General features: G+C 34.0%; 3 protein-coding genes and 2 pseudogenes across 3 annotated transcripts; 4 read left to right on the forward strand and 1 right to left on the reverse strand.

Moving 5' to 3' along the window:
* The first annotated feature begins 5,690 nt into the window (after positions 1-5,690).
* Positions 5,691-6,630, forward strand: LOC126075529 (olfactory receptor 6C74-like). The gene is given in 2 exon segments (XM_049883371.1): positions 5,691-6,152; positions 6,154-6,630. Coding segments are annotated over 2 exon segments (939 nt in total).
* Positions 6,631-21,786: 15,156 nt separating this feature from the next.
* Positions 21,787-22,725, forward strand: LOC126075531 (olfactory receptor 6C74-like). The gene has a single exon (XM_049883373.1). The coding sequence runs from the start codon at positions 21,787-21,789 to the stop codon at positions 22,723-22,725; it is 939 nt and encodes a 312-aa protein (XP_049739330.1).
* Positions 22,726-24,330: 1,605 nt separating this feature from the next.
* LOC126076348 (olfactory receptor 6C6-like) lies at positions 24,331-35,662 on the forward strand (annotated as a pseudogene).
* Positions 35,663-42,902: 7,240 nt separating this feature from the next.
* LOC126075527 (olfactory receptor 6C6) lies at positions 42,903-43,847 on the reverse strand. Its single transcript, XM_049883369.1, has one exon. It carries the CDS (start codon positions 43,845-43,847, stop codon positions 42,903-42,905), a length of 945 nt encoding a protein of 314 aa, XP_049739326.1.
* Positions 43,848-59,445: 15,598 nt separating this feature from the next.
* On the forward strand, positions 59,446-60,380 carry LOC126076349 (olfactory receptor 6C6-like; annotated as a pseudogene).
* Positions 60,381-72,089: the final 11,709 nt, after the last annotated feature.

A 72,089-nucleotide genomic window follows, 5' to 3' on the forward strand; every position in this document is an offset into this window, starting at 1 on the left:
AGAGCATTAATTTCCACTCGAACGGTGGTTGTATTAGCTTCTGGGGGCTACTGTAAAAACAACAAAAGATATTATTTATGTAAGGCAGTTGGTGAATACAAATGCTATTTTCTGGATTTTAATATTTTTATCAGCTTATTTAACTTTGTGATTTATGACTGTCCTCAAACTGAATAAAGTTCAATTTTCTTCCTAATTTTGTTCTATATATTTTGCATTTGTAATTTTGTGATAATTTTCATAAACGAAGGCACTCTAAAATAAGGAATCTTCAATACTCTTCAAAACCTGTATCCACACTTTGAAACTGGAGAAAAGTAGAAATAATCCCCCTGAATATAGGAAACTGACGTCTCAATGCAACCGTGTGTGTCAGGCCTAGAGATCCATCAGCTTCAATGTGTCAGGGAGGAAAACAGGTTCCAGGACTCAGGGTGCTAAAAAAAAAAAAAATCGAAGGCAAGAATTTGCCTAATATATTTGAAACTATAGAGGGGATATCTACACTTCTGGTGGCTAGTCTGTGGAGGAATTGCTGAGGATTATTTAGATAAAAAAGCAATTACTTTAATAAGAAAATTAAGCCCAGTGGAAATAAAACCTTGTTAAATAAAGGCAGATAATATAGGCCAAGGTGTGGCTTGGTTGGAAAAAATACTTACATTGTCAAAATAATGTAAATGAGAATAAAAATCTAACCAATAATTATAATAATAAAAATTGTGATAATATATAAATTGTTGACTTGGTATATTTTTATGCATATTTTCACCACAATAAAAAATTATGATAAAAAAACAAAAAGAAGAAAAGGAAATATGTGTGTGCAGGGGTACTGGATATAAGAAAATTAAATACTCTTTTCCATACTAGTGACAAGCATTAACCTAAACTTGAAAATATCATTTAAGAAATAATAATGTAACTAACAGAAAACAAACAAACACTAATAGTGGAAGTATCTGGAGGATAGGAATTATGGAGGGTGAGGGCTAGAAAGAAGTTACTATTTTCCAACAACAGAGTTCTAATTTTTTTTTATAACATCTTACATTTTATGTCTTGAGACTGTATATGTATACTTTCAAGAAAATAAAATAGTAAATTTATAGAAATAATATCTTGAGGAGAAGGAACAGTGCAAGTAATTAAGTCACTTTATGTATACATAACTCCTTAGAATCAGAGTTAGCAGTTTTCTGGGTAGTATGTATTTAATTTTTCTAAGATAAAGAAAGTAAAGAGGGATTGAAGATGATTTTATTCATTTGAAATGTGGCCCTGCTTTGAAACATAAAATTTGGATGTATTTTTCTCAATCTTAAATATTTCATCTTGAAGTTACTTTCATATGCTTCCAGAATTTAATAAGTTTATTATTTTTCAGTGTTGATTGTTTCACTTGAAATTTGGAGAGAGCTACATCAAATGACTTTTATAAGATGATGTCCTGAAATGAATATTCAAAAATTAACTCATCACTCCAGTTTTCCTCCATTTTAACTGCCCAGAATTCCTCTTGCTTAGTGACATTGCCTTTTTTTGTACATCATCCTTGCTCAGAATTTCAAAATAAATATAAATTTTTCTTATAAACAAATAATTTAACTTTTTTATATTTAAAACAAAAAATATTTAAGCACATATTTATTCCTGTTTAGTGTCAGGGATATTATAAATCTTAAAGATATAGGTATGACTAATACAATAGGTAGAGTCTCTATGCTGATATAGCTTAAAATTTTGTAGGAGAACCATGAGACACAGGTGAAAATAAATGACAAAAAAATTGTGTTAAAAATAATAAAAGGCTGAGCTAAAGACTGTAAAGAAGGAGGGTTCTCCTCACATATGTCTCCTCCTCAACAGGACCTTTTGGGGGAGGTGATATTTAAACTGAGACTTGCAATTTAGGGGTAAGGTGAAACTGGAGGAGGTAGAAACAGAAGTGGAAAATTTATTGAGGAAAGGAAAGAAGGTCAGTGCTATAATGAATAACATAATGAATAAGATAGTGGAACGATCTGAAGTTTAGGGAGGTAGTCAGAGCTATACCATTTTACTTTGCTTGTCACTACAAACCTACATTTAAAACAGGTTTAATGACACCATGTTAGCAAAGAAGTGGCATAATCTGAATTAAATTTTAGAGCACACAAGTTTAGCTTCTCTATAGAAAATGGGGTCGGTGAGGGAAGGAAGCAAAAGATTATTTAGAATCTAATAATCCAGGTGGAAGTTAATGGCAGGTTGATGAAAATGATAGTAGTTGTAGCAGGCACTTGTAGCAGAAGACTAGTTGTCTATCCACAAAACTTTTCCTCTCCCCCGACACCTACCTGGAGTAGGTATTTTAGTTTTCCTTGCATTTAAACCCATTGCTGTTGAGTCGATTCTGACTCATAGAGACCCACTAGGACACAGTAGGACAGCCCCATAGGGTTTCCAAGGAGTGGCTGGTGGATTCAAACTGCCAACATTTTGGTTAGCTGCCCCGAACTCTTGTATGTGTCTATATAACTGAGCTCTCTGGTCAATGGAATAAGGATAAAAGTTATGAAAGCCACTTCCAGGCCCTGCCATAAATACCTCTAAAGGGGTTCTCCACTTTCTGTCTTCCTTCATCTGCCAGCTGACTGTTGATGTATGTTGCATCTCTGGATGATTACATGGAATAAAGCGACCACACCCTCCAAAAGCACCCTTTGTCTGTGCTGTACATTTGACTTTAAATTATAATGACATCACTTTCCATTGTGTTAAAAGTGGCAAAACCAACCAATCCTGGAAGTAAGGATAGTAGTTAGTCTTGAAGGAATAATGATCAAAAGTGGACACAAGGGGGGATTCTGTGGTACTGGTAACTTTCTGTTTCTTCATCTAAGTGTGGCTTGCATGAGTGTGTTAGTTTGTGAAAATTGGCTCAGCCATGTACTTATATCAATTGTGTTTTCCGTATGTATTGTACGTCGTTGTTGTTCTGTGCTGTCAAGCCCTTTCTGACTCCTAGTGACCACATAAGACAGAGTAGAACTGCCCCATAGGGTTTCTTAGGCTGTAATCTTTATGGGAGTAGATTGCTTTTCTTCCACAGAGCCTCTGGTAGGTTCAAACTGCCTACCTTTTGGTTAGATGCAAGCAATTAACCACTGCACCACCAGGACTACTTAAGTATTGCATATGTTATTAAAATATTTTAAAAAATGTATTTGCCACAGTTATTTTAAAGATTATCTTTTATAGCACCTACTCTTAGTTTACCTATGCAGCAGTGCATATGTAGAAAGGTAAATTAAATTACAATTTTTATGTAGAATCAATACATTTTTCTTATAGATTCTATATCCAGCTTTAGAATATGGGTGCAAATGTACTTGACTCTCATATGTCTAACATGAAAAACACAATGATGGCCTTACTTCATTTCACTCCAGATGTCTCTGATTCTTAACTAGTAATGTCACCACATTTAATATATTCTTTGTCAGTGATGGCAGATCTTTCTAAATCCTAAAGATTGAAATTCTAAGTCTGACACTCAACAAGATGTCCCGTAGAGGCTTAACCTACATAGATACAATATGAGCCATTTACTTGGTCAACATGAGTTCAAATATTAAATAAAAAAAAAAAAAATTTATTTATAACCCCCTTAAATGTTTTTTTTTTTTTAAATGTTTCCACACGACAGATTGTTGCATTTTACTTTTCACCTTCTCAGTGTATATTTGTCATAGAAATATCCACTTACTTATGTTTCCTTAAAACCTCTTGAAGGCTCACAACACAAGGCAGCTTCAAAGAGAAGTTTTTGTCTTTTTTTTTTTTTTTTAATTTGAGTTTAAGGGTTATGGAGATTTCATCACTTAATACTTTCTCATATGCTTTTATTATCCTTGTATGATGGTCCTCCCAGGAAATGTTTTCTTCTTCTTTTTTAATTTTTAAGTCAGCGAATTCCCTTGAGACAAGTGAGCACAGTGTACAAAAAGGATTAGAGGTCCCCAAATCTTAGACACTAAAAAGCAACCTATTGTGCTTTTCATATAGGTCAGAAATCTCTCAAAGCAAACAATGGGCCTGGAATCTTTTCTCTTAATTTCCAAACTTTTAAAAAAGTAAAACAGTTCATTTGTATGTAAGCAGAAAAATATGCTCCAATTATAATACAACAATTTAGAGAAAATTGCCTTATTATTATTATTTTTTTTAATTCAAAAGAAGAAATTCAACTAGGTAAGATGAGGTATTTTTTCCACTTACATGTCCTGTTGCTGGTTCTAATATAGTTCCGGATGAGAGTACAAGATAAAAGTATGGCTGAAAGCAGCATACAAAATCGGTTGGAAATGTAACATTCTGAAATTGCCTCTGTTCTGGGACTCACATCAAAAGCAAGCGGTTGGGAATTAAATTGCTACTAAAGACAAAGATTTGGGAAATTTTGTGTTTTTATTTTAATAATGTTAACTTTATTGAATTAAACTGGAAGAAGAAATTGATTCTTTTGTAAACCATTGAAATAGTGCCACATGGAGCTATTTTTTTTTTTTTTTTACAGAGCAAACAGTAAACTGATTATATTGAAAATTATACAGAAAAAATCAATTGTGCTTTCTAATAAGAGATTTTGAGCCTGTGACTTTGTGAGTGTCAAGCTTTGGATATATATCCTTCACAGAATCCAGCATATATCAGAAATGCATTTTATATTTTGAGTTTGTCACTTCTGTCTGATAATTATAATGGTATATGCCTCAAGTATACCTGCTGATTTTAAACATTGTGGAATATGACACTGAAAAGATGGGTTTGTCTTCAACTTGGGAAAATTTACTAAATGGTCAAATATTTAATTTAATGTAACTTAAATATTTTTCATGAAAGCCAGTTGAAATATCTTAGAGAAATTTCTTCTTTCTTTAAATTGCCATGACAGCAACAGAGGCCTCCGGGGCTGTAACATTGGTTGAAAACATATTTTAATTTTACCATCACCTGGCAAACATTGTAATGGAGTTAAGAAGCAGAATAATCTTGACAAGTGGACATGACAGTGTAATTCCTGAAGAATTTCCAGAAATTTGGTGAGAGTAACGATTTCCCACTGTATATATGCTTAACTCAACTTTATGCAAATTTCAAGGGGCAGAGAATCCTCAGCTGACACCCGATTTACAGAAGAACAAAATCTATCAGAAAGAATAATAAGCACAAAGACATTTATTTAGCAAAGCAGAGTCATGACCAGAGTAAAATAATTTAATACAAATAGATTAGAAATAACCATTGAAAACACAGAAGATAGAAGTAAAATAGTGTTTCTTGATGTTGTTATTTTGTTTCAATTTTTTAAAGCAATAACTTCCAGCCCCCCCCAAAATATTACATATGACTTTATCAATGCAATATTTTTTTTTCCCCTTGGAATGCCTGGATTTATAAAAATCGACAGGGAAATGGACTCATTGTGTTGTATTTGCTTAGTTAAATTTTGAGTAAATATTTTGTGGGCAGATTTTTTTAGGCTGCTACTTTTGAGTAGCAGAATATTGGGGGAGGTTGCATATGGGTACCAACGTGTGTATGGGAAATACTAAAAATAAAACAGGTAACTTATGCAGCTTTCTATGTTTTAGTTCTGAATTTTTCTTACTCTTTTTATTTCTGTTTTGAGATAGCAGTCAGCTATGAGAAACCACACAACTGTGACAACCTTTATTCTTCTTGGACTGACAGATGATCCACAATTACAGGTAGTCATTTGTCTTCTTCTCTTTTTCGTCTATATGTTGAGTATCACTGGGAACCTAACCATCATCACCCTCACCTTACTGGATTCTCATCTCAAGACACCCATGTACTTCTTTCTCCGAAACTTCTCATTTTTAGAAATATCCTTTACAACTGTCTGCATTCCCAAATTTCTTCTTAGCATGGTCACAGGGGATAAGACCATTTCTTACAGCAATTGTGCAGCACAGCTGTTTTTTACTATTCTTTTGGGGGCAACAGAATTTTTCCTCCTGGCTGCAATGTCCTATGACCGCTATGTGGCGATCTGCAAACCTCTGCATTACATGACTATCATGAGCAGCAGAATCTGCAATCTGCTGATCTTTGCTTCATGGCTGGCTGGTTTCCTAATAAGGTTTCCCACCTCTTCTTATGGGTCTTCAGCTTGATTTCTGTGCAGCCAACACTGTAGATCATTTCTTCTGTGATGTTTCTCCTATATTACAGCTGTCTTGCACAGACACATATATAATAGAATTAATGACACTTCTCTCAGCCATTTTGACACTCCTGGTTACACTGGTGTTAGTGGTTCTCTCCTACACAAACATCATCAGGACTATTTTGAAAATACCATCTTCACAACAGAGGAAGAAGGCCTTTTCGACTTGTTCTTCTCACATGGTTGTTGTCTCTATTTCTTACGGCAGCTGCATTTTTATGTATGTGAAACCCTCTGCAAAGGAAAGGGTGTCTTTAAATAAAGGAATAGCTCTGCTCAGTACTTCTGTTGCACCCATGTTAAATCCCTTCATTTATACGCTGAGAAACAAACAAGTAAAAGATGCTTTTAAACACATGGCTAAAAAGATTGAAGTTTTCTCAATAAAGTGAATAACTTTAATGATTAATAAGATTATGTGTAAAGCAACAAGAAGGATGCAGTGTGTCAAAGACTCTTCAATGTCTGTATTAAAAATAATGTTAGGTATCTTTCTTAATTTATAATTTTCACTGTGGTCTGCCTAATCTTCAAACCCTAACCTCGACCCCCATTTTCCCCTAATTCCAAGAGCACATATGTATTTCTTATATTTATGCAAAGCCACCTGTCTCTTTATTTGGTGCCTTCATTCAATCTCCTCTCAAAGTATTCAAAGGTATTCAGAGATTCAATTAGAAGATGTTTTATGTAAAACCAAACCTGTTGCCCTCAAGTCAGTTTTGACTTGTTACCTGGACTTGTTCATCTCTTCAGCTTATTACTGGTAGAGCCAGGTTTTGAAATTTCATTTCTTACTCAATGTTTAATAGCATCTTGTAATAAATCAATTTATTGGTATCTGTTGGAATTACACAGTTTTATAGCTAGAAATTTTCTATCAGGCTTGTAGATACAATATGTGGTCAGAAAGAGATTAAAGGAACTTTAGAGAAGTTAAATCTTTACTCACGTTGCTGTTACCAGATAAAGATTGCCATTTCCTTTTATTGAGTGCTTGCAATGTGCCAAGTTCTGTAAAATATATTAGGTCCCATTCCAAAATTCTTTAAGACAGGTATTGTTGTGTTCATTTATGCATTAAATACGTAAGGCATAATGAGCTTAAATAACTTGCAGATGACTAAAATCTTAATAATGACAAAAAATGGACAATAAATTTCCATGAGTCTCTTAAGAATTATTACCAAAATCAGGTAAATAATCTCTGTATTGCACACCTCTGTGTCACCTGGTATGCAAAAGGAAGTAGGACAATATATAGAACATTGTAAAGAGTGGGGTAGATAAAGTTACGGGATTGAATAGAGTACCTCTTTTTCCAACCAAGAGAGTTGAGAATTACAATTAGATTCAATGGCTGATCATGTCCAAAGCAGGGTGTTTTGCACCTTTTCCTTTAAATTGTATGATGTCTCAGTGTGACCAAAAGAAAAAACTTTCCCATGAAGACTAATGTAAATTTCCACAGTGAATATGTCTACCACTTAGTTTCCAAACCAGATAACTGATGACTTTGTAGATAATTTCTGATTGGTAGGATTATCATTTCCTTTGACTTATTAAATTTAACATAAATTTTAATCCTGATGTGTTTCAAAGCAGATATAACACTGTTATACCACTAGATTTGTAAGCAATTGAATAGGAATTTTATAAGCATTAGGGAGAAACTTTAAACCTATATATCTAGATAAATATTAGTGAGGGTATTGAGAAGAAGCAGAGAAGACTCAAATATACATTTTAAATAGGGGCCACGTGTATGTAAGTGGTTTTTATAAAACTGCTATACTTTAAAGGATATTTTATTTGACAGTAAAAGTTGGTACATCAAAGAAATATTCTTCAACTTTTCCTGTTGCATAAAATAACTAGCCTGTGTTTTGCAATCAGCTTCTGAAAGGTATCAGGAACTTAAGTGTCTATGCACAATACTTTCTACTTCTACGTAATAACCACATTCCAGAAAAGTAGTCTCAAAATATTTCACATGTGGCACATGCTAGAATTTATTGCAATTTTTTTCTGATTTTCTTATGAACACTTTTGCTTAAGTCTCAAGTTGTTGCCAAATGAAATTATGAAAATATTTATTTTAACTTTCTAAATTTTTTTCTGCTCACAAATTTTTATCTTCACAAATTTTTTCTGTCTTGGAAGAAGTATAGCCAGAATGGTCATTAGAAGCAATGATGGTGAGACTTTGTCTCACATACTTTGGACCTGTTATCAGGAGTGACCAGTTTCTGGAGAAGGACATCATGCTTGCTAAAGTAGAAGGTCAGTGAAAAAGAGGAAGACCTTCAATGAGATGGATTGACACAATGGCTACAACAATGGCCTCAAGTATAGCAATGATTGTGTGGATGGCGCAGGATGTGGCAGCGTTTTGTTCTGTTGTACATAGGGTCGCTATGAGTTGGAACTGACTGGACCGTACCTCACAATAACAATAACATCAACTTTTCTTTTCCTTATTTACTAAGCTTATTCCTTTAAATATGAACAGAAGCCTATTTATCTCTTATTAAATCCAACATGTAGGTAAATTCACAAATCCTTTCACATAGATCAAAGACTATGAGTTCTCCCATCAAAAGTAATTATAGGTAACCTGAAACTCGGAAATCTATGTGAAACTCAGAAGTCTATTTACTAGATTTAGCTAAATAAAATGCATAGGCCTTTTTATCCCCCCCATTCCTAGAGTGCACAAAAGTAAATAATTAAAATGCAGAAGTAAAGAAACCTTAGCCCTAAACAATGATGGAAAGTGATTAGTGGAAGTTATTTTCCATTTAATTTGAAATAAATTATGAATTTGTGTGTGAGTGTTTACTTGTGTGAATGCCAGTGATGAGAATGCATTATATGAACCTGTGATTTTCAATCCCTATGAGTTGGAACTGACTGGACCATACCTCACAATAACAATAACATCAACTTTTCTTTTCCTTATTTACTAAGCTTATTCCTTTAAATATGAACAGAAGCCTATTTATCTATGTGCTAGGGATTTTATTTTTTCTTAAGGTCCGTTTTTTTGCTCTTATTCTTCCCAGCCCTGATGTTCCTTCCTCTCTGAAACTGAAAAGTAACAAAATAACTAAGTTTTTGTTCCATTAGTATATGTTCAGTGTTAAGAAAAGCTAGACTTAAGGTATGTCAATGTTCTTTTAACTATCCCCCAGCCTCTGATCTCTAACTGATCCTCCACACTGCTTTTAGAATACCTTCTAAAATACAAATCTGATCATGCTGCTCTCCTGTTAAGATTTTTTTTTTTTTTTTATGGATGTCTATCTCTTGCAAAATAATGTTCAAAGTCCTCAACCTTTTTCACAATCTGGCCTTTCCAGTTTCATTTATTATCTCTTTCAACTAGGAGTCTCAACCACAGTGAACCACTTAGGGCATTGCAAATACTGTGCTCTCATTTATACAGAATGCATGTCCTTTGGCCAAGTCTTCTAGGCTACTTCGTGAAACTTCAATTATCAGTTAATGTGGGGGGACTCTGGTCAACATGGCTAAGTTAAAACCAAACCTAACCCATTCCCACTGAGTCGATTCAGACTCATAGCGACCCCATAGGACAGAGTAGAACTGCCCCATAGAGATTTCAAGGAGTGCCTGGTGTATTCGAACGGCCGCCTTTTTGGTTCGTAGCACTTCACCACTATGCCACCAGGGCTCCCATGGCTACGAACTCAGATTTCCGTAGTGTTTCTGTAGCCAACTTTACACGGAGCCTATCATGTCACAAGTAATTAACCGTTCATATATGTTTCCTGTACTGAATTCTAAGTTCCTCAAGAGCAAGGCATTTATTTTGTAGATATCTACATTCTCATCATATACCCAGTGTATAGTAAGGCATAAATGAATGAATCGGTGAAAGACAGGAGATAAGAGTGAGGCCAATATGTTTGATAATAAAAAATAAATTTAAAAATGCAGCATTTGATGGCATTAATATAAAAAAATTAGGTCTAGATACAGAATGTCAATTATAGAAGTAATCAAATGGATCAGACTTGATAATATATCATGTAACAATATTTAGATGTTGGAAAGCTATAAGCTTATTATTGTGATTCATAGAGTATGATATGAGAGTAGAGGAGAAATAATTAAATTTTATGCAGCAATATAGCAACCTTATACCATATTTTAATAATTGTACTTAGTGTTTATTCTATACTTGAAATTGGTTAGGGAAAACCTTGTTAAAGTGAAATAAATGAAATTGTCAGAAATTTGGAATTTATATGAGCAATTATTGAGAATATTAATGAAATTGAGTTGAGGAAAAATTACTTATAAGTGAAGTGAATGCTGAGAAAAAGAATGAATCTTCAAATACTAAGATCACTACGCTTTAAAAAATTATGCACTTGTTTTCATTGCTATAATAGAAGCCTTCCTTTGGTGTTTATGATACACCATATGAGTAAAAAAAAAGCATACTTTCACAGATATGAATATTTATTTTCACAGACATGTATGTTTATTTGTTTATAAATTATATATCTGCTACAGTATAAACTAGAGCCCTGGTGGAGCTGCAAACTGAAAGGTTGGCAGTTCGAATCCATCAGTTGCTCCTTGGAAACTCTGTGCGGCAGTTCTGCTGTGTTCTATAAGTTCGCTATGAGTCGGAATCAACTCGATGAAAATGGGTTCTTTTTTTTTTGTATCCCATATAGTATAAACTATTTTGCATATTTTAATAGAAAAATAAAAATTAAGGTGATAAAATTATGCAAAAGAAGCAATATATTTTATAGCATAACTCAATTTTATTTATTATTGGTACAGAATATTAGGTTCAATTTGGTTAATACACTTTATTATATTTGCACATATTGGTTTTATTCTTTATGATAGTGATCTGAAAGTCTTACGCCAAGTTTATTTTTTTCCGTTACCTAGTTAGTAGGATTGCTATAGTGTAAAATTGATATTTACAATGACATGCAGATCCATATTAAAAGAAGTGGAAATTATTCTGCTCTACAATTCAAATATATTTTTTGTAATTGAGCTCATACATTTCTGTCTTCTCTAATGTTAATCAGTTTTCTTGATTTTGTATTTTCATATAACCCTTTTTTAAAAGCAGACATTCCTTATTTTGAACATTTTTTGAGATTAAGATAATTCTGTTTCCTAGGTTTCCTTACGGTTAGATGAGCTTTTTCATAAACAATGATTTTATATAATTTTCAGAAACAAAGATTTTGGCAACAATTTCAAACTATTGTTTTCACAAACTCCTTTTTAAGAGTGGTTATTTTCTCATTTTTTTTGAAACACTATCCATTTTGGAGTGAGTGGCAAGGAGGTAAAGTTCTGAAAGCATAAAATTGATGGTAAGCTTTTATCATGGAAGAGAGAAAATTGAAATATGTGTTTGTAAAATAAAATTTCATTAATCTCTTAATGTGTCCTTTTAAAATAATTTACCTGCAAAAAAGTCTGCTTCTCTATGTGATTTAATTTTTCTATGTGTTTTAAGCAGTTTATTATACAATGTTATATGATTTATATTATTAAAGATAATTTTAATAGAATCACTGACTTCAATAATATCACTTAGGAAATAAATCACAACAACAAAACTCTAACAAACTACAAGATCAGTGACTATCTTGGTTTTTGACAACTGACATGAGGCTATAAGAAATAAAAAAGATTATTTGTGGAAGTCATGTGAACTTCATGGTTTGTAGACTGTAATAATCTAAGGCCACCACAATATGACATTTTCTCTCTTATGATCTTCCATGCTGTTAGAAGAGGTCTTATGAAAGATACATCATGCTTACCTTACACTAATAAAAGAAAATTGGAGTAGCTATATTAATATCAGACAAGAATTCAGAATGAGGAATTCTATCAAGAATAAAAAGAAGAATTATATAACAGTAAAGGGAACAATTCTCCAAGTAGACATAACAATCTTAGACATGTATGTACATAGCAACCGAGCATCAAAATACATGAGACAAAACTGATGGAACTGAAAGAAGAAATAGACAAATATATGTGGAGACCCCAACAACCCTGTCTCAGGAATTGGCAAGTCAAGAAGGCAGGAAATGAGTAAGAATATTGTTGAAATGAACAGCATTATCAGTCAAATTGATCTAATTGACATTTTTAGAATAGCCCATGAAACAGCAGAACACACATTCATCTTAAACTTACTTGGAATAGTCACCAAGATAGACCGTATTCTCGGCCATAAAACACTTCTTAACAAATTTAAAATAATAAAAATCATACAAAGTGTGTTCTCAGTTCATAATGCAATTAAGCTAGACATCAATAACAGACAAATACCAGAAACCCCTAAAATATTAGGAATTAAACAACGTATTTCTAAATAATCCCAGCCCAGTGCCGTCAAGTCAATTCCAACTCATAGCTACCCTATAGAACAGAGTAGAACTGCCCTATAGAGCTTCCAAGGAGCACCTGGCGGATTCAAACTACCGACCCTTTGGTTAGCAGCCATAGCAGTTAACCACTACACCACCAGGGTTTCCTTCTAAATAAGAAATGGGTCAAAAAGCATTTTTTTTTTTTGCAAAAAGGAAAAAATATTTAAAAAAATGAAAATAAAAACACAACTTAGTACACTTTATTAAATGCAACAAAACAGTGTTTAGAGGGAAATTTATAACATTAAATGAATATATTTATAAAGAAGAAATATCTAAAGTCAATATTCTAATCTTCCACTTAGGAAAATATAGAACAACAAACACTTCAAATCTAAAGCAAGCAAAAGAATAAAAATACAAAAAGGAGGCAATGGAATTGAAAACAAAACAAAAAAAAAATAGAAAAAATAAATGAAACCAAAGGATGTTCTTTAAAATGATCAATAAAAATTGATAAATCTCTATGAAGGACACCTCACCCCTCCAAAAAAAACCCAAACTCATTGTGTCAAGTACACTCCTACTCATAGTGAACTTATAGGACAGAGTAGGACTGTCCCATAGGGCTTCGAAGGCTGTAATCTTTATGGGGACCCCTGGTGGCTCAGGGGTTAAGAGATCAGCTGCTAACCAAAAGGTCAACTGTTCAAATTCACCTGCTGCTCTTTGGAAACCCTAGGTGGTGAAGGCAGTTCTACTGTGTCCTATGGTGTCCCTATAAATAGGAATTGACTCCAGGACAACAATGGGCATAATCTTTACAGAAGCAGACTTCCACATCTTCCTCCTGTGAAGCGGCTGGTGGGTTCAAACTGCCAACCCTTCAGTTAGCAGCCAAGTGCTTAACCACAGAGCCACCAGGCCTTGTTCAATAAATAATACCTTCAAAAGAAAAAAAAAAAGTGAAGAAAGTAATTCTACTAACGTTTTAAGAATCAATGATACCAGTTCTCTAAAATCTCTTCAAGAAATCTCTAAGAGGTCAAATTTACCTCTATGCCAAAACTGTATAAAGAGATCAAAAGGAATTAAAATATGGACTAATATAACTCTTGAACATAGACACAAAAATCTTCAACAGAATTTTAGCAAATCGAATACAACAATGTATAAAAAGAATTATGTATCAATAACGGGTGATATTTATCTAGGTATTCAAGGCTGGTTCTGCACTTGAAAATCATCTATTATAATTCCTCACATCAATAGGCTAAAGAAAAAAATCATACAATTATTTTATAAAGTCTAAATCTATTTATGATAACATCTCTCATCAAACTGAGAACAAAGGGGAGCATTATCAATTGTTAAAAAACTATAGCTACTATAATATGACTGGTGAGACTCTGGATACTTTCCCCTCAAGATCAGGAGCCAGGCTAGGATAACTTCTACCTCCACTGTTATTGAACATTGTACTGGAATCCTAGCTGGTGCAATTAGATAAGAAATGAAATAAGAGTTCTAGAGATTGGAAATTAAAAAAAAAAAAAGAAGTTTTTATTTGTAGATGACATAATCGTCTACGTAGAAAATCCCAAAGAATACACCAAAAAACTCCTGGACCTAATAAGCAAGCACTGGAAGGTCATAGAAGATGAGGTTAATATACAAAATCAATCACTTTCTTATATACCAACAATAACCAATTAAAATTTGAAAAAAATTACAGTAGCACCAAAAACATGAAATATTTAGGTATTAATCTAACAAAATACGTACAGAATCTGTAGGGTGAAAACTACAAAACACTGATGTGTTTAATATTTTGTGTTCATGAATTGGAAGACTCAATATTTTTAAGATATTAACTCTTCCCAAGTTAATTTATAGATTCAATGAAATCTCAATCAAAATTCCAGTTAGCTATTAGGTAGAAACCAACAACCTGATTCTATATGGATGGGCAAAAGACCTAGAATAGCTAACCCTATGCTGAAGAAGAAAAGTAAAACTCAAGGACTCATAGTATCAGATTTTAAGGCTTGTTATAAAACTATAGCAATCAAGACAACATGATGTGAAAATAAGCACAATGATTCTTTGGACAGAATAGAAAAAAAGTAAAACTCAAGGACTCATAGTATCAGATTTTAAGGCTTGTTATAAAACTATAGCAATCAAGACAACATGATGTGAAGATAAGCACAATGATTCTTTGGACAGAATAGGGAGCTCTACAAATACAGTTGTCCTAGTTATCTAAAAAATATAGTGCTGCTATAACAGAAATGCCACAAGTGGATCGCTTTAACAAAAAGAAATTTATTTTCTCACAGTCTAGTAGGCCAGAAGTCCAAATTCAGGGTGTCAGCTCTAGGTGAAGGTTCTCTCTCTCCATTGGCTCTGGAGGAAGGTCCTTCTCATCAATCTTCCCCTGGTCTAGGAGCTTCTTTGCACAGGTACCCCAGGTCCAAAGAGCGCGCTCTGCTCCTGGTGCTTCTTTTTTGGTGGTATGAGGTCCCCATTCTCTGCTTACTTCCCTCTCCTTTTATCTCTTGTAAGATAAAAAGTGGTGCAGGGCACACTCCAGAGAAACTCCCTTTACATTGTATCAGGGATGTGACCTTAATAAGGGTGCTACAATCCCACCCCAGTCCTCTTTAACATAAAATTACAATCACAAAATGGGGGACAACCACACAATACTGGGAATCATGGCCTAACCAAGTTGACAAATATTTTAGGGGGGCACAATTCAATCCATGACAGTAGTCATTGATTTTTGACAAAAAGAATTAAAGCAAAAAGATTTTTTTTCTTAAATCAACAGATTGTGTTGGAACAATTAGATATCCAGATGCAAAATAAATAAATACATAGGTAGATAAATTAAAACCTAGACAGAAATTAGCTTAAGATAAATCGCAAACCCAAATATAAAGTGTAAAATTATAGAACTTCTGGAGGAAAACCTAAGAGAAAATCTTGGGTTTGTTAATGAATTTTTAAATACATTACCAAAAGCATGATCATTAAGAAGAACATTGTTAAGTTGTATTTTATTAAAATTGGAAGATTATGCTCTACTGAAGACACTTTGAGAGAATGGAAAACTAGCTTCAGACTGAGAGAAACACATGTCTGGTTAAGAACTTGCATCCAAATATACAAAAACTGTTAAAACTCAGTAATAAGAAAACAAACAACCCAATTAAAAAATGAGCAAAGGATCTGACTATACATCTCATCAAAGAAAATATATATAAATCACAAAAATTTTTCTTATCAAATGGAAATGGTATATTTAAGAATGCAGCCATCCTGACCCCAGCAGTGTCTCAGCCTTACATGGAAAAAGAGCAGCTATCTCCTGGGGAGTAGTGGTTAAAAGCTAGAGCTGTTAACCAAAACTTCAAATCCACCAGGCGCTCCTTGGAAACTCTATGGGGCAGTTCTACTCTGTCCTATAGGGTTTCTATGAGTCAGAATTGCCTCAATGGCAATGAGTTTGTTTGGGTTTTTTTTGGATCTCCTGGGGAAACTTTATCCTCCATTCCACTTCTGGTGCCAACCTACTAACTTTATGGAGTTTCCAATTCAAAGGTCTCCCTAAATCCCTGGGCTTTGCTTTAGCAATGGTTTGGCAGTGGAGGTGAGGGTTTCCACTAGTGACTGTTCAGCCTTGGTGCCAGCAATACAGAACCACAAGTGGACATAGTTTTTCTCTCACAATGGGTGAAGCCACATTACAAGAAATGTTGCCCCTTCTGGACCCTGCAAATTGATTACATAGTGTTTTCCACTACCTCTTAGTGTATAGGTAGAAACTTACCACTGTTGGAAATTTTTCAGGTTACTGATCAGTTGACTCCAGCACATCACTGCAGTCCTTGAAACTAATCTATGTCACATGTTGAGTTCTCCAGACTATTTGTACTTTGATAATAGCGTATCTTTGATTACCAAAAGTACTCTGCGAAGGACTACTTCACCTCACTCAACTCTTCCTGATCCACACACCTGGGACAGGCAGTTTGGTCATTGAATACAGTGTCCCCAGAAAGGAATAATCTCCCCTTGGGTCTTTCATGGGTAATAATCATGACAAAAAAGATGGGAAATTATAAAAATCTATTTTGAAAAGTCAAGATTCCATCTAGATGGTTATTTCTCCTAACAACAACTCCAGATTAGACTGGTTGGCTCACCCCACAAAGTGACAGCCTGATCACAAGGAAGCCTAGGGCATTTAAGCTTAATTTTGGTTAAGTTGGAGTCCCTGGGTATTCCGAAGGGTTAATTGCTAACCAAAAGATTGGAAGTTGGATTCAATCTAGAGGCACAACAGAAGAAATGCTTGGAGATTCTACTTCCAAGAAAGTAGTCATTAAAAATCCTATGGAGAACTGATCTACTCTGACACACATGGGGTTGCTATGATTTCAAATTGACCCAGTTGCAACTAGTTACTGGTTTATAAAAATGTTGTCTACCTCATGCACCTGAATCTCGCAGATGAAAGATCTGCATGTGAGCCAGGATTGCTTGGGAGAAAAAAAAAAGAGAGATGAAGTTATAATTACTGGAATTGAGCACCCAGATTTTGTGCGAGTGGATGGATAGTAACAACATAGCACTTGAGAAGGAAACACCTAGGCCTTCCAAGGAATGGAGGAGGAAGGGCATTAATGATGTTTGTCTTTCAAAGCTGTCCCTGGACTCTTCCTTCAGAAGAATGCTCCAGAGTAGACCTCCCAAACTGCTAAGAATGCCTTAAATTTAAAGGACTGCTGGGTCAGCCATCTTCTACCAGATGGATCTAATCATGATAACAGACAACAGGGAATGCTCCATCTCCTACATCCCTTCCCCAACGCAAAACTTCTGCATATCTTCCCCACCTTTCTTCTCAGTCATTAAGTGGGGCAGAAATATGCCACGTGGCTGATGGCATGGACACATAGGACAGATTGAAGTAAACAGCCCTCAAGCTGTCCTTCCAAAAACAAGGCATTAAATCCGGAGCCCTAAGGCAAAACACTGGTAACATAGTGGTTAAGGGCTTGGCTGCCAACCAAAAAGTGGCAGTTCAACCCACCAGCCACTTTAAGGGAGAAAAATATGGTAATCTGCTTCTGTAAAGATTACAGCCTTGGAAACCCTGTGGGGTAGTTCTACTCTGTCCTATAGGTTCACTATGAGTTGGAATGTACTAGACAGCAATGGGTAAAGCCTTATCAGCCAGCTGGTAGTCTATGCTGGAGGGATTGTTAACCTGTGCTCTGATTTACATAGGTTAACTTGGATGGCCCCACAAAAAATCATAAACACTCTCTTTCCGTGTGACTCCACGTACTCTCAGATTGTACTTCTTGTGTGAAAGCCTGGCATTGGCTTGCCTCCTACCTGAACACAGTGTGACTTACCCTTTAGAAGTAGTAAGAGAGACCTGCAGAATGATCACAGAGGTCAAGAGAATGGTGACCTTATGAGAAAATGGATTTAGAGACGAGGGGTAGATGTGTTCTGAGGCAATTCTTCGTGTGTTTTTATACGTCTTGTACAGTTCTTATCCTGGACTACCTTTTCAAGAACATTTTATAACAGACAGCCTTGGAAGATATAAAAAGTATCACTCCCCAGGACAGAAGACAGATTTGTTTTTGAACAAGATATTAAAGGTAATATGTCCTAGTGGGCAAAATTAGCCAGGTTTGCTAGCAGCCCCTTTGAAAGACTGGGCATTTACTAAACTTGATGTTCCTCAGCTGTGACGTAGGCACATTGTATATACAACATCCATAAGGGCTCCCTTCCATATTGCCACTGACAGGGTCTGGGAGAAAGGGGGAATTGATGCTAACGTGAAGCTCATGCTGCCTGCTATGCAGTGAGTAACAAGGCCCTTTGTCTCTGACCCAGCAGTCTTGTCTTCTGTCAGCATTTATGAAATGGTAGTGGGCTGACTGTTAGACCGCAATAGAGTAAATGCTTTGTAGTTTTTAATAATAACATAAATTTGACAGAATATAAGAAAGACAAATATCACACTAGTTTAAATAAGATAGATGTTTATTTATATCTCATTTAAATGTTCTGGCTGCTGTGTTGAAACTTTTTGATAAATTGATCGTGTCTTTTGTGCTAGTGCGGTATGCTATAGTGTCAGGGACCTGAGTGTGTTCCGTCTTGATTAGCCATCCCTGGTGTATTGGCTTACTAGACAATAACATCACAGAACATGGATTAGAGCAATCTATAATGAATTCTCTGGAGATATAGTAAAAAGAAGAAGGGTGTATCAAAAGTATATATTTAAATTATTTTAAATATTTAATGCCTGCAGAGAACACTGCTATAACATACAAATTGGTGGTCCATTGGGAAATGATGTTCTGGGGTCTAGACACCCTTGAGAATTCTTCATAATCTTTAGACATTTTTCTGCAGGGCACAGAGAGCATAAATATTCCATGGGATCAATAGCTGATTAACTTTTATACAACACTGTGGATAATACTTAGAGAAGTATTTAATACATAAATAAGTAAATTGATACACTAGCTTATGTAATAAAATAACTGTGAAAATATTTCCACTTAGAGGTAAGAATATAATAATCATAGGTTATGTGGTAGAGTGAGGTCCAAGTGCAGAGAAATGAAGTATCTGTGTGCTCTGTTCAGAACAATGTAGAAGAGTTAAACATTGCAGCATGATTTTGCCTATACAAACGTGTGTGTATATTGTTCTAAAGAAACCTTTTGGGATTTTAAATGTAATTGATGGACTTGTTTATGAATCAAAATATGAAAATATTAATGTTTCTGAAATATAAAGATATTTCCTCTTAGATATACTTTTAACCCGGTTTTGTTTCATTTTTTTACCATGAAAGCATTAACCTTTTTTTTTTCTCCAAATCTTTTCAGTTTTAATTTAGGGAAAATGGTGAAAAATGATGAATAGTATACAATAATAATTTAGCATTGAAACCCTTTTTCATCTTTAAAATTCACTGGGTGTTCATAATATCTAACAAACCCAAGTATAATTGCATTCACAGCTTTGAGTTCTAATGGTTTTATAATAGAAATATCCTAGGTATGATACTTGGTGTGTAGGATTGTTGAAGAAGGACAAAGTAATGATTTAACCTGATAAAATCCTGCTTTAGGTGTATTAGATATAAAAAACAAACAAATCCCATGCCATGAAGCCAAATTCGACTTATAGCGCCCCTATGGGGCAGAATAGAACTGCCCCGTAGGGTTTCCAAAGGGTGCCTGCTGGATTTGAACTGCAGACCTTTTGGTTAGCAGCCATAGCTCTTAACCACTACACCATCGGGGGTATTAGACATATGTGTTCTTATATTTGTTGTCATTGGGGTAATTTGTGTAAATGAGAAAAAATCTTATAGATAGCTTCACAATTGCCTGAATATGCAAATAATATTCAGGAAAAATAGCAGTCATTTCTTTTCACTCATATATGTCTACATTATTAGCACACGTGATTCTGGTAGTGGAACTCTAATTATTGTTTCTAACAAAATCATGCATGTGCTTTTTGTTTCCATTGAGGCTGCTTTCCCTCCCAGGAATACCTTGAATACCTTATCTCATGTCTTCATCTCCCACTAGGACCTGTCTTAGTATCCAACTTTTCCTCCCGTGCACTCCTGTAGATAATACGGAAAGCATCTTTGATTTGTTCTTAGATTTTTATTTTTATGTATGAACATGCCTTCTAAATAATAATGTATGTTATAGAGGTTTTAAGTAATTCTCTTAATATCATCAACACAGAAAGTATTGTATATATTGCCCATCGCAAAAACACAATCATTTTATGTGTTTGATGATGAAGACACATAGGAAGAAAATTTTCCCTAAAGAGATCATTAATCTTTTTTGTTGAAGAAATGCACTATAATTTGGCCTATAATTGTTTGTCCAAAATTTTGTAATTTTAAGAGGACAACTTCTGAAAATAGACTTTTTGGCTCTTAATCCATGATCTACAACTTACTAGCTGTGCAAACCTGAACAATTTTTGTTTCCTAATCTCACTGTGTCTCACTTAATATACGTCAAGTGTTAAGAATAGTACCTTTTTAATTGCCTGTTAGCTGGACATTCGAACACCCTTACTATAATATGGAATATATGCCTATTTCTCTATAAAATTTGTTTTTATTATAAAATTTGTCTCAACACTACGCTCAGTGATACATTATGACTTTGAAATTTACTGACTTCTTTTTTAGGTCATGCTGATCTCTACATTGTTCATGTGTTTGGTCTGTACTTCAGACAAACATCATGAAGGTAAGTATAAGGAATAAAAGCTGGTGGAAAGAAATTCAGTGTTAAAACATTCTGCTCCTACAAGTTTTTGCCTACAATTTTACGTAATTTTAATCATCTTTTTTTTTTTTTTCCTTGAACTCACTACCTTATCTTTAAAAAAAAAAAGTTATTTCTCTAGGCTTCCATATAGATTTGTCTTTATCTTTCTCTTCTTATTTTTTGCACCCCATACCATTTCCTAAACACTTGTGTTTCTTGCTATCCATACCATTACCAGATTCTTCATGCTGATTTTGTATGGGGTATGAAGTGGGGAGGGTGGCGAATGACATCAAGATGAATATGAGCCTACTAACAAGAACAGCAAATAAAATTATCCCCTATGTCTCGTATTTTCTTATCTAAAATCAGGTCAAGGAGTCCTGGTGGCAATGATTGAGCACTTGGCTGCTAACAGAAAAGTCAGCAGTTGGAATTCACTGGAGACTCCTTGGGAGAAAAAAAATATAGAACTTTTTTCTATGCTTTATAAGGCCGTCTAATGTATTCACATGAAAACCATCTATAATGACTTCCATTATAAGAGTTATTCTCTGATAAAATTGCAAATTAAATTTTAATGCTCTGTCCAGGCACCCTGGAAACACTATTTTCTTACTGGCATCACCATCTGTAAAAATGATTGAGTATTATTTTATCTGAAACAGTGCTTTGCTAACTTTAAACACTAGTTATGACTGTTATTCTTTCGCAGGAGTCAAGTGTTGTGTGGGGAGTTGCTGCTATTGTTGTTTATTTTTTCCTGTTCAGACTTGGTAAAAGTCAGAGGACTGTAATGAGAAACCATACAAGAGTGACAGTTTTTGTCCTAGCAGGTTTGACTGATGACCTGCAATTGAAAGTTGTGTTATTTATTTTCTTGCTTTTCACCTACTTGTTAAGCATTACTGGCAATCTGATCATTATCACGCTCACCCTGCTGGATACTCACCTCAAGACCCCCATGTACTTTTTCCTTCGGAGTTTTTCCCTGCTAAAAATTTCCTATACTACTACTTGCATTCCTAAACTCCTGGTTATCATGGCAACTGGGGACAAAACCATTTCCTATAACTGTTGTGTCACTCAATTGTTTTTTGCTTTCCTTCTTGGAGCGTCTGAATTTTACCTGCTGGCTGCTATGTCCTATGACCGCTATGTGGCCATCGGTAAGCCCCTGCATTACACAACCATCATGAATAGGAAAATCTGCATACAGCTTGTCCTCAGCTGTTGGCTTGCTGGGTTCTTTGTCATCTTTCCACCACTCATCTTGGGCCTTGACCTCGACTTCTGTGCCTCCAACACAGTTGATCATTTCTACTGTGATGCTACACCCCTCCTGCAGGTCTCCTGTTCAGACACACAGCTCCTGGAGACAATGGCTTTTATCTCAGCCATGGTGACACTCTTGGTCACATTGGTAATGGTGATAATATCATATACCTGTATTGCCCTGACAATTCTGAAAATCCCTTCAACTAGTCAGAGGAAAAAGGCTTTTTCCACCTGCTCTTCTCACATGATTGTGATCTCCCTTTCTTATGGCAGCTGCATCTTCATGTATGTTAAACCCTCAGTCAAACAGAGAATATCATTGTCCAAGGGAATTGCGGTGCTCAATACCTCAGTTGCACCACTTCTGAACCCTTTCATCTATACTCTAAGGAACCAACAAGTGAAAAAAGCCTTCACAAATTTGATGCACAGAATTATCTCTTTTTCAAAGAACTGAGTACAGTGTTGCATTATATAAAGGAAATAAAATATGGAGTCTGAACTAAGATCAATTACCCATTAAGACCTTTCAATACATAGTTCCCTCCTTTTCTTTTTTCTTCCATTTCTGTGATATTCATATTTATCCCCTTTCAAGCTTTGCTTTTTATGAAAGACATTATTCCAAGAAGCTAATTTTCATTTTCTTCTTCATTAGAATTTTTTTCCTCATCTCACTATCCTGTATTTATAAATGATTCTTTGTGATAAGTTACAACATATTTAAAACTAATATTCTTTGATGATGCTTTTGTCCTACTATCAATTCACTGTTTTATTCTATTTAAATAAATTAAAAAAATTTGTAGCATAGGTTCACCATCAGTGGTAATGTTCATCTCTGAAAACGTTTATTAAAAAACCTCATTGTTGTTTTAAAGTGTCTTCTATAGAAACTATTACTATATGAAAGATATTTACATTTATAATTATTTTCAAATATAGTCGAGAGAAAATTTGTTACCTTACTGGTTTAGTTTTAAAATGAATAATGGAATGCAATATTTAATCACCTTCCAATTAACTTGGGATACTTCTGAAGCCAGCTGAAAACTACTTGGTAAATCATTGTTAAATAAGAAAACAGTGCTTGGTTGGTGAATGTATTTTGTTCAGAAATTGTCTGATATTGTTTTAGATATAGATGTATACATATATCTATATGTACCAGTGATGCCAAAATAGTAGAAGAAACAAACCCTTCTCTGAAGGAAGAATTTTCTGAGGTCACAATTCATTACAGGTATCTGAAATCAATTTCTGTGTCACAATCAAAATTTGACAAAATGAAATATAACAAAAAAATCTTTTTCATGTAAATAGTATTTCATGGTATTTTTTGTTCCAAAAGTACGTGTGTATTATGCTATAATATTGTATTTACTTACATATTTTAAACTTAGGGCCTTGATTTGAAAAAAAAATTTTTTTTGAAAAAAATACTGTCTAAAGGGGCAGATTAAGTATAACCAAGGAGGAAAATACTTACGAAATTAACAGGAGAATTTTCAGGTTTCTGTAGAATTTGTAGGAAGAACTGGATTTAAAAGATCAAGAATATGATTTCAGGAATAAATGGCTATTCAAACAGGTGATTATTTTTCTTGATCATTTGGCATACATTTTCTTCCATTTTGAGAAAGTAGATCTAAAGATTGTAGAGCACTATCAAATGTTTAGAAATTCTAGCCCAGAAAATTGAAAACAATATAACATTTGAGATAATCTAACAAAAGTAAAAACTAAGGTTCTCTCAGTATTAAGAGTAGGTTTGATCTGTTATGTGACAATCAGAGTATGTTTAAAATATACTGCCCAAATGAAACTATTAACTGAGCCACTCTAAAATGATTGATTTATATATTTTAAATGTCTGCCATCTATTAGTTATTTATCATAAAATATGCTCTGTAACTTTTATTTTCTAAATTGTCTTCCCCACTTCCGCTTCTTCCCACCCGCAGGCAGAATAGTTTCGTTATCTGTCCTCTCCGATACGTCTTTGGTCTGTGATATATCACCTCGCATTTTATCAGTTAGAACCACTACCATTTGTGACTGAATGTTGAATCGCCAGGTAACTTATTACCACAGTTTTGTTTTGTTTTGCGTTTGATTGAGTCTTTAGCAAGCAACACAGCGTCTTAATGTATGTGGTGAAACTTATTTCTTGAGAGAGCTTTCACCTGAAATGATGAAATCCTGTATCCTGAAATGCTTTCTGTTTTCCCAATCTAGTTGGCTAGGCAAAACAACAATTGTGAGATAAAAATGAGATCTATATTTTGTTATAAACTATATTACTTGCTGAGCAAATATATAATCCAAGAATCTGGACTATATGAAGAAGAATGGGGCATCAAGATTGGAGGAAGGCTCATTAACAATATGCGATATACAAATGACAGACACAACTATTCTTGTTGAAAAGGAAGAGGGCTTGAAGTACTTACTGATGAAGATCAAAGACTGCAGCCTTCAGTATGGATTGTACCTCAACATAAAACAAAAATCCTCACAACTGGACCAATAAGCCATAGCATGATAAATGGAGAAAATATTGAACTTGCAAAGGATTTCATGTTACCTGGATCCACAGTCAACTTCTATGGAAGCAGCAGTCAAGAAATCAAACAATACATTGCATTGGGTGAATCTGCTACAAATCACCTCTTTAAAGTATTGAAAAGCATAGATGTCGCTACGAGGACTAAAGTGCAACTGACCCAAGCCCTGGTATTTTCAATTGCCTCATATGCAAGCGAAAGCTGGTCAATAAATAAGGAAGACCAGAGAAGAATTGATGCCTTTGAATCATGGTGTTGGTGAAGAATATTGAATATACCATGGACTTCCAGAAAAACAAACAAATTTGTCTTGGAAGAAGTATAGCCAGATTGCTCCTTAGAAGTCAGGATGGCAAGACTTCATCACTTCATGTACTTTGGACTTGTTATCAGGAGAGATCTTTCCCTGGAGAAGGACATCATGCTTTGTAAAGTAGAGGGTCAGAGAAAAAGGAAGGTCCTTGATGAGATGGATTGACACACTGGTGCAACAATGGGCCCAAACATAGCAATGATTGTGAAGATGGCACAGGACTGGGCTGTGCTTTGTTCTGTTGTACATAGAGCTCCTATGAATTGGAACTGACTGGATGGCACCTAACAACAACAACAGCAACAGTAACATATTTTGTTAAATACCCATTAAATTGCAGACATTGCTAGGAGTTTTATGTAAATCAAATAATTATTAGAACAAAAATATGATTAAAAATAATTTTTAGCTTTATGTATAAGAGGAAAAGTTATCTCAGAGAGGTTATGAAAATTTTTGACACAGAAGCAAAAAAAAAAAAAAATCTAGTCAAAACACTTACTCGGGCATGTATGACTTCAAACATTTACTCTTTGCATTACTCCAGTTGAGGAGTAATCCTGGTTTCTTTTAAACACTTACCCTAAGTCTAGATTCCTGGTAAAGGGCTTTTTTTTTTTTTTTTTTTTTAGTGAATACTGAACACTGAGTTGAAAAATATGAGTATTATCAATATTACTTCATTGCTTGTAATCATGCCTACCTGAAGCTTCCATGCTGCTCCCTTCTGCTTCCTAATACCTTGTCGCCTCAAGGTTGGTAAGTTTATCGGGAGACTTCTAAGTATCCAAATAAAGTATCGAATTTCTTAAGAACACCATCTGTCCTCTTAGGGCAGTTAGTCACTATTCCTTGGGCAGCTACTTTCATAGCACTTGCTTTTTTGAATAACTCAGTGGCGTCTATCTTTCAAAGGTAAATTCTAATTTGTCAGTCAAATTGCCCATAAAATTAATTTTCCCAAAATAAATTCTGATAGAAATGTAGTTCTCTATCTCATGATGGGTGCAGGCAATCTTTTGTTCATTCAGCCTATTCATCTTTCAGAATTTGAATAAAATGTCCAGGATGGAAAAATCCTTGTTATTCCAAAGAGACATGTTGAAACTTCCATGCCCTGTTTCAACAGACATATGAAATTTTGTTCAGTTTAACACTAACATAAAATGCCCTCTCCTCCAAATAAAAAAATTTTGTAATTTTTTTTTTTGGACACACGACTTCAATATTTTTACCAAGTTGAAAATAATTTGAGGTTAAATCATTTGGCATTTTTCTATGATTAGAATCTTTAAAGTTTATAATCATTTTTCCATAAATATGAATTCCATGTTGAAATCTAGCCTTTATCTGAACACTTCAAATTGTATTTTACTAACTTTTTGAATAAATGTCCCATTCATAGTGCTGCCTTTCTCCCAAATGGCATAATCACTATATTCAGATATTTGAAAAAATCTTTATTGATTTTTCATTATTTGGTCATAATTTGAAATTTTTAGTTGTAGCTTTACTCTTGTTTCAGTTACTCAGTTTATTTTTATACCTCATTCATATTATTTACTGAATGCAGAAATGAGTTTTCAACTGTGATTTAATACTTGAAATATTCTATTTCTAACAAATATGCATCCTTGCTTTTTTTGTAATCTGAATTTAGAAGGAGTCAACCATTTCCTACCTGAGTGTTTGCTTCTTTTGATTAAAAACTTAGCTAAAATGTAACTTCTCCAGGCTGGACTTCCTCATCCACAAAATATAAAATCTAATCTTTTACTCTACTACATCACCTATTTTGATTCTTAATGAGATTTAACATTTTATGATACTTTTCCTTTTTTATTGATTTATTTCGTTGCTTTCAGTAGAATGTATGCACCATTAGAACAGGTGATTTTATCTGTCTATTTTATTGTTCATCCATTTTGTGGAGTAAAAAGCTTGACACACAGTGAACATTCAAAAATAATTTTTTTTTAATGATAAATAGTGGATAAGTAATAATGTTTCATTTTACAAAGATTTTATTTTACATGGATCCACAATCAATGTCCACGGAAGCAGCAGTCAAGAAATCAAACAACATATTGCATTGAGCAAATCTGCTGAAAAAGGCCCCTTTAAAGTGTTAAAAAGCAAAGCTATCACTTTAAGGACTAAAGTGTGCCTGACTTAAGCCATGATATTTTCAATTGGTCCATGGTTGGAATACAAAGGTTTGTGATTTTAACCTACCAGCAACTCACTCCATGGAAAAAAGATGTGGCAGTCAGCTTTCATGAAGATTACAACCTTGGAAACCTTATGGAACAGTTCTACTCTGTCCTATAGGGTCACTGAGTCAGAATAGACTAGACGTTAATGAGTTTAATGGGTTTAGCAGGTGCCTTAGTTATCTAGTATTGCTATAACAGAAATATCATACATGGATGAATTTAAGAAACAGAAAATTTTTTTCACAGTTTAGGCAACTAGAAGTCTGAATTCAGAGTGCAGGGATGAGGGGAAAGCTTTCTCCTTCTGTGGGCTCTGGGGGAAGATCCTTGTTTCTTCCGTTTACTTTGTGGTTTCTTGGAGATCTCTATGTGTTTTGGCATCTCTCTTACCCCATCTCTGCTTGCTTGCTTGTTTAATCTCCTTTGTATCTCAAAAGATACACCCCGCATTAATCCTGCCTCATTAACATAACAAAGACAACACATTTCCAAATGGGATTATAACCACAGGCATAGAAATTAGGATCTGATCCACAACACATATTTTGGGGGGACATTATTCAATCTATACAGCAGAAAAGATAGGGAATAGTACATCTACCCCATTTTTCAGAAGCAAAAGTTCTATAGTATGCTACTATATACATATAACTTATTTATGTTTTAAATATTAAATTTAAATATAAAATTATAAGATTTATGTACTGTTTTTGTTGTTCGGTTGGTTCCAAGGCATAGCACTCCTATGTACAACAGAATGAAACGTCCGGCCCTATGCCATTCTCACAATCGTTGTTATGCTTGAGCGTATTGTTGCAGCCACTGTGTCAATATAATAAAAACTGTATCTCTTCATCTGTGCAAAAAGAAATAAATAAAAGAAACTTCAGAAACCAATAATATTGGATACCTGCAGTGAGTGAGTTAGAATGGGGCCGAAAAATACAGAAGAAATGAGTATATTGTCTGCTGACTATTAGAAACATGTTAATATTTCATATACTCAAAAAAAGAATTAATATAAATCAATAGATTTGGAGTAAAACCTAATTTTTAATGTAAGGAGAAACAAATGAGCAAAATCATATTTTAAATAATTATTGTGACCACCCCAAAGAAGAAAAATAAAAAGAACTCACCCCAAAAGCTTTTGAACACAGTATTTGGAATATGTTTTTAAACAAAAATGAAAGGAACCCTAAAGATATTAACTCAAATTACTAGGCTTCACTTCAACAAAGCAATGGGTAGGATTATCCTAATGACTAATGATGCTAAGCTTCTTTTCATGTGCATATTTACCAACCATATTTTTTTTTTTTGCTAAAGTGTTTGAGTTTTTTTCTCATTTTTTATTGGGTTGTTTTCTTCTTATTATGTTACTGAGTTTGAAGAGTTCTTTATGTGGTAGTGATAAACCAAAAACTAAAGCCACTGATGTGAAATCAATCCTGCCTCATAGCAACTGTATAGGACAGAGTAGAACTGCCCCATAGGATTTTCAAGGCTGTAATCTTTATGGAAGCAAACTGCCACATCTTTCTCCCACAGTGATTGGTGGGTTCGAACCGCTGACCTTCAGTTAGCAGCTGAGTGCTTAATCACTGTGCCACCAGGGCACCTTGTATTAGAGATATAAATCCTTTGGCAGATATATGATTTGCAAATATTATCTCCCAGCTTATAATTTGCCTTTTCATTCTTTTAACAGTGTCTTTCAAAAAGCAGGAGTTCTTTTTAACAGTGATGAAACTCCACATTTTTTTTTTCTTGTTATTCCTTTGATGTCATATCTAAGAGACAGTTGCCTATCTCAAGGTCACGAAATTTCCTGTTATGTTTGCTTCTAGAAGTTTTACAATTTTAAGCTTTATCTCTAGGTCCATAATTCATTTTAATTTTTGTGTACGGTACGTGTTACAAATCAGAGTTAATTTTATTTTCACTTATGGATATCAGTTGTTTAAGCACTATTTGCTGAAAGGACTATTATTTATCCACTGAATTACAAAAATAGAACTCTAAGAAATAAAAAGAAAAGAGAAAATAAATAAAAACAAAAGTTTATTCTTGGAAAAGATAAATAAAATTAGAACATTCTAGTCAGAATGATCAGGGAAAAATGAGCAGATGCAAGTTACTGATTTCTGAATCAAGAAAGGAAACACCACTATAGATTCCACAGATATTAAAAGAATAACAAGGAGATATTATGAGCAATTTTATGCTAAGTAATTAGATAATTTAGATGAAATGGGCAAAAATACTTGAAAGATACAACCTTTCAAGGTCAACCAATAAGAGCTAGATAAACCAAATAGCTCTACATCTATTAAAGTAATTCATTTGTAGTTAATAACCTCCCCACCTGGGGAAAAAATCTAGGCCCAGGTGACTTCACTGATTAATTTTACCAAAAGTTATAGAAAAATAATACCAGTTAAACACATATTTTTCCCAAAAAATTAAGGGAAGGGAATACGTCCCAGCTCATTCTATGAGACCAGCATTACCCTGATACCGAAACCAGATATGGACATTAAGAGACACTAAAAATATAGCCAATATATCTTATAGATACAGAAATCCTAAATGTAATTTGATCAAGTTGCATACAACAGTATATAAAAGTGATAACATATCATGACCGAGTGGGGTTTGTCTCTTGAACGCGTTGTTGCTTTAACATTAGAAACCAAATCAATGAAATTCAGTGTATTAAAAACTAAAAAAAAGAAAATTTCTTTCAAACAAACTCACAAAAATAATTTGATAAAATTCAGCATCCACTGCTAAGAAAAACTCTGAGCAAACTAAGAACATAAGGGAACTTCATCGTCATTAAGGTCATTCAGCAATGACCTATAGCAAAGATCGTAGTTCCATTGAAAAGCTGAACGCTTTCCCCTAAGATGAGGAAAAAGACAAAGATGTTCACCCTCCCTATTTCTAGTCAACATTATCCTGGCTGTTCTAGACAGTGAGTGCAGTTAAGTCAAGGAAATGAAATAAAAAAATCCAGATTGGAACACATTTATATGCAGATGGCATGATTGCAATGTAGAAAATCTAATGGAATCTACAAAAATGTAAGTAGGACCAGTAAATGAGCTCAGCAAGTTTGCAGAGTCGATGCAAAAATTAATCATATTTCTATCAACTATCAAGGAAAAAATGTAAATTAAAAAAAATTGAAAACAATTCTATTTTCAAAAAAAATAAACCTTGAAATAATTAGGGATAAATCTGACAAAAGATGTGCAATACCTGTACACAACATTGCTACACAACATTGCTGCAAAGATGAACAAGACCTAAATCATGGAGCAACATATTGTCTTCACGGGTCAGAAGACTCAATATTTTTCAAGACATTAAGTTTTCTGAAATTGATAGTTTCAATGCAACCCTGATCAAAATCTCTGAAGGATTTTTTCCGTAGAAATTATAGAATAACAAGCTGATTCTTAAATTTATATGGAAATGCAAAGGAGCTAGGATATCCAAAATAACTTTGGACAAGAAGAACAAAGTTGCAGGACTAAAATGACCTGATATTAATCCTTATTATAAAGCTGCAATAATCAATACAGTGTGACATTGTACAAAAGCATCGATGGAACTGAATATGGAGTACAGAAATAGACCACTTCTATATAGATTACTGATTTTTTTGACAAAGATTCCAAGGCAGATCAGTGGAGAAAGGATAGTTTTTTTCACAGAGTTATTCTAATGTTTGTGTCTCTTGTGTAAGAGCAGTAGATTTCGGCTGCCTTTCAACTCTTTGAATTCCTATAATAGATCTGAATCTTGCTTAAGAATGGATGGCAGTAAGCATATTCTTTTCATATTCAAACACCAGTAAGTCTTTCTGGATTTGCTTTTGATGATTTTTGTGTTTTGAGTTATGACAAAATGATCCCTTTGAGGGGACTTAGCTTAATAACATTTCAGAGCATTTCAAGATAATATATGTAACAAATCTATTCTTACTCAGTTTGAGTTTTTTTTTTTTTTTTAAATAAAATACCATTCACATTCTTCAGATATTTAAATCATCCTATGCAGGTCACAAACCAAATATACCACCAGAATTTTTCCATATTCCAAAAAGAAACACTCCCTTATAATCAAAGCTCTTATACGTGGATACTCAGAATATATCACAGCAATACACCATATTTTATACATCTGTCTGACAGAGACTGGAGGAATCCCCAAAACTGTAGCCCCTGGAGGCACTGTTAATGCAGAACTGAAATGGTTCCCAAAGCCCACTCTTCAGACAAAGATTAGTCAGGACTATAAAACAAAAAATAATACACGTGAGGAATGTGCTTCTTAGTTCTGTCAGCTATAGGAGAACAAATGGGTTGCTCCTGTCCAGAATGAAGAGGCAGGAAGGGACAGGAACTGGTCTAATGGACACAGGGAACCCGGGTTGAAAAGGGGGAGCATGCTGTCACATTGTGGGGGTTGTTGCAATTAAAGTCACAAAACAATATGTGTATAAATTTTTCTATAAGAAATTAACTTAGCTATAAACTTTCAACTAAAGCAAAAACAAACAAGCAAAAAAAAAAAAAAACCCTCATTTTAAGAGAATCTCTTTGCAGTATTCAAGCTTTTTATCCATTAAACCCATTGCTCTCGAGTTGATTCCAAATCATAGCGACCCTACAGGACAGAGTAGAACTGCTCCCATAGGGCTTCCAAGGAGTGGCTGGTGTGTTCAAATTTCTGACCTTTTGGTTAGCAGGCCTCCTAAATTATTTTTTTTTTGTGCAAGTAAGAAAAATTTTCTTATTGGAGAAAACTAGCCTGGCAGATTTTCTCAAATTATATCAGGACTGTGAAACAACTGGTTCTCTTGCTGAAAGTTTCCTAGATTTTAAAACATAAGCAGTGTCATTTGATGTACTTTTTAAACACTTTAGAAAAATAGGTTGTTTTTTTTTTTTGTATTCAATTAGTACTTTCTGAATACCAGTCTCCAGGGTTTTTTTTTTTTTTTTTCCCCTATCTTCTTCTGTTTGGTAATTTCAGTAGATTCCCTTGTGTCTACTGAGCAAAAAGATAAAACTGTAGCTTCACTAGAATTATGTTATATATTAAGTTTCTGTACTTAAAGATAGGTTTTTAAAGATTTTGATCTTTGATATAACACTTATAGTTAAGGATTAAGGAAAATATTCAACTAATTTAACCAAACTGAAAAGGATGATAAAAAAAAATACCATTCTTTAAATACCTGAATCCTGAGATGTGTAATGAAAGTGAGCCCAAGTGGAAGTGAGAAATCTTTTGAAAAAATAATTATCATATTTCATTTGAATTCTTCTGAAGAAATCACTGATATTTAAGTTTCCCTTAATAATCGGATAATGTATTTAACATTATAATCATACTTTGTTAGCCTGTAGATTCTACCATGTACCATAACAAAAATATAAATCTCAATATACCCTGTGCAAGGTAAGTCAATTTGTAATTTTAACTTGTCTTTCTCTTAATCGGAAGTTAAAAAATTTTGGACCTTCAAGTCAGGTTATTAAATTTGTTCTGAAGTTGTCCTATTTGATATTTTCCTTTTGATGGAGAAGTAAAAATTTCTATGTAATTTTACCATAAGTTTTATACTATATAAAAAGTAATATCACAAATTTTTAGTATATAATGAGTCTGTGATTTTATCTATTACTATAAACTAGGAGTTTCATAGGATGAACTACGGGGGGAAAATTTAGGTTTTGAAGAAGTTTAATCCCGAAGCCTCATTTAGGCACATGTGGCTAACAGAAGATTATTGGCTACCTTCTAAAAACTCTCTTTAAAACCAGAAGATGGTAATATTAGGAGTCCTAGAGACTGACAAGGGCAGGTGTACATGTTTAAAATAAATGTAATTCCCTAATAAAATCGTGTGACTACAGCAATTTATGACTTCATTTGTTTAAAATATTAAAAATTCATTACTGCTTATTGTGGTTTTAACAAACACATTTGTACACAGTTCAAGGTTGAAGATAATTATTTGCTTAGCAAAATTGGAAGGTAACAGTTAAAAAAAAATCATAAGATAAAGAAACAATGCCTTTACTAGTAACATTTAGTCTACCATATCATAAATATTCCACAGAATAAAAGAAGGTAGATTTATATTTTTATTATAATAGAAGAGTTATTAATGAAAAATACTGAAAGAGTAATCAAATAGAAATATTTTTATGGTTGAATACAAGGGCTAACGTGATCTTGGAAGATAAGACTGGGGGAAAGCAATCACATATATTTCAGGCAAAGATTCTAGGGACTCAGCAGCTTTAAAAAGAATAATGTTAATTTACTTAGAAGAACAGAGGTATATATTAGAACAACTTAAGAGGAAAGGAAAATGATTTACGTAGCATTTGATTTTTTCTATTATAATTTCTATATAAAAAAAGAAGAAGAAATAGAGAAAATATAAACGAAAGCCTTCATTATTGCCTGGTGATTCTGAAAATAAGTCAAAGAACTTTGCTAAAGTGCAAAGCAAATAATTATGAAAAATAAATTCTAATTAGCTATGGAGTATTGCTGTAGCACTTACCAGTGACAAGGACTAAAACTAGTGCTTAAAATAATTTTACATGCAAATTAAAAGATGCTACTTCTTAATGTAACTTGCATAACCATAAGGAATATGAAACCATTAGAAATGAAATAAAGTAAAAAGGAAAGCAAAATGTAAGCATACCTATTTTAACTTTCCTATTCCTGTTTCATTTCCCAAGGTATACAGATCTGAGGCATTGTTAATGATTTACTAGGAAGGTTTTTATGTATTCAATCTAAAAGTCTCTGATAAAGTCTAGGAAGAGGTTAGAATAACTGAAAGTAATACCAAAAAAAAAAAAAAAAAAAAGTAGGAAAAGCAAATATAAAATAGAACTTGATGAGAAACAAATGCAATTAACAAATTAATTGAGAAATTAGCTAGATTCTGAAATAGGGAAAAATAGATATTTAGTCCATTGGGATAAAGTATTTGAAAGATGGGTAATTAACACTTGCCAAATTACAGAGCTAAAATCAAATGACTGCTAAGCCCCCTGTTGAATGGTAAGTAGGGCTGAACTCAAGTTTGGACAAGGGAAGAACCTTGAGGCATTCTTACAAAGGTGACTGATAAATCGGAAGATATGTTCATTTTGATGAACTCTAATAAATCGATTTGTGAAAATATTTGCATCTAGGTAAATCTCTAATATGGTTCTTTCTATGAGTGAGAATGAAAAACAGAAATCTCTTCTTACGTGTGATCTTGCCTTTTATTTTCTCTGGATTTGGTAGGACAAAAGAGAAAAGAAGAACCAGTCAGTGGACATAGAGTTCGTTCTTCTTGGGCTAACTGATGATCCTCTGATGCAAACGGTGATTTTCCTGTTTCTCTTTCTCAACTATGTTTTGAGCCTGTTGGAGAACTTGTCCATCATCCTCCTCACGCTGCTGGATCCTCACCTCAAGACGCCAATGTATTTCTTCCTCCGAAATTTCTCTTTTTTAGAAGTTTTCTTCACGACGGTATGCGTTCCACTGTTTCTGACTACCATTTTGACTGGAGACAAAACAATTTCCTATAATGGTTGTGCAGCTCAATTATTTTTCATCCTTTTACTGGGAGTTACAGAGTTTTACCTTCTGGCCGCCATGTCCTATGACCGCTACGTTGCCATCTGCAAGCCGCTGCATTATCCCATCATCATGAGCAGCAGAGTGTGCTACCAACTTGTGCTCAGTTCTTGGGTAACTGGATTCCTAATCATCTTTCCCCCTCTGGTCTTGGGACTCCAGCTGGATTTTTGTGCTTCCAAAACTATTGATCACTTCCTGTGTGATACTTCTCCTATCCTGCAGATCTCTTGAACAGATACTCGATTAATAGAATTGATGGCCTTTGTCTTAGCTGTAGTGACACTGGTGGTCACGTTGTTGTTAGTAATCCTCTCGTATACATACATCATCAAAACTATTCTAAAATTCCCTTCTGCTCAACAATGAAAAAAGGCCTTTTCCACCTGTTCCTCACACATGGTTGTTGTCTCCCTTACTTACGGGAGTTGTGTCTTTATGTACATGAAACCATCAGCAAAAGAAAGGGTGACTTTAACTAAAGATGTAGCTGTGCTCAATACTTCTGTTTCCCCTTTACTAAACCCCTTCATTTATACCCTAAGGAACCAGCAGGTGAAAGAAGCCCTCAAGGATATGCTTCGAAGAGTTTGTTATTTTCGAAATGAGACAAAATTTTGACATAAAAAACATGCTATTGAATTAGAAAACTGCATACAACTTTCAATTACATTAGTTCACATCTGCATCATTTTTCTTCTCAACAATTTTATCATATTATGTTTTCTATATCTGCCTCTTCACCCTTCTATGTTCTTCTGAGTACATCTTGGCCTAGAAATATATATTATCATAAATGATACTTTTGTGTACTGAATGCTTTATAAAAATGGACCTTGATAAACACGCTTAGTTAATTATATGTCTATATCTCTATATATGCACTGAATCTGCTCTTAAGCAGTTTTCATTGTTAAAACTTTAGTCTGAGACAAACACAGAATCTGATAATTAGCATATAATGTAATTAGCATTATGACAGAAAAGTGGTAAAAAATCTGCTTAATTTTAAAGATCAACATAGCCCTCCCAAAGGAACCATCACTTATGCTGGACCTTGAAATATAAATAAGAAAATAAAAGGTTCAAGGTGCTGTAACGAGAGGTATAAAAAATGCAAAGAAATGGAGATTCTATTGAAAAAGTTTCACCTGGATAATTACAATGATTAAGAATATGGTATTTGTAAACATTAACGGTTGTTGTGTTAGATAGAAATAATTGACCCCCAGGCTTTGGTTCTAGTTGTTTAAATTACTTTACAGTCTCTTAGACCTACAAATGATAGCGACCCATTTAAGGTACGATTTATTTAAAACTCAGTTTTGGGATTTTTCCATATATTTTTTACATTTTGCAAATTAAAAAAATTTAATAAATTCTACTTGAGTCAATTTTAATCAATTTCATTATTAATGTATGTGTTGATACAATGGCATACAATAATTCTAAACCAAGGCATTTGGACAACTATACAAACCTGTGTAACAATAAAGATAACATTTATATCATCTTAATTCCTTTTGTTTCTTCCCAGTCATTTCCCCTCTACCATTGGATCCAGGCACCCACTGATATTCTTTCAGTCACTGTAGTTTTGCCTCTTCTAGAACTTCTTATAAAAGAAACCATACAGTATGAACTTTATGTCTGGATTCTCTTGCTCAACACAATGTTATTGAAGTTCATCTATCCTATTGCATACGTCTGTATTCAATTCCTTTTGACTTACATAATTTAGTAGAATCTCTGGTGCCCTTTGCCAGTGCCAGCTTTCCCTCCAGAGCAACATTGATCAAACAACTAGGCACCATAGCCTACCCAAGTGATAAAAAATTAACCATTAAACTTGTGAAGAAACACCATTTGCAATTTTGTTGCTCATTTTAGGTATGCATCCAAAAAAAAAAGTGCATATCAACCCCAAATTGACTGTCTACTTTTTTTCTTTTTTTTAATGTGATAGTCTCCAAAACTCAATCTGCTTTTCTATTTTGTGTTTGCAGCTCATTTGATCTCTTGGTGTTTTCACCCATAAAGAGCTGCTGTAGAGTAATACATTGTTTTTCTCTTTCTGTCTTTACTAACACCACCATTAACAAGCCTATTTGCTTTTACAGTTACATGGCCAAACGTATATGGGATCACAAAATATTATCATCATAGGAAACTACGAAGTTTACAAATTCTATCAGCATGAGTTCTGTGTCAGTTAAGGTTCCATCAGGAAAGCAGAAGTGCTTTAAGTGCTATGGGAATAAAGCGTGAAATACAGGAATTAAAGTTTTAAGAATTTTGGAAGAGCTGGGAGAGCAAAAGTCCAGAAAATTGCTGTAGAAAGTTTCAGGAGGAAACTAATACTGAAGATCTCAGGATGAAGCCCACAAGAGACTTGTTCTGAAAAACTTAGTGGAAAATGTTAGTGATTCTCGACCATCTCTGAAACAGACCCTACCAATAGTCTTAGCGGTGACTCAAACTCTTGCTGAGAAACCATTTTGAATCTCACTTGATTCCAAGTTTTGCTACAAATATCAAATATCTCTGGAGAGTAAGAGCCTCTGCACAAATTCATCTAATTGAAAAATTATAAAGTAGAACCACACAAGGAAGGGGATTCTGGGAAAAGGCATTTCAGTTTCTCTTCTGATTTAGAGAGCAAAGACTGCCATATGTGATATTAAGTTGAAAACAGACAATTCAATGCAGATTCCTTGAATATAGCCAAAGCCCTGGTTTCAAAAGTTGCAAATCATTGATTATATCACTGGCACTGCTCAAATCACGATACCAGTGTTGGGAAAGATAAGTTTCCCACCTTTTTATTCAATTTATCTTAATTATATAGTACATATTTGAAGTTTCTAATTGCTATGGGTGCATAATCTGTGAAATACATTCATGCTACTCCAGACTGCTATGGCAGCCTGGTAGAAAAGTATAGTTCTACTGGGCACAGGAGATGCGATTCTGATAGTGGGAAAAATTAGGATAAAGAGTAATAAAGGTAGGGAAGTCAATTATTTAATTTGCCCATGATACTAGAGCAAATTTAAATGTTAAGCTCTGTATTTTTGTTCTTTGAAGAACAAGACCTCTACTAGAAGGTCCTTTAGAATACATTTTTTTCAGTCAGCAAATCTCAGACCCCTGAAAAGAGACCTATGCCTATCCATTCATTACTTCAACAGAATGTATAGAAAACCAAAAAAAAAAAAACAAAAAAAAACCCAACCCAGTGCCGTCGAAACTAAAAGATTTTAGAAATGGTCATGATAGACATGCTCCTCTTGGTACTATGCTTTTAAGTTTCCTGTATGTATTTTTGTGGCTTTTTTTTTTTTTTTTTTTGCTCCATCCAACTATTGAAGGACATTTTAGCTGTTTCCAATTTTCATAATTATGAATAAAGCTGCTATAAACATTTGTGTGCAGGTTTTTATGTCCACATAACTTTTCATGTCATTTAGATAAATACCTAGCACCACAATTGCTGGATCAAATATAAGCCTATGCTTAGCTTTGTAAGAATCTGCCAGATTGTTTTCCAAAGAGGCTGTACCATTTTGCATTCCCACCCACAGTTTCTGTTGCTTCACATCTTTGCCAGCTTTTGATGCTGTCCATATTTTGGATTTTAGCCGTAGGTGTTTTCAATCACGTCATATGCATGTGAAAGCTGGGCAATGAATAAGGAAGGCCGAAGAAGAATCGATGCCTTTGTATTATGGTGTTGGCAGAGAATATTGAATACATCATGGACTTCAGAAGAATGAACCAATCTGTCTTGGAAGAAGTACAGCTAGGCTACTCGTTAGAAGTAAAGACGGTGAAACTTCATCTTAAGTACTTTGGACATTTTATCAGTCGTGACCAGTCCTTGGAGAAGGACATCATGCTTGGTAGAGTAGAGGATCAGGGAAAAAGAGGAAGACCCTCAACAACATGGATTGACACAGTGACTACAACAGTGGCTCAAGCATAACAATGATTGTGAAGATGGCACAAGACCAGGCAGTGTTTTGTTCTGTTGTACATAGAATCGCTATGGGTCAGAACTGATTTGACGGCATCTAACAATATAACAATAACAGTTAGGTATGTAAGGAGTTCTGGTGACGCAGTGGTTAGAAGCACTGGGCTGCTAATCAAAAGGTCAGCAATTCAAACCCGCTCTGTGGGAGAAAGGTGCGGCAGTCTGCTTCTGTAAAGATTACAGCCTTGCAAACGCTAGGGGTCATTTCTACTCTGTACTATAGGGTCACTGTGAGTCAGAATTGACTGGACAGCAGTGGATTTGGTTTTGAGTTTTAGTAGCTAGGTAATGGCATCTCGTGTTGTTTTGATATGTAATTTCCTAATGACATGTGATGTTGGGCATTTTTTCATATCTTATTTACCTTACCATCTGTATATCTTTTTTGATGAGGTATCTCTTCAGACCTTTCACCCATTTTGTAAGTGGGCTATTTGTATTCTTATTGAGTTTTACGTTTAAAAAAAAATTTTTTTTTAGTGTAACTTTGATTCAAGTCCTTTATCAGATATGTATTGTGCAAATATTTTCCTCCAGACTGTGGATTGTCTTTCTCTTAACAGTGTCTTTTGCAAAACAGAGAAATTTTTAATTAAGTCCTAATTATCCAACTTATTTTTTCTTTAATGAATTGTTCTTTTGAGGTTGTACCTAAAAAGTCAGCATCAAACTCACCTAGATTTTCTCCTATATTATCTTCTAGAAGTTGTATAATTATATTTAGTCCTCTGATCAGTTTTGAGTTAATTTTTGTGAAAGATGTAAGGTCTATGTCTAAATATATTTTTTGCATGTTGATGTCCAGTTGTTCTAGTATCGCTTGTTGAAAAGACTAATTTTTCTCCATTGAGTTAACTTTCCTTTGTCAGGATCGGTTGACTATATTTGTGTGGGTCTATTTTTGGGCTCTCTATTCTGCTCCACTGATCTATTTATCTATTAGTCTATATGACACTGTCTTGATCACTTAGTTTTCTAATAAGCCTTGGAGGTGGGTAGTGTCAGTCCTCTAACTCTGTTCTTCTTCAGTATTGTGTTGGCTTTTCTGGGTCTATTGCCTTTCTGTATAATTTTAGAATCAGTTTGTTGATATCCACAAAATAACTTGTTGGGATTTTTATTGGGATTACATTGAATCTCGAATTGGAAAGGATTGGCATCTTAATAATATTCTTTCTATCCATGAATATGGAATATGTCTCCATTTATTTAGATTTTCTTTGGCTTTTGTCATCAAAGTTCTGTACTTCTTTCATATAAATCTTGTACATATTTTGTTTGATTTATACTTAAGTCTTCCTTCCTTCCTTTTATTCTTGCCTCCCTCCCTCCTCTCTCTCTCTTTTCTTTTTTGGTACTAATGTAAGTAATATTATGTTTTTTATTTCAGATTCCAATTGTTCATTGCTGGTGTATAGGAAAATAATTAAATTTTATATATTAACTTTGCATCCTGTATCACTTATTAGTTACAGGAGATTTTGTTTTTCTTTTGTTGATTCTTTGTGATTTTCTACATTATCCATCAGTTTTATTTCCTCCTTCCCAGTCTGTATACGTTTTATTTCCTTTTGTTGTCTAATTGCATTAATTAAAACTTCTAGTATTATTTTGAATAGGAATGTTAACCCCCTTCCCCAAAAAGGGAGTTTAATTGTGTAAGAATCTGCCAAACTCTTTTCCAAAGTGATTGTAAAATTTTACTTTCTCAGTAAAAGTTAAAGAGAATTTTGGTTGCTCCATATTTTTCCAATAGTTAGTAATGATATTTCTATTTTTAACCATTCTAAAATGTATATAGTTGTATCTAATTGTGATTTTAAGTTCATTTTTCTGGTGAGTAATGCTGTTCATTATGTTTATTTTTCATTCATATATTTTCTCTGGTAAACTTTTTAAATATATGCCCATTTTCATTTGGATTAGTGTTTTTTTTCTTTATTGCTTTTTGACATTTCTTATGTATCCTAGATACAAGTGCTTTTTCAGCTAAGACGTGTGATTTATAAATATTTTCTCCAAATCTGTGGCTTGTCTTTTTATTCACTTAACAATGTTTTTGAAGAGCAGAAGTTCTTAACTTTGGATTCCAGTTTATCACTTATGTTTCTGTTACACACTGTGGTATGCCTAGGTCAAGGTCACAAAGATTTCATCTTATGTTGTCTTATAGAAGTATTTTATGTTTATATTTATACCTATGATCCATTTGGAGTTAATTTTTGTATATATACAAAAGTGTGTATCATGGATGATAATTTTGCGTATGGATAGCCTAACTTTTCAGCATAATTTGTTGAAAAGACAGCCATCCAAAACAAAAAATTATTAGACTCAAAATCTCAATAGTGCCAGGGTTGAGAAACACAGATCTAGACATGTTAGACATATTAGTTTTTTTAATGCAAACTCATTATCAAAAGCACATAAGAATATGATCTGTATAATCCGTAGGGTCTTGATTGTCTTCAAACTAGTAAGTTCCTCCTGGATGTGTAAACACATGGAGGTTTGGTGTAAGTCAAAACTACCCCTGACATCAGGATAATAAGAGAAAGTTACATATCTGCTGTTAACTCTTTATTATTTAATTTCCAAGGTGTAAAATTGATCCTGTGATTGAAACAAAATCAGAAGACTTAATTTATCTTTTCAAAAGTCATCATCCACAAGATAAGCATGTTACTATAAATACCACTTTATCATTAGCTTCTGAAAAAATTAAATCTCATATAGTTTAAATCAAGTGTATCTCTCCTTCTCCTCTCTCTTTCTCTCTCTTCACATTTTTTAGTGCAAATACATTGCTGTCTGGATACATAAAATTAAAATTAGGGGCACATTGTTTCTCTAAAGGAAGTGAGAGAAATAACAATTCAAAATGAGAATGTAATTGTCAGATTTATGGTCTTTTCCACCTTCACAAGCACATCACGTATCAGTTAAACCACATTCTTGAATTGTTTAAAAAAGGTTTCCCTAACTGAGGACTTAACAATTCTAATAGCATATATTGACTGAACTGTGAGGTAGAGATTAAATTTCCTCTACTTTATATTGAAAAAAATTGACACATAAAAACTCTGAGTAATTTGTGCAGTGTCCCACAATGTGTACTTGGTGAAGACTTTGCTGAATCCATCCTGAATGTCTCCAGTCTTATAACCATTAAACATACTGCCTCTCCAAATTTACCTTGATGTTGAACACCTGTGTGTTATTTGTATATTTATATCAAAATTTTCTTCTTTATGTATATTTTTAGACTCTAAATAATTAATACTTTATCCAAAAGCCTCACTCATCTCCAAAATTACTTAGAAGCCTATCTTATGTGCCCTATAACATTTTTGTATATCTTTAAGTAGCACTAATTAGACACTGTATAGCAATATTTGCCTTACGTGCTTATCTCTTTTCGGGAATGCAAGCTTCTTTAAAGTAAGGATAACGCCCGTCACCATATCTAGAATAAGATAAATATTCAATAAACATGTTGAATTTGTTAACAATTTACACACAACAATTTACACTTATTCAAGGCAAACTTTAATCAAAGTCATGGTTTCTGGAAATGAATACACCTTAAGGAGATGGTATTTAAAAATTGGATTAAAGATTTGAAGAAAGGAAGTTTACTGTAACAGAGTGAAATGTTTTAACAAGGAAGAGTCAAATGTAAGGGAAGAATGGAGCTATAAGATTTTTCAACAGAGTCTCCTATATGTGATAACTGATGAGGTAGAAAAATATAATCAGAACACACGTATGAAATCTTTTTTTCCCCTAGTTTTTGCTGTAAGGTGGTATTTCGCATCATATTTTTTAAATCACTTTTTTTGAAAAACACAAAATCTTCTGTAACACATCCCAGCAGACTTCTTTCACCTGCTGGTTCCTTAGAGTGTAAATAAAGGGATTTAGTAAAGGGGCAACTGAGGTATAGAGCAAAGCTATGCCTTTGGATACAGTCACTCTTTCTTTCGCAGATGGTTTTATATACATAAAGATACAGCTACCATAAGTCATGGAGACAACAACCATGTGGGAAGTACAGGTGGAAAAAGCTTTGGTCCTTTGCTGTGCAGAGGGGAATTTCAGAATGGTCCTAATGATGTAAGTGTAAGACAGAATCACCAACACCAAAGTGACCACAAGCGTCATCACAGCTAAGACAAAAGACATCAATTCTAGGACACGTGTATCTGTGCAGGATATCTGCAAGATAGGAGAAGTTTCACACATAAAATGATCAATTATTTTGGAAGCACAGAAATCTAGCTTGAGACCCATGACCAAAGGGGGAAAGATGATTAGGAATCCAGTTACCCAAGAACTGAGTACAAGCTGGTAGCACACACTGCTGCTCATGATGATGGGATAATGCAGTGGCTTGCAGATGGCAACGTAGCGGTCATAGGACATGGCGGCCAGAAGGTAAAACTCTGTAACTCCCAGTAAAAGGATGAAAAATAATTGAGCTGCACAATTATTGTAAGAAATGGTTTTATCCTTAGTCACAAGGGTTATTAGGAATCTGGGAATACACACTGTCATGAATAAGATTTCCAAAAAGGAGAAATTTCGGAGAAAGAAATACATTGGAGTCTTGAGACGCACATCCAACAGGGTAAGGAGGACAATAATTAAATTTCCCGTAGTGCTAAATGTATAGTTGAGAAAGAGAAAGAAGAAAATCACGATTTGTAATTGTGGGTCATCTGTCAGTCCCAGGAGAATGAACTTTATTTCCAGTGATTGGTTCTTCATATCTCTTCTGCAAGCCTTATCAAATCTACACAGGAAAAGAAGGACAAAATTAGAAATATCAGGATTTTTTAAACCTGAAAAACAGAAAGAGATATATTCTCAAACTTACCCATTTGTAAATTATTTCTTTAGCCTGAAATTGCAAATGACACATAAATATATGCCAAAAATCAGTTTAAAATTCCTTCTAACTCTCTATTTCTCTTTATAATATTCCTGAGAATTTTTTTCCTTAGAACTTTAGGTTTTGGTCAATATGAATTCTAGCCAGTCACTTCCAAAAGGGCTGTCCTCTGCAAGTGTAATTTAAATAGAAGTACATGAAATATTTAAAATATATTTCCTATATATACTTAAAGAAAGTTGACTTGAACAAATTACTATTTTAATCTATAATGTCTTTGAGTTCTGTTTTATGATACTTTGTTCAAAATTACTCTTAATGGAGTTCTCAGAATTTTTATACATCTTGACATTCTCACCTTTGTATTTTTCATTGTACTCACTCCAACTCTTAATCTATTTATTCATAAGCACATACCATTAATTTATTTTAACAACACAAAATGGAACATCTCTTTTGAGCCAAACTTTATATACACATATATATTATAATTATAAACATATTTTAAATTATTCTTAAGCCTTATCACAGACAATCTTTTCAAGAAATACTGAAGTTCCCAAAACTAAATCATTAAAAAAGAAACTTAAGTACAGTTAAAACCAAACCAAGTTAAAAAAAAAAAAAAGATTCTATTTATCCTGATTTCCTTTTCCTATCAGATTTAGATTATTTGTAACGCCAGCTTCCATTTTTTTTAACATAACTGTGCAAATTGAACTAAGTCTGTTTGTCTTTTTAAAATGAGCCTCAAGGTGATTTTTTTTAAATCAAAGTTTAGGGTTTTATTACAATTACTGTGCTAGTCAATGATTAAGGAAACTTTGATTTTCAACATGGCATTTTAAATAGTTTAAGATCTTAATTTCAATAGTTTTAAATTTTTGTTTTCTGTTCTTTATTATTACCAGTTTTCTTGATTGGCTTGACCACACTCAAATAAACAGTCATTTTCCAGATTATAGGACAAATGTAAAATGCAAAACATTTTGGAAACAGAGAAGAAAACATATTTAGGCAAATTATATAATAACTTCTTTTATCCTTTTAGTATATTTTCCTAAAAGTGTCTACATAATTTTGGCACATTATTTATAAAATCCTAAATATCTAGAAATAATATTAATTCCAATGCTTTCTACAAGAATTCAACTTACTTCCGTATTATATTATCCCCATTATATTAAACATATCAGCCTACTTCCTTATGTACATTATCTGCAAACTTTTATATAAAATGAAGAACTAAGGATAATTTCTGGAAAACTTAACAGTTATTTTTATTCTTTTGTATTTTTCCTTATTAATATCACTACAGCTGGTAAGTGATCTTAAGCTTTTAGTGTACAAATGTACATTTCAGCCCTTGTTATTTCAAAGACTTCCGTTTTTGCTCTACTACTGATTTAAAAAAGAATTTTCTAGGATCCAATCAATCAATCAATCAATCAATCAGTCAATTTCTGTGAGTATGTGGGTCTAGTAGACTGTTCTAGAGGTAAGCTATCCCACATTCTAGTTTACAGCTTCTCATGGTGTTTTTATTATCCGTTCACCCAGTGTAGCACCTAGTTCATAAAGATAGTCAGAGAAAGTAAAACATAAACACAACACTATATGATTAAGTAGATGGTAACATCTACTGTTATATGTAACCATAAAATTAGTCTTCCATTAAAAAAGCTTTGTAAAACATGAAAATGCTGTAATCAAATTTAACTCGGTGAATTTGTTTCTTGTGCATTTACCTTAGTATCTGATTTTGAAGTTAAAATTGTAGTTGACTTGCCTTCTGGAATTTTTGTTCCTCTATGTTTGCATAGCAGAAATATGTCCTAACATAATTAGTGATGCTTTTACTCACTTCTAATTTTTTAAAAAGGCTATCCTATTATCTTATTCTGATAGAAAGATTTATTACCCATTTTTGTGAGAAAAGGCAAAGTGTGCATATGGGGCTTCTTTAAAGATTTCCCACTTGCGCTCAAGTTCATACTCACTATGAAGCTTGGAATTGAGGTATCAATAATTTCAATGGATACCCATCTTCCAAGCTGGATAAGTGGAATTTAGTAAAGTTTGTCCTTAATAACTCCCATGAAAAGTGTTAAAACTGAGATTGCTATCATGCAAAAACCTCAAAATAGATACACACTCTTAAAAAAAGGGAAGTGGAAAAAAATCAGGAAATCATCTAATGACAGGTAAGCAACTCTTCCAAGTGAAGAAATACAACATTAACAAATGCACCTTTCAAATGCTACAATTTTATCATTTCCTATTTACTATTTTTATATATAGCCTCAAGAGAGTCTACTGAAATTAAACAAAGAAAGAAGATCTTCTCTGGGGGTTAGTATTCCAAAAGTAGTCATTATTTGCAGTAAAGTGTACCACTATAATCTACTTAAAAAAAAAAGAAGCTGAAGTGAAAGTATCCCAAAGGAGTATCATAACTGATTTAGCAAAAGCCATAAAATATGTTATAAGGAACATCAGCAGTTTTATTGTCCTGGGACAACACTGGAAGATCTCAGCTGGTTCACACCGGGAAGAAACATTGCCTTTCTTCCAATAAGCAAAAGAAGTAATTTTAGACTTTATTGTAAACCATTTTAAAGTGAGGCTTTGAATGTCTTATTGGTGGAAATTGATTCTTAAAGTGCACTGGTTTTTATCTATTAAATACATTTCTATGTTAATGTCCAAAACTGAAAGCAATTCCACTGTCCTCAGTTGGTGATGCATAAACAATTGTGGTATATCAAGACCATGTAAAGCTGCTCCACGAGAAATGAACTAGTGATAAATAAAAAACACAAATTAACCTTAAAAGCATTATGCTAAGTGAAAGAAGCCAGACACAAAAAAACAACATATTGTATGATTCCATGTATATAATTCTAAACCAAAAGCCAAACCAGTTGCATTTGAGTTGATTCTGACTCATGGTGACTCCATGGGTGTCAGAGCAGAACTGCGCTCCATAGTTTTCTTTCTTTTAATGGTTTATTTTATTGTTGTTATAGTTAGAATATGCACGGCAAAATATACACCAATTGAACAGTTTTAAAATGCACAATTCAGTAATATTAGTTACATTCTTCGAGTTATGCAACCGTTCTCACCCTCCCTTTTCTGAGTTGTCCCTCCCCTATTAGCATAAACTCACTGCCGCCAAAGATTCCTATCTAATCTTTCAAGTTGCCCTTGTCAGTTTGATCCCCTATAAATAGAACTTAAAACATCACAATGTTCAAGGTAGACATTCTTTACTGGTTCAACTAAACTATTGTTTGGTTTTAAGAAAACTTCAGGGGATATTTTTGGTTTAAGGTTTAAAGATTATCTCAGGGCACTAGGTTTGGGATCCTTACAGCCTTCATGGCTCCAGAAAATCTGGAGTTCATGAGAATTTGAAATTCTGTTCTGCATTTTCCCCCTTTTGATTAGGATTCTTCTATAGAATCTTTGATCAAAATGCTCAGTAAGGGCAGCTGGGCATCCTCCAGTTCTTCTAACGTCATGGCAAAGAAGGCAGCTGTTCATGGGGGCAATTAGCCACCCATTCATTTCCTCCTCCTGTTCCTGGCCCTCCTTCTTCCTCTGTTGTTCCAGACAAATAGAGAAGAATTGTTGTGACTTGGGTGGCTGCTTGTAAGCTTTTAAGACCGCAGGCACTTTGTAACAAACTAGGAGGTAGACAGAAGGATCAAACACGTTGTTAGGTCAATTAACTGTGATGTCGCATGAAACAGTGACCCTAAACCTCCATACCAAGGAACCAAATCCCATGAGGTGTTTGGTTGTACATAAGCAGCCTCAGCAGCTACTATTTCCTTCTTTTGTCATTGTTGTAAATATATCTATCACACAGCCTCTGACAATTCAACTTTTTATAGGTATATAACTTATTGATAGCAATTACAGTAATCAGCTTTGCCACAGTACCCTTAATCAATGCTATTTTTCCATTGCCATAAACCAGAAGTCAGCACTCCATAAGCAATAACTGCCCCCCCCATCCTTGCCCCTGGTAGCCATTAACAAACTTTGGTCTCTATATATTTGCCTTTCCTTGTCTTTTTATATAAATGAGATCATACAATATTTGTCCTTTTGTAATTGACTTATTTCACTCAACATACTGTCTTCAAGCTCCATCCGTATTATAATGTGTATCAAGATCTCACTTTTCTTGTTGGCTGAGTAGAAGAGTTCCATTCCATGTATGCACCACATATTGATTAACCATTCTTCTGTTGATGGACATTTAGGTTGTTTCCACCTTTTGGCTATTGCGAATAGTGCTGCAATGAATATTGTGTACAAGTATCTGTTTGAGTCTCTGCTCTCAAGTCTTTTGGGCATATACCTAGAAGCAAAATTGCTGTATCATATGGTAAGTTCTATTTCAGTTCTTGAGGACCCACCACACTGTTTTCCACAATGGTTGTGCCGTTCTGTATTCCTACCAGCAATAGCTAAGGGTTCCAATTTCCCCACATCTTGGCCAAAATGTGTTATTTTCTGGGTTTATTTTCTTTTTCTTTTTTTAAATCTTAGCTGTCTTAGTGAGAGTGTGATGGTATCTCACTGTAGTTTTTATTTGCATCTCTCTGATAGCTAATGACATTGAGCATCTTTTTTTGTGTTTGGTGACCACTTGAGTGTCATCTTTGGTGGAATGTCTATTCAAGTCCTTTGCCCATTTTATGGTTGGGTTACTTGTCTTATAGTTTTTAAGTTGTTGAAGTTTTCTCTATACCAACAATAAAACCTGAAAGAGAAGTGAGGGAAACAGTTCCATTTACAATAGCATCTAAGAGAATAAAATACCTAAGAATAAATTTAACCAGTAATGTGAAGGGCTTATACAATGAAAATTATAAAACACCCCTTAAAGACATTAAAGAAGACTTAAGTAAATAGAAAGAGGTTCCATATTCATGAATTGGAAGACATAATATTGTTAAGTTGTCAATACTACCTAAAGCGATCTATAGATTCAACACAATCCTCATCAAAATTCCAACAGTCTTCTTTACAAGAATGGAAAAACCGATCCTCAGCTTTATATGGGATGGCAAGAGGCCTTGAATAGCTAAAGAAATATTGAAAAAGGACAATGTAGGAAGACTCACACTTACTGATTTAAAATGTATTAAGCAGCTACAGTACTCAAAACAGTCTGGCACTGGTATAACAATAGACACAGAGCAATGGAATAGAGAGTCCAGATTAAACCCACACATCTATGGTCAACTGATTTTTGACAAGGGTGCTAAATCCATTCTACGGAAAAAGAAGTCTTTTCAATAAATGGTGTTGAAAAAATTGGATTTCCACATACTGATAAGTGAAACAGGATCCACGCCTCACACCATCCACAAAACAAATTCAAAGTGGATTAAGGATCTAAACATACAAACGGAAACTGTAAAATTCTTAGAAGAAAATGCAGGGGCAACACTGTCAGGCCTAGCCTTCAACAATGGATTATCTAATATAAGAACAAAAGCACAAACAGCAAAAGATAAAAAAAAGAGACCTTGTAAAAATGAAAAACCTTCATTCATCCAAAGACTTTACCAAAAAAAAAGAAAAGAAAAGACAAGCTTCTGACTGGGAGAAGAATATCTTTGGAAACTTTATATCCAATTTTAACTTTATGTCCACAGGCTTTTCAATGGCTGATTTTTTGGAAGTACCCAGACCTTTCTTCTGAGGCACCTCTGGGTAGACTCAAACTACAAACCTTTTGGTTAGCAATGAGTCTGTTAACCTTTTTCGCCAACCAGGGACTTCAAGGCCAAACTATAGGGATAGAAATCCGCCCAGTGGTTTCATGTTTTAAAGGTGAGGAGAAAGGATTGACTACCAAATGTCATAAGAGAACTTTTCAGGATGATGGCAACAGTTTATATCGTGATCGTGGTGGTGGTTACATGACCTACATGTTTGCCAAAGTGCATCAAACTATACAAAAAAAAAGAATGAATTTTACTGTATATAAATTATACTTCAATAATCAATCAAAATTATTTGGATAAAATTGGCCTGCCGCTTTTTTAATACGCTGTTGAGAAGATTGTTTTAGATTAGATCTGTACTATCCAGTATGACAGCCACTAGCCACAACTGACTATATAAATTTAAAATAATTAAAATTAAGTTTTCAGTTCATTGGTTGCACTGGCCCTATTTCATGTAGTCAGTAGCTACATAGACTAGTAGCTCCCATATTAGACAGCAAAGCAATATAAAATGACTATCTCTGCAGAAAGTTCTATGGGACCACACTGAGTCAGACAATTGACTTTCAGCATTTGTTATTTTCTAGTTTGTGGATTAAATGCTACAAATTTGATCCAAATGTAGCCTTGACAGGCTTCTCATAACTCTTTATTTGTTACATTTTATTATCATGTATTTCAAATGTTTCTCTTATTTTCATTGTAATTATTTATTTAATCAATTGTTTATTTAGCAATATATTGCTTAATTTCCAAAATTTGCTTACTTTCTAGTTTTCTCTTTTCTTTTTTTGTCTTTTAATTCCTGCTTAATTCCATGGACATTTTTAACTCATTGGATGCAATATTTTGTATTAACAAAGGGTTTGATTTTGTTAATTGTATTTTAAAGTCTACAGATTTGTTTTTCTGCTTGTTTTTGATAAACAGATACATTAAAAAAGAAAAAAAAAACTTAAGTTGAAAACGTTTTTCAAAGCCCAGCTCCACACTGCTTAACTGTACTGTAACCGCATAGTTAATTAATTATAAACCAAGAAAACCAAACCTATTGCTGTTGAGTTGATTCTGACTTGTAGTGACCCTATAGGACAGAGTAGGACTGCCCCATAGAGCTTCTAAGGAGCCACTGGTGGATTCAAACGTTAGCAGCTGAGCTCTTAACTGCTGCACCAGCAGAACTCCTAATTAATCATATTAATATTCATTTTCTAGTTTGTCAGAAGGAGATAATAGAGCATTGTTCTATCATGGAGTTGCTTTTCTGGCTTTAATGAGTTAATATTTGGTCAGTGCTTAGCACTTAGTAGCAGATAGTACACAGTATAATTATGTATTTAAATATCAAACTATTAATCTAAGGAATGTAAAAATAAGGAAACAAACTTGGAGAATTAAAAACAACTTTGATGCCATGCACCAGGATATATTACTAGAAAAAATTGAGATCTCCACAGTCATTAAAAAACCAAAACCCAAACTCGTTGCCGTCACATTCAGTTGATTTTGACTCATGGTTACCCTATACGACAGAGTAGACTTGCCCCATAGGTTCTTCAAGGGGAAGCTGGTGGATTTGAACTGCTGACATTTTGGTTTGAAGCTATAGCTCTTAACCACTCTGGCACCAGGGCTCTGCACAGTTAATGGCCATAAGAATTTTAAATTTCACATATGTCCATGATCCTAATCACCACATTAATCAGCTTCCTCTTAGTACGCCAATTAATACAAGCTGTAAGAATAATGAGAATAAAAGCCCTGCTAATGATGAGATGTTGTTAGTTGCTGTGGAGTTGGCTCTGACTCTTGGTGGCCCCATGTGCAGCAGAAAGAAATGTTGATGGTTGGTATGCTTGAGTTCATTGTTGAGGCCACTGTATTTTGAATGCCTCCCAGCCTAGAGAGCTCATCTTCCAGCACTCTATTGGACAATATTCTGTAGTGATCTATAGGGTTTTCGTGGGCTAATTTTCAGTAGTTGCCCAGGCCTTTCTTCCTAGTCTGTCTTAGTCTGGAAGCTCTGCTGACACCCGTCCACCATGGTTGACCCTACTGGAGTTTGAGATACCAAAAGCATAGCTTTCATCATCATAATAACATGAAAGCTGCCACAGTAGGACAAACTGACATGCAGGTGGTGGAATGATAAGACAAGGATAAAGTGATATATTTGTAAATTGTTCAGCTGACTGTAATAGGTTGATAATAGTCCCCAGAAATATTAGGTCTTAATCCCTGGAACCTGAAAATGTTACCTTACTTGGAAAACAAATCTTTGCAGATGTGATTAAGTTAAGCATCTTGAGATGGAGGGACTATCCTGAATTGTCCTGTGGGCCATAAATGCAATCACAAATGCCTTTAAAAGGGGGAAGAGAAATGAGAATTGATATATACAAAGGAGGAGATGGCAATGTGACCACAAGGCAGAGATTGGATGATGGAGCCACAGTCAAGGAATGTCACAGAAGATGAAAGAGGCAAGGCATGGATTGTATTCTAGAACCTTTGGAAAAAGAGTAGTCCTGCTGACACCTTGAATTTTGGCCCAGAGAAACTGAATATGGGCTTCTGACCTCTTGAACGGTGAAAAAATTAACTTCTGTTGTTTTAAGTCACCCAGTTTTTGGTAACTTGTTAAAACAGCCACAGAAAACTAGTAGAAGGATCAATGAAAGAAACAGTAATATATGCATCATTTCAGTGTCACTAATATTAATAATAGTGAGATGGACTGACACAGTGGCTGCAACAATGGGCTCAAGCATAGCAATGATTGTGAGGATGGCACATGACTAAGCAATATTTTGTTCTGTTGTATATAGGGTCATTATGAGTCAGAATTGACGTGACATCACCTAACAACAACAATATTAATACAAAAATGTCCACACTTAAGGGCATAAGAAAGAAGAGTCTTCCATTTCCTAAAACATAGTCTCCAAGTGTCTTAAAAAAGAAAAAAAAAGAAATCCTGCTACACAAAGCCTAAAAGTGCTAAAGAAAAGAAATTATATATATATATATATATAAAGAAAGTCATAAGATAAATGGCTAAGTGAGTGGAAAAGTGAAAGAAATTTGCACTGTCTAGAAAGATAGACAGTGAGACTGAGCCCTGAAACAGGTCAACACAGGTAAGACATGAAATAGGTATTGACCCAGGTATTGAACTTCACTAAAAATTGGAAATGGTAGCAAAATCTTGGCCCCATATACAGTGATTGGTTGTTGCACATGCAGATATACTAAGCCAAAACCAGAAAAAGCTATTTCCTCAAACAGTGAACAAAAAAATAAATCTACATCAAGGAGGTAAATAGAGATGCTGTCTTTCTTTGACCTTGGATGTGGATGGAAGGAAAAGAAAGCTTTTCTTAAAATTTCTACTCTTATTCCCACACTTAGACATATTTGGAAGTAGATCACATACTACCCATATAAGTTAAACACCACCAACTCAAAATTTATTTAACATAGGGTCCCAGTGATAAACAGTCGGTTATTTACTGACCAGATGCCAATGACAATTCTCCTCAAATATAAACCCGTTGCTGTAGAGTCAATTTTGACTCAAAGCAACCCTGTAGGACAGAGTAGAATTACCCCACAGGGTTTCCAAGGAGTGGCTGGTGGATTCAAACTGCCAACCTTTTTGTTAGCAGCTGTAGCACTTCACCACTATGTCATGAGTTTCCCCTCTCAACTATTAAAAAAACACAGATAAATTCTAAATAGTGTGACCTCACAATAAAATACTTCATATATGTTTAACAGGTCATCAAGTAATAGCAAGCAGAAACAATAACTGCTGAAAAGACTCACAAAAAAACTAAAGAACTGGAAAGAATTTACACAAAGTATACTGAAGAATGTTTAATAGTTCAATGAAATAAAAGGGGAGACGTCTATTTAAGTAAAGAGACTATCAAACAGAAGGATTAGAAAAAATAGGATTTGTTGAAATTAAAGTAAAAATAACTGAGATAAAAATTAAATATACAGGCTACATACATGATTGACATATTTGTTAATAATAAAACTGAATAATATAAGTACATAATGATATAAAGTAATTGACAAATAAGTTGCAGGTGTTGCGAAGATCAAGCTATTCATAGTGTTCAAAGTGTCTTCCCACAAAATACTTCTTAATTACAAACATAAAACAGCAGGTTTATGGTGGAGAAGCCTGTCAATCACCACATTAGTCAAGAGATAGGACTCAGTGAAAAGACAGAATTTCTTCTGTGATACTGGTGGCAAAAGTAAATTAATGGAATCTAATTAGGCAGAAATCTCGGAAAAACACAAATCAAGAAGCATTATATACAATTACCAGAAAGTATTTCCAACATTCAAGAAAGTTAAGGGAAGACTGAGAAACTGTTCCACATTAAAGAAAACTTCAGTCACGGCAATTTAATGAAAACGTAATTCTGAATGAAGTATAACTTTTTTCATTAAACAGGTAAAAATTGAATGTGATTGGAGGGTTGGATGTTATTAATATATCAATGTCAGTGTGCCTGTTGTTGTTGTTAGGTGCCGTCGAGTCTGTTCCCATTCATAGAGACGCTATATACAACAGAATGAAATACTGCCTAGTCCTGTGCCATCCTCACAATAATTTTTATGCTTGAACCCATTGTTGCAGCCACTGTGTAAATCTTGTTAAGGGTCTTCCTCTTTTTCAACGACCCTCTACTTTACCAAGCATGATGTACTTCTCCAGAGACTGATCCCTCCTGACAACATGCTTCAAGTGTGTTAGGCATAGTTTCACCATCTTTGCTTTGAAGGAGCATTCTGGTTGTACTTCTTCCAAGACAGATTGGTTTTCTTTTGGCAGTCCATGGTATGTATAGTCAATATTCTTCCCTAACACCACTAACACCACTGTTCAAAGGCACCAATTCTTCTTCCGTCGTCTCCCTTATTCATTGTCCAGCTTTCACATGCATATGAAAACATCATGGCTTCGGTCAGGCACACTTTAGTCTTCAAGGTGACATCTTTGCTTTTCAACACTTTAAAGAGGTTTTTTTTGTAGCAGATTTGCCCAATGCAATGAGACTTTTGTTTTCTTGACTGCTGCTTCCATGGCTGTTAATTGTGGATCCAAGTAAAATGAAATCCTTGAAGACTTCAGTCCTTTCTCTGTTGATCATGATGGTGCTTATTGGTCCAGTTTGTGAGGATTTTTGTTTTCTTTATGTTGAGGTGTAATCCATACTGAAGGCTGTGGTCTTTGATCTTCATTAGTAAGTGCTTCAAGTCTTCACTTCAGCGAGCAGGGTGGTAAAGGTGGTACCATCTGCATAATGCAGGTTCTTAATGAATCTTCCTCCAATCCTTATGCCCTGTTCTTTCCATATAGTCCAGCTTCTCAAATTATTTGCTCAGCATACAGATTGAATAAGTATGGTGAAAAGATATAATTTTGATCCACACCTTTCCCAACTTTAAACCATGCAGTATCCCCTTGTTCTGTTTGAATGACTGCCTCTTGATCTATGTACAGGTTCCTCATGAGCACAATTAAGTGTTCTGGAATTCCTGTTTTTTGCGATGTTAGCCATAACTTATTATGATCCACAAAATAGTGTGCTACTGTCCTAATATTTATTATCAATGGTTTCATGTATTATACAGTAGAATTTTTTTTTTTGAGGGGTGTATGAAATGCACACTACAGTATTGAGCAGGAAGTAGGGCATTAAATGACTCAGGAAGAAAAAAAATTTCTTGTTCTGTATTCGTAACTTTTTTTTTCATCTTTAAGTTTGAGACTGTTTCACAATGGAAATAATAATAAATAGGAACCATTTTCTCAAATATTGGAGTGGACAACAATGGAATTAATGGATCTTAATGTATTGCTTAATGGGGGTAAGAGAAAAGTTCCTGTTTGAGATAAAGCCACTGACCAGTAAAAAAAAAAAAAAAAAAAATTTTTTTTTTTTTTTTCCAGTAGAACTACTTATATAGCCTTAGGGGAGTGGAATATCAGAATCTTGTTGGCATCTCTCATATACAGTTCAAATCATTTCTAGTTATCTTTTGGGAGGATGTCCCCTCAGCTTTGTATTTAAAGCAAGTTACAGTTTTGTGTGTGTGTGTGTGTGTTTTGTACGTAACTCAGGTCCTGAACACCAGTCTCCACAGGAGATTTCTTTTTCTTTTTTCCTTTTATTTCACTTAATCCCCTTGAGCCTCTTATAAGCAAACTGATAAAACTGTAGCTTTTGTTAGTGCATGATTATAAACATAGTCATTCTTTGTTACAAAGACTGGGTTGCTTTAATCTGAGAACTTTCCTAAAATGTCCTTCTCTTAGAGCATCATTTTCATTTAAGTGTGAATATTTAAGGAAAATATCAGAAAAATTCTATCTGGCAATTAAAAAGAGCATTCTAATTGGATTGTCTGTTATACCTAGGTCCTAAGATTTTTGTAGTGTATGTGAAATTGGGAAATATTAACAGATGCATATATATTTTTTAAATTACCCCTCTTCTTTGAATCCTTCTAAAGAGAATTAATGGAATTAAATTTATTATTCAAATAACAAAATGTTTCTAATATTACAAAAGTGATAATATTCATTTATTGTTTGACTTTTGTTCATTACATATGTCCTTAGAGGAGAAAGGATACCAACATATCCTACATATGGTAAGTCATTTGTAATTTGATCAAAGGTGGGGGCAATTCTACAAGTATAGTAGTAATTACCATTGACATTCAGATCATCATATATGTTCTATCTTTATGTAGATCCAGTACTCAAAGCTGCCTGATTATACAGGGATTGATATAAACTGTAGCCTTAGAGTTTTTTTCACTTTATGTAACTGTGATCATTCCAGAAATTATGAAGAGTAAAAATAGTATCTATTCTGTAGATTTTTACAAAACCCACATCATGTGTCATCTAGCCACAAGATGTTAGCAAAAATGGTTTGACTGGCTCAGAGAATTTTCTTTCCCACTGAGTATAGAGCAACACTGGGGTTAAAGAGTTGACAGTGCAGAATACATATATATATATATACATGTATATATGATAAACACTTTTTTTTTTCCATTTTTTGAACTGGTTTAATGAATTTATCAGGAATTTCTAAGACTCCTGGTTGATGCTCAGTGGAGATCTGTGGTGACTCTTCTCCATGTCAAATTCCACCTTTTGTCCAAACCAGTACAGTTTTAGACATCAGTGGTTTTATAGTTTTGACTTTTGGTCTTGTTCTTGGATGCTGTATGTCTATTTCAAAGAAGCCACGTTTATGTATCCAACTTCAGAACTCTGTGAACATGAGAGACTCGGCAGACTTTGGTTTTGCCATTGCTTCTTGTGACTTACATTCTTCAATCTCTTGAAGACTTCCAACTGACTCTACCAAACCTGTTCCTGGAATTTGGTAACGGCACTACCTTATTCAATACTTCAAATTCAGGGATTTCACTAATTGTTGTTTCCTCTCCTCTGCGAATCTGGATGCTCCTTATAATGCGCTCTAAAAGGCCGACCTGCTGTGTGAGCTGGAGACTATTTTCCTGTAATTGCTTATTTTCTTTATCCAGGAAAAGTGCTCTGCTCTGCACTGAAGATATTATCCATTTGTTGCCATGGATCAGTTCTTCTTGCTCTGTGAGTTGCTCCAGAAGTTTTCTTTTTTCTAGGAGCAGGATATCATTTTGGGTGGTGATCTGGTCCTGGAATTCCTTCTCCTGATACAAGTAGCTCACTCTTCATCAGCATCTCTCTTCAACCCATTGTCCAGTCCCTTCCATGTCTGATGAGTTGTCTTCGGGAATGGTTCCTGTCCTGGGCCAACAGAAGGTTTGGGGACCATGACCGCCAGATTCTTCTAGTCTCAGTCAGACCATTAAGTCTGGTCTTTTTATGAGAATTTGGGGTCTGCATCCCACTGGGCTCCTGCTCCCTCAGGGGTTCTCTGTTGTGCTCCCTGTCAGGGCAGTCATTGGTTGTGGCCAGGCACCATCTAGTTCTTCTGGTTTCAGGATGATGTAAGTCTCTAGTTCATGAGGCACTTTCTGTCTCTTGGGCTCATAGTTATCGTGTGACCTTGGCGTTCTTCATTCTCCTTTGATCCAGGTGGGTTGAGACCAATTGATGCATCTTAGATGGCCGCTTGTTAGCATTTAAGACCCCAGATGCCACACTTCAACGTGGGTGATAAACACTCTTGATCACTCATCTTTTCATATTTTTAGTCATCAAAGAATAGAAGAAAAATTACTACTATCCTTGATTTCTGATTTTGAGATTTGCCCATATCGATACTTTGAATCTATCATTAGTGACTCTCTGGCTCTCACTCTCTTTCCCTATTTCAAAGCCAAATGGAAATAGACGGGACCACTACCTGTAAAATATTGGGGAAAAAAGCCACTTTAAAATAGGGGTACTGTATATTTCTTTTCAATAGCTAGCATTCAAAACACAAAACAAAATTCTTATGAGAAAATAGATTTATTTGTTACATTGAGTAGAGGGTGGAAAAAGAAATTCATGAAAAACTAAGAAAATTCTTATTACAGGAATGGAAGAAATTACTTTTATTCATGTGAGAGGCATAAATTAATAACCTGCAAAGTGATTTTAAAATGAACAAGGCATTTTGCAAATATGCTTTTTTAAACATCATACAAGACCTGTAAATTAACTTTGACATTAAATACAGAAGAATGTTTGGATTAGATGTCAACATCTTCCTTCAAATAAACAGAAAAGCTCTCTTTTCCACCATAGACATCTATACAAGGCAATTGTCTATTGAACATAATACATCCAAATAGTGATTTAGCAACAATGGGCCTATTTATCTGTAGAGAAAAGTCTTGCTTATGGATTTAAGAACAATAAAGTTGAGTGCCAAAAATAGTATAATTAGGATCATAGATGACTATAGACTATCACTTCTACACTAGTCTTTGGAAAACAAAGAGGTTTTATTAAAATACTTCTAGTTATTAAAATCACCCTCAGACTAAGAAGATAAAAGTATTTATTGTGGTCTGCACAAACAGGAAAAAATAATATTTAAGAATTTATAAATTATCTGAATCCAAGACAAAAATCATGTCAGAAAATAATTTTTTTTTTCTGTAGCTACAGTTCTTCTTCCAATTTGTTTAGACTTGAGAAATTACTGCCTGTATCTGAAAGATATTTCAAATTGATAAGTTTAAAAGATCATGAGAAGACTGATGATTTGGAACCAGTAAAAAGTAAATAGTAAAGAAAATAAATCAAAAGAATAATGGCGCAGTACTGCACTGGAGCCAAATGATGAATGCCACGTATTGGCTAATCTCAACCATAGTTATGGAAAGTATGTAACTGCCAATATTTCCATGTGTTTCATAGATTTAAAAAGCTTTTTCATAAAATAAAAATTATTGAACTTGCATTGTAAAATGACACTGGCAAAAATTATCTGGATTTTATAAGAATTTATTGCAATAATTTATTAAACATACAGAGAAAATACATAGAGGATGCTTAGGTTGATCTATGCTATGATTTTAGTTATCATCTGCCTTGTTAAAGTGCAACAAATATTTACACTTGTTTACATTTCTGGATATCAGGTTTTTTCCTTATGGCAGCTGTAAAGAAGTCATGTTATTTCTGCTTTTGGAGTTGTTTCCCAACGTCAATTTAATAGGACTCAAAAATGAAATGAAGAACCAGTCAAGGGAGATAGGGTTCATTCTCTTGGGGCTGACAGATGACCCACAGTTATAAATTGTGATTTTTATATTTCTCTTTCTCAACTACCTTTTGAGTGGGAAACTTATCCATTATCCTTCTTACCTTACTGGATCCTCGGCTCAAGACTCCAATATACTTCTTCCTCTGAAATTTTTCCTTCTTGGAAATCTCATTGACAACAATCTGCATTCCTAGATTCCTGACAATCATTGTGACTGAAATCAAAATCATTTCCTACAAAGATTGTGCATTTCCATTATTCTTTTTCCTTTTGGTAGCAATTAGAGAGTTTTACCTTCTGGCCACCATGTCTTGTGACCGCTATGTAGCCATCTGCAAACCCTTGCATTATTCCATCATTATGAGAAGCCAAGTGTGCTATCAACTTGTACTCAGTTCATGGGCAGCTGGCTTTCTGAATACCTTCCCACCATTGGTCATGGGAGTGAAACTGGAATTCCGTGGTTGCAAAGTAATTGATCATTTCATGTGTGACACTTCTCCTATCTTACAGATTTCTTGCACAGATGCTCACTTCCTAGAATTGATTTCATTTGTTTCATCAGCTATAACACTTGTGGTCACATTGCTGTTAGTGATTTTTTTCCTATGCATATATAATCAAGACCATTCTAAAAATTCCCTCTGCTCAGAAAAGAACAAAAGCTTTTTCCACTTGTTCTTCCCACATGATTGTAGTCTCCCTTACATATGGTAGCTGTGTCTTCGTTTACATGAAGCCACCAGCAAAAGAAAGGGTGACTTTATCCAAAGGTGTAGCTGTTATCTATACCTCAGTTGCCCCTTTACTCAATCCCTTCATTTATAGTCTAAAGAATCAGCAGGTGAAACATGCTTTCAAGGATACACTCAAAAAGATTTACATTTTTTTCAAAAAATAAGGGAAAAAAATTAAATCTTGACAGAAACAATGAATAAAGTTTTTTCTTCCTTTGTTCATGCGTACTTACTCTATCCTCTCAATAAGTTAAATTTCTTATAACCTTTAGACAAATCTGCCAGTACAATACACTTTCCTAATTCTTTTTATGATTAATACCTCTTGCTTGTGTTTTTGTAAGAGTTCTGCCTTCAGATTGTTACAAATTTTAACTTTCTTTTAATCTCCAAGACATGGAACTCCCATTTCCTGAAAAATAAAAAAAGCTATATATAAATGTATCCTGTACAAATTTACCTCGATAAGTGTAATTAGTTAACATCCATTTATTATAGGTATACTTTATCCCAGGTGCTATACTAGCCATAACTTTTGATTTCATTAGGATGATACAGTTTACTATGGGAGAGACAAAGAAACAAACCTTTATCATAGAGTGTGATTTCTGTTACGTTAGTGCTATACACAGAATTGCGTTCTCATAGTAATGAATGTTTACTTATTTCAGTGAATCAGAAATGCAGTTTACAAAAGGGGTAGTTCTGACAGTTGTGATATATAGGAAAGGAAGAATAAAACAATGTTACAGGTGTGTGTATAACAACATACACAATGTTTGTGGCATTAGGACATAATGCTGCATCATGCTGATAGAGATATGTAAGTGAATGAAACATAGGTACCACTCTTAAAATAGGGCCCACCATGTCATAGTTGGAGCTCTGGTGGCATAGTGGGTAAGAGCTTGGCTGCTAACCAAAAGTCTGACAGTTTGAATCTACCGACTGCTCCTTGGAAGCCCTAGTGGGTAGTTCTATTCAGCCTTATAGGGCAGCTATGAGTCAGAATCAACTCAATGGCAAAGGACGGTGTAGTTTGGCCCTGAATTTAACAAGCTCCAAAGGAGTTAAGAATAAATTATTTCTTAAGTATACACTGAGTGCCACATGCATGTTAGGAAAATTTTACACATTCAAATGGAGAGTAGGTTGATGGTATAAGCTGATTGGTATGCTTTTTATCTCCTTATATTGCTTAGATTTCCAGAAAAGTGTGTGTCATGACATCATTTATATCTTCTGAATTTATCTCTCTTTGCACTTTTCCTTGCTTCATGCTAGTCTCTGTGGAATTTATTCAATGACCAGAGAAGGTACAAGTCTTTTAGCTTTGGGCAGTATTAAATATTCATCTTATCCAGAGAGCTTTGTAATGCTTTACCTTCCAATCTCTTAAAGCAGTATTCACTGGAAATTTACTTAAAGGACTCTTAGAATTAAAATAAGCCTCTTCTTATTATTGGACTTCACATCCAAAACAATGTCTGTATGGGGAAAGAGAAAAGAAATTTAGATTTGTTTATAAAAGAGGCTGCTAAGAAACTTCTAAACAATTCAGCCTGCTTTTTCTCTATACAAGAGCACTTACGTGATAAATGCAAGGGTGGGCTAAATTACAGTTTCCTGAAATATATTAGGAATGAATTATATCTCATTTTTAAATAAATTAAGAAAAATCCAGGATTATATTTCTGACTGGAGTTATCAGACATATCACAAAGTATGTTTCCTATTGTTAGTAAAAATATTTTTGTCTTTCTTCCATTCATAATTTGTTTTATTTGGAGTACATTGCAGGGAAACACAAATTATACCTTTAACATATTTAGTATTATTAACTATATATTGTAATATGTTTCAGGCATTCTTCAAAACAGAAATACAGTCTCTCACCTTTGTTATGCCAATTTTGCTGATATGTTAATGATAAAAAGTGTATATTCCTAAAAGATGAGAATGTTGATTGGCAGGAAAAAATAAAAAATAGAAAAAAAGTAAAAAAGGCATAATATCAGCTTTGATGTTAATCACCCATTACTAAGGCTCATTGTTGAGTCTAGCCAAAGGAGGGCATTTTTCTCCATGTTCCCTTCATCAGTGCTACATCATCAGTTTATGCTGTAGAAAGAGAATATTACAACAGGCACCGTCGAGAACTTAGACACGATTCTGGTTAAGGACAGATGAAAGAACAAAACAGGTAAGAGTCATTGAGCTTACCTTTTAGCAATGTTTGGTTTCTCTATAGTAAATCCTAAAGAAAATTTTACTTCCTGTAATCATTTTGTCATTTAAAAAAGAGACAATGAGATATTTTGCCATTAAAGTACTTATTTATGAGTTATATTTTTTCTACAGGCAACTTTAAGACCAAAAAGAAGTGAATATACAAAAACATATTCTATACAATAATTGTTAATTTCAATAAAAAATGATAAAAATGAAGCATTATATTGTAGAAATATATTAATAATAGGGCTCTAACCATGAGTTTTGATTCATCTCTCTGTTCTGCTTTCTTTCCCATAAATGAAAATTTACTCTTGTTTAAAACCAGGATCATTCTAGCCCTATATTTCTGTGATTATAAAACATATTTACTTCTGTTGATTGTATTTAAAATAAAATACATTAAGAATAAAAATAATCATCAGCCAAACCAAACCTGTTGCCACTAAGTGATTTCTGACTCATAAAGACCCTATAGGACAGAGTAGAACTACCCCATAGGGTTTCCAAGGAATGGCTGGTAGATATGAACGGCTGACATTTTGGTTAGCAACTGAGCTCTTAACTATTAAGTCCAGAGATTGTGACTAGGTATCAATTTCCACCAAAGCCCTGGAGAACAATAAAGTTGTAAATGCCATCAGAATTATAAGGCAAAATTAGATATTTCATTCTTAAAATCATGAAAGCTAAGAAACCAGAAAACAATGTCTTAGTTTGTATACTATGAACATAATTCATAAGCCTTGGATTGGTATAACCGAACCAAACCAAACCAAACTCTTAACTACTGCTCCACCAGGAATCCAAAAGTTGGTATGGACATCTATAATTCAAAGATATATTGCAAATACAGAAAATTTGGTTATATGTAGATGTTATAGACAAAGGCACTGACTGGGTTTTAACATAGATCTGTAAATATATTTCCTTCATTTCCTTTTCAGTAAAGGATGTATGAAATTTTTCCACTTTAATAGTAGTGTCACTATGAGTCGGAATCAACTCAACGGCACTGTTTTTTTTGTTTTTTAATAGGAGTGAGTAGATATTAGAAAGATGCTTAAAGGAAAAAAGATCTATTGCTTTATTTCATTAATGTTATTAATACCAATTTTTAAATATTTAATGCCTTTACTAGTCACTTACCCTTAATTTATGTTTCATTTTTCACCAATAGATTTTGCAGAAAGAGGAGAAAAAAAATCAATATAAGAAACCATACAATGATGACAGAGTTTGTAGTCTTGGGTGCATCAGACAGCCCAGAGCTTTGGGCTGTGATCTTTATCTTTTTATTTATAACCTACGCATAAAATGTCACAGAAAGCTGATCATCATCATTCCCACCATGATAGGCTCTCACCTAAAGACTCATTGTACTTTCTCCATAATTTCTCTTTACTCGAAGTTACATTCACCAATACCTCTATCCCCAGATTTCTAAGAGCAATCATTACTACAGTCAAGATGATTTCCTACAACAATTTTTTTGGCTCAATTATTTTTCTACATCTTCGTGTGTGTCTGATTCTTTGTACTAACCACCATGTCTTATGATCGTTGTGTTGGCATCTGTAAGCCTTCAGCAAGAGGTTGAGCATCGTGGACCAAAGGAGTAGCTCTTCTCAACACTGCGTATGCCCGCTCTTAACATTGATTCATTGTATATCAGCCTCACTTGTAAACAAATTTAAAAGTATATATTGGGGTTATAATTAAAAACTGAGCATATTAGAAAGTATTTTAAAAAGGGGAGTATGTGTTGTTTTATTTTATCAATTTATTCATTCTCCATTAATTAAAGGCAGACAACTACTCTCTCTATGCCTGTATGTTTCTAACTGAATATAAGCTACCTGGTACTGCGTTTAAGGGATCTGACTTTAATTTCAGTTAGTCTGAGCTTGTATTTAAAACTTTCTAGCTATATTATTTATTTAATTTGTTTTAACTTCTCTGAGCCTCAGTTTGTTTCATTAGGGAGTAAAAATAAATTTTCACAGGTTTACTATTACGTCTAAATCAGATAAATAATAAAAATCTATAGTCTTTCATTGAAATACTGCCTTCAGTAATTCACAACTACCATGAATATCCTTCCCAAAGTTGGAAATTAATTACAATTAAAAAAGGATTAAACAGCTACTCTTGGACTTCTTGAGTATCATATGATTTATAAAGCGCTTTTATTTGTATTATTTTGATGAATCCAAAAACATCCTTGACATTTCAACTTCTTTTTTAAAAGATTCAGCTTCATTCAAAAAAAAAAAAAAAAAAACTAAGTAACTGATTCAAAGTCACTAATTCAATATATGGCTTATTAGGATTTTTAATCTATGTTTCTGTGACTGCAAAGCCCGTATACTTTCTGTGATAATAATTGATTTTATAATGTAATAAGTTGAAAACTAATAGTAAGGAAACCCTGGTGGTGTAGTAGTTAAGTGCTATGGCTGCTAACCAAAAGGTGGCAGTTCGAATCTGCCAGGTGTTCCTTGGAAACTCTATGGGGCAGTTCTACTCTGTCCTATGGGGTCGCTATGAGTCGGAATCAACTGGAGGGCAATGGGTTTGGTTATTGATACCATAATTTTATTAATTATTTATTTTCTTTTTTCTTCTTGTTTCTGTGTTAAGTGTTCCATTAAATTATAGATGGTCCTATAGGGTTGCTATGAGTCAGAATCGACTTGATGGCAACAGTTTTTTTTTTTTTTTAATTAATGAACTGAAAGTGTGAGGTTATGAGTTGGTATTTTTCATAAACTCCTACACATATGAGTGTTACTGTTCTGAAATTATTATTAAATATGATTTGGGGATGCCTGTTTTTCCTTGATTTTTTTGAAACACACTGGTATGATATCTGAGAATTGAACCTGCACATCTTTATTGAAGTGAAGAAATATAAATTATTTAGCTTTTTACAGGGAAATAGTATTCTAATGTAACTATGAAAAGTAGTAAAAATAAAATTCTAATAAAAACATTCTGCCAGCCACTCTATAGGGTCTCCTGTGTAGACTGCTTCATTCAGGAAGAAGAAAGGTCTCAAATGAACCCTGTGTCATTGTCCAAAGCCAAGAATAAGCAGTGTCAAATGCATATTTTAGTGTAATTTTGAAGCTAAGTGGGTGTTGCTCTCAGAATTGAATGAAACTCTGTTTCTTTTTCTAATATATCAACCTAAACCCTGAAAAAACCTTTAAATTCAGTAAAGTAAAAGGAAACAGTGACATGATCAATAAAACAAACTACTTTGAGATTTTTCTCTGTAGCAATTTTTCTAATGGCCTCTAAGGAAGATTAATTGAAAAAGAAAGAATTGAGTGTTGAGTAAACATGGAAGGAAATTAAAAGAGTAGACTTTCAAAGTCACTGAATTATTAGAAGTGTTTACCACCAAATGTAATATAAAGCACTAAACAAAGTAAGAAAAGAAAAAAAAAAAAAACACCAGAAATGAAGGGAGACAAGTCAAAAGTTCCTCTCTTAGTCTGTCAAAGGGACATCCTTTGATTTTTCAAATCGCACTTAGACTTTAAAATAAAGTCTTTTTGTTACCTTGGGTCTTCAATGAAATTGCCATTATCTAGTATTCTAGATTGTTGTATTTACTTAATGGAAAGCCCTAGGTGGTGCACTTTGCTGCTAACTGAAAGACTGGCAGTTTGAATCCTCCCGGGGCACCTCAAAATCAAGGCCTCCTGATCTACTTCTGAAAAATCAGCCACTGAAAAACCTACAGATTCCTGAACAATCAACCATTGAAAAAACTGACACATATGGGGTTGTCATGAATTGGAATCAATTCCATGGCAATTGGCTTTAAGGATTTTGGAAGAGCAGGTTATGGGAGCGTTTTGAGAATAAATGTCCTTAAAATTCTTTCTAGTTATCTTACTTTAACCAATGTTAAGTATTACTGCTAATTTTCATTCCGAATGATTCACAGAGTGTGTCTCAGTGACCCCTAGTAGATAAGGAAGAATCCATTTTGATGATGTAGGTGGAAGCAAATGTAAAGCTTGGTAACTTGAGCCATATTCAACCAGAAAAAAAAATATGGCTATGCACTCAGAAATAAAAAACTGAAATGTTGAGTTAAAAATTTGGAGATGTTCTTCACTACTCTACCTGAAAACATCCTTGAGATAACTTAAGGCTCTAGAAATCTTATGTACCTTGTGAAACATTGAAGTTTATTTCTCTCAAAATGATATAAATGGTGAAAATTGTTATCAGCCTATTTGATATTTGATATTGGTAAGTGAATATAATTCATTGCCGTTCCATAAGCATTTTTACATAAAAGTTTGGTGTACAATCACCAGTTGATCACAGTGCAATTTTATAAATGCTATGATATCTCTACAAAGAGAACACTGTACAGATACATGCAGATATTAATCAGGGATTTAATTTTGTTAATCATATTTTCAAATCTATAGATTTTTTAATGCTTCTTTTTGATAGAGAGACACTTAAAAGGGGAAAACTTAAGTTGAAAACCCTATTTCCAACTCCAGCTTCACATTACTTAGCTGTACTATAACAGCCTAATTAGTTATTCATAACAGTATTCATTTCTTAGTTTGTTAAAAGGAGATAGTAAGAGTACTGTTTTATCATGGAGTGGCATTTTGGATTTACTATGATAATATTTGTACAGCACTTACCGTTTAGTAGTATTCAGTACATAATATAATTTGTTTATCAATTCAACTGTCACACTGCAAATCTAAGGAACATAAAAATAAGGAAACAAACTTGGAGAATTAAAACAACTTTGATGCCGTGCATCAAAATATATTATCGGAAAGAAAATTAAGATTTCTACAAGAAATTGTAATAAGAATTTTAAACTTTACATCTGCCCGTGATCCTAATCATTAAATTAATCACTTCCCTCTTAGGACACTAGTTAATACAAGTAGCCAGAATAATGAGAATAATAGCCCTGCAATGATAAGATGTAGTTAGTTGCTATTGACCCCACTCTGACTCATGGCAACAGAAGGTATAGAAGAGCCAAGCATTGATGGTTGAATGCTTGAGTCCATTGTTGAGGTCGCTGTACTTTGAGTGCTTCCCACTCTATGGGGCTCATCCTCCAGCACTATATAGGACAATTACTTGTTGTGATCCATAGGGTTTTCACTGGCTAATTTTCAGAAATAGATCCCGAGGTCTTTCTTCCAAATCTGTCTTAGTCTGAAAGCTTTACTAAAACCTGTCCACCATGGTTGACCCTGCTGGTATTTGAGATACCAGTGGCTTCCAATATCATAGCAACACACAAGTCACCAAAGTCTGACAACTGACAGGTGGTGAAATAAGATAGGATGAAGTAATATGTATATTGTTCAACTGACTCTAACAGGTTGATAATGGTCTCCAAAGATATTAGCTCCTGTTCTCTAGAAACTGTAAATTGTACCTTATTTGGAAAAATGATCTTTGCAGGTATAATTAAGTCAAGGATCTTGAGATGGAGAGACTACCCTGAATTGCCCCATCATCCATAAATGCAAACACTAGTGTCATTAAAAGGGAGAAACAGAGAGAGATTTCATAAAGACACAAAAGGAAATGATAATGTGACCACAGAGGCAGAGATTGGATGATGCAGCCACAGCCATGGAACACAGACAGCCACCAGAAGCCGGAAGAGGCAAGCGACAGATTCTTCCCTAGAGCCTTTGAAGAGCATGTGGTTCTGCCGTGGCACCTTGATTATGGCTCAGATATTTTGGCTCCGACTTTGAACTTCTGGCCTCCTGACCTGTGGGAGAATAAATTTCTGTTGTTTTAAGTCACTCGGTTTGCGGCAATTTCTTACACTTGAAAATTGGAGCACCTTAGATTGTTACAGCTATAGATTGTTGTACCACATTAGATTGTCAATAGCTACCATTCAAAACTCACAAAACTGTCATAAGAAAATAGATATTTTGTTACATTAAGCAGAGAATGAAGAAAAATGAAATTCAGGGAAAACTAATAAAATCCTCCCATGCTGGTGGCACAGTGGTTAAAAGTTTGGCTGCTGACCAAAAGGTAAGCAGTTTGAATCCACCAACCGCTCATTGGAAACCCTCTGGGGAGTATGCTCTGTCCTATAAAGTAACCATGAGTTGGAATCAACTTGATGGCAGTAAGTTTGTTTTTCTGGGTCCAGGAAAATATATATATATATAAAATTTAGTTGGGTTTCATAATTTAAAAACCTAGTTGAATGATTTCAAAAATTAAATAAGGTAATTATTTTACAAGTACCCTAATTTAAATGCCAAACCCAATCAAACCAAACCCGTTGACTTTGAGTCAATTCAGACTAATAGCTAACCTATAGAAGAGAGTAGAACTGCCCTATAGGGTTTCCAAGGAGTGACTGGTGGTTTCAAATGACTGACTTTTTGGTTAACAGCCTGAGCTCTTAACCACTCTGACACCAGGGCTCCTAAATAGCATATGGGGCCTATAAAATACCTTTGACATTAAATAGGTAAATGCTAGGATAGCACTTCAACATCTTCATTCAAATAAAAAGCTTTTTTTCCCACCATAGATATATATAGAGACAAAAATAAGTCAATGGAATAATGAAGTGGTACTGTATTGCAGCTACATAATTAACAGCATATACTGAGAAATTTTAATCATAGGGAAAAGATGTAATAGCTAATATTACTGTATGTTTCCCAGATTTGAAAGTCTCTTCATAATGTAAAAAATATTGAACACGCATAGTAAATTAACACTGGCAAAACTGTTTAGATTTTATAAGAATTTATTGCAATCAGCTATTAAACACACAGAAAATACATCTTAAATAATAATTGTGTTCTCTTTATTTGGAACATTTAAGCAGAATTCAGATCATTTGGAAATGATCAGCTGAGATTTAAATCACCTTTCAAACCTAAAAAGGAAGAAGAACTTAATATTGTAATAAGTAAATCTTTAATGTATAAGGTACAGTGAATTATAAGATACTTAATTTGATCTGTACTATAATTTTAGGTATCATCTGCCATGTTAAAAGGCAACAGATATTTACACTTATTTATATTTCTGGAAATCAGATTTTTTCCTGATGGTAGCTTTAAAAAAGTACTGTTATTTCTGCTTTTAGAGATTTTTTTCAATGTTGATTTAATAGGTCTCAAAGCTGAAATGACGAACGAGTCGAGGGAGATAGAGTACACTCTCCTGGGATTGACAGATGACCCACAGTTGCAAATTATGATCTTTATATTTCTCTTACTCAACTATATTTTGATATGATGGGCAAATTATCCATCATCCTCCTCACCTTCCTGGATCCTTGGCTCACGGCTCCAATGTAATTCTTCCTCTGAAATTTCTCCTTGTAAATCTTGTTGACAACCACCTGTATTCCTAGATTCCTGACAACCATTGTGACTAAAAACAAAATCATTTCCTACAATAATTGCACATCTCAATTATTCTTTTTTCTTTTATTAGAAGTTACAGAGTTTAACCTTCTGGCCGCCATGTCTTATGACAGTTATGAAGCCATCTGCAAACCCCTGCATTATCCCATCATTATGAGAAGCGAAGCATGTTACCAACTTGTACTCAGTTCATGGGCAGCTGGCTTTCTGAATATCTTTCCAACATGGGTCTTGGGGCTTAAATTAGAATTCTGTGCTTCCAAAGTAATTGGTCATTTCATATGTGACACTTCTCCACTCCTGCAGATTTCTTGCACAGACACTGGCTCCCTAGAATTGGCTTCGTTTGTTTCAGCAGGTGTAATTTTTGTGACCACATTGCTGTTAGTGATTTTTTCCTATAGATATATAATCAAGACCATTCTAAAAATCCCCTCTGCTCAGAAAAGAACAAAAACTTTTTTCACTTGTTCTTTCTACTTGATTGTAGTCTCCCTTACTTATGGTACCTGTATCTTCATTTGCATGAAGCCATCAGTAAAACAAAGGGTAGCTTTATCCAAAGGTGTAGCTGTTATCTATTCCACAGTTGCCCCTTTATTAAATCCCTTTATTTACATTCTAAGGAACCCTGAAACAAGCTTTCAAGGATACTCTGGAAAATATTTTCAAAAAATGAAGAAATAATTTTAAAATCTTGATGTAAACATTGAATAAAGGCTATCGCTCCTATGTTCCTGTTTACTTAATCTATTCTTTCATTTACTTAATGTTCTTATAACATTTTAAACAAATTTCTCAGAATGATTCACACTTTCCTATTTCTCTGTATGATTACTACTTCTTGCACTTTTATAGAATCCCCTCTTCAAGTTTTCAAGACAAATTTAATTATCTCTTACTTCCAAGATGTGGAACTCTCCTTCCCTAAAAAGAAAAAGAAAAAAAAAAAAAAACAATTTAAATTATGTATTTATGAATACCATGCAAATTTGCCTGGATAGATGTAATCAGTTAATACCCATTTATCATATGTATGCTCATCTGTTTCTACATTAGTCATATATATATATATATTTTCTTCTTAGGATAATACAGCTTACTGTGGGGCAGAGAAATAAAGAAACCAAAAATTATCAGAGTATAATTTCTCTTATGATAAAGCTATATACAGAATTGTGTGTTCATAGTAACAAATATTCAATTATTTTAGGGGATCAGGAACGCAGTTCAAAAGAGGCAATTCTTGTGACAGTTGCAATATATAAGAAAAAAGAGTAATAGGGTGTTAAAGACAACATACACACTTTTTTTGCAGGCACTAGTAGTTCACATATCACTAGCTAGTATCACTATACTAATATTTAGAAGCATAGTCTGAGCCAGCCAGCCAGGGTATAGCTCCAGATTTATATATCCAGGGTATAACTCCAGACTTACATATAAACATGTTCAAGTTCTTTAAAGTCTTTGCTGTGGAATTTCTTCATTTATGAAATAAATATAGTAGTTATTTGATAAGGTTATTTTGAGCTCTCAATAAGTGTTGCTGCCCTTTGGGGTGGGGGAAGTTCACCTTATTTGGGATAGATTGTAACAAGAAAAAGAGGCAGGCTTCAAATTTTAAAAAGCTTATATGTACTGAAATGTACCAGAACTTAATCTGGTAGGCGTACAGGTCCAAAAATTTAGTGCGAACAGAATAGTGAGGTACAAATTCTTTGTGTCTCATACCTAAAACAACTTTAAAATCACAAGGAATACTCTAGAAAAATGAACTGTGGGTGATTCTGAGGCAGATATTCATATGAAGGTTTCCTTTTTTAATCAAAGCATCTAAGTGATGAGGTATTTAACTTATAGAGATTGCTCTGTCAAATGTGCTGAGAATGGATTTTTAGATGTTTGGAGTCAAGAAGATAAGTTAGAGTGCCAATGCTTTAAGCTAAATGATTTATTTTAAGAGTTAAAAATACAATAGTGGCAGTGGATCAAAAGCTCCAGGAGTGAACTCCAGAGATGTTTAGGAAAATGAACTGAGCAAAATTATTGAACATTTGCATATCTTGGATAAGTGAAAGAAGGCTAGAAGAAATTTATAAAAAAGGATTCTTCTTGGCCTGTCCCTGCTTTGTGCTTCTGCACACAAACAACCACATACTTAATGTCATTTGAAAAGGGACGTTTTAACCCCACTGGGAGCAAGGGGGAATG

Source organism: Elephas maximus, chromosome 4, assembly GCF_024166365.1.
Source record: "Elephas maximus indicus isolate mEleMax1 chromosome 4, mEleMax1 primary haplotype, whole genome shotgun sequence".
Lineage (NCBI taxonomy): Eukaryota > Metazoa > Chordata > Mammalia > Proboscidea > Elephantidae > Elephas > Elephas maximus.

Bases quoted from the DNA above. Each gene is read 5' to 3' on its own strand.
- LOC126075531 (XM_049883373.1), top strand. From the start codon at position 21,787: ATGAGAAACCATACAAGAGTGACAGTTTTTGTCCTAGCAGGTTTGACT.
- LOC126075527 (XM_049883369.1), bottom strand. From the start codon at position 43,847: ATGAAGAACCAATCACTGGAAATAAAGTTCATTCTCCTGGGACTGACA.